Genomic DNA, 72089 nt, shown 5'->3' on the forward strand with positions numbered 1-72089 from the left:
ACGTCCACTCCAAGTCTCCTAGTTTGCATTTGTTCCGAAAAGATCGCTCCCGAAGGTTTCATCCCGTTTGGACTCCGTTTGATATTCCTTTTCTTCGAAACACTAAAATAGACAAAAAAACAGCAATTCGGGCTGGCCCTCCGGTTAGTAGGTTAGTCCCAAAAAGTGTAAAGTAAAGCCCATAAACATCCAAAACGGGTAATATAATAGCATGGAACAATCAAAAATTATAGATACGTTGGAGACGTATCACTTAACAAAATTTAATATTGTTGTGTACATAAACGAGAGCAAACTAAATAATTGAATGTGGTGTTTCGTCAATATGTAACTCGTTGCATATTCAGCTCCACTTAACTTGTAGTATTGTTTGTGCACTTTGTCGGATGTTGGGTTCCGGCAGACCCTTAAGGTTCGAACTCTGGGGTGCGCGCGAAGATCTTCCCCCTACCAATCCACGTCCGATCGCCTCGCGAGAATCTAAGCTAAACGATGAACAGCACGAGGGACACAAGATTTGTACTGGTTCGGGCCACCGTTGTGGTGTAATACCCTACTCCAGTGTGTGGTGTGGTGGATTGCCTCAGGGGCTGATGATGAACAATACAAGGGCAAGAACAGCCTCGCGAGAGGTGTTCTTGGGCTGGTGCGATGAACTACTTGGGAGAGTTCGATCGCCTCTCGGTCTGATGGGGACTCTATGAGCTCTCTCCTCTACTGTGGTGGCTAGCTCTATATATAGAGGCCCTGGTCCTCTTCCCAAATATTGAGCGGGAAGGGCACCAACAACGGCCATTTTAAAGGGGAACATCTAGTACAAGCTATCCTGACTAAAGTTAATCTTCGGCTGCCAAAGGTACTGGCGATGACGCCGTCTTGGGCTCCACGGTGACCTCCATCCTGCCGCTCCGCTGGTCTTGGTCTCGTTCCACTGAAATGGTAACCTTTGCCTGATGCATCGGTACTCCGCGCCTGTGCTTGCCCCCTTTGCACCAAAGAGGAAACAAGGACGCTGCGTAGGCCGGCGCCCGCCTGGTCTCGATCGCCATGGCTTGCGTCACGAGCACCTCGCGAGGTACCCTTGCCTTGATCTCTCCGCCTCCTCGCGAGCCTGCCTGGCGAGGCCGCTCCTGAGGAAGCCTTGCGTCGTCCTCCCCGTGAGGCTTGGCCCCTCGCAAGGGTCTTGAGTTTGCGTTGATGAAGATGGGCCGTACTGGGCCACCACTTGAGCCACGCCGCAAGCCGCAGGCAGGCAAGTCTGGGGACCCCCGTTCCCAGAACGCCGACAGTAGCCCCCGGGCCCAAGGCGCGCTCGGACTTGGCTTAGCGGAGAAGTGAAGGGGCAAGTGTGGAGCGCCGCGGGCCCCAACAGCCTGCGGCCTTGGGCCCCGCGTGGCGGTTGATTGGACGTGGGCGTCTCTGCTTCCCCACGCTGCCTCGGCAACTGCCCGACTGACAAAAGGCTGGCCCAGGGTTAGGCTTACTTTCATTACTCTCATCTGCCTTGCTCCAGATCCCCTTTCTTGCTCTCCGCCCTCCTGCTTCCGAAATCTCCAGATCTGCCTCAGCCTTTCATCTCCGGCGAGCAACGGCGCCCCGCAAGGCCGCGGCCAAGGCTCCACCGGCCTGGTACTCGCCGGCTCTGGATCCTCCAAACATGACGGAGAAGAATCTCGCCCTCACGCGCCAGATGGCGGCGGCGCAGGGCAACGAGATGGGGGCGACTGTGCTCCGGCCCGGCTCCGCCCAGCCGGAGGACAAGGGGAGTACCTTCTACCCCCTCTTCATGAGCGCCGTCATTGCTGGCCTGGTGCCTCCTTTCTCTGAGTTCTTCTTTGCTGTCCTTTGCCAATATTAGCTGCATGCTCTGCATCTCCATCCCAACTCCGTTCTCCTCCTGGCGATCTTCGCCTACTACTGTGAGGCACATGTTGGGGTGATGCCCTCCGTGGCCTTGCTGCGCCACTTCTTTTCCCTCTGGCTCACTGGCGCCAATATCTTGGCGTGCGCAGGCTTTGTCGCGTACTCCAAAGCCAACGCGATCTCGAAGGCCGGGAAGAGGGCCGACGGCTTCCGAAGCAAGTGGGTCATGGTGGACGCCAGATGCAACAACCCCCTGCTGGAGCTGCCCACAGAGCAGCCCGAAGCCGTCGAGGCGTGGTCTCGCGTGAAGCTCGACGACCGGCGGGCGAAACTGGTGCTGGAGAAGATGAACGCTGACCTAAGGCCGGGCAACCTGAGGGCGGCGAAGCTGACCGGGGCCACGCTCCTGAGGGAGTTCCTGTCGCACCAGGTGGCCCCTCTTCAGGCGCACTCGCGCCCACTGTGGAGGCTCGAGGATGCGGACGTCGTCCTCCGCCTGAGCTCGGATGCCCTGGCTGACGAGGATCTGACCGCAGCCCTCCGCTTCCTGGTCGGGGAGGACGTGGCAAGCCCGGAGGATGCTCCGGTCCCCTTGTTCCTTCGCGATGACTGGGAGCGGGTGGTGGACACCATGACCACCTTCGACGGGGTCGGTTTGGTCCCGGCGGAGGCCCTTGAGGGCCAGGCGGCGACGGCGACGGTGAACTTGTCCTCTGATGATTCCGGCGGGGGAGAGGAGGAAGATGAAGAAGAGGAGGAGGAGCGTGACTCGGAGGCGACCATCGAGGGGACGGGGGAGACTTCCCCCTGGCGCAGGTCCAGCGCCCTCCGTTCCATGCCGGATGACGACGAGGCTGGTGCCAGGCGGGGGGGAGAGGACCCGCCCTTGATCCCGAAGAAGGACAGGTCGGGGCTGATCTCCTGAGGGTCTACCCCGGCCCTGGTGCCACCCGAAGCCAGCTTTAGCCCTTCAGGTGCGCCTTCCTCTGCTGCTGGGCCTCTCGAGGCTGAACCCCGCAAGAGGCTCTCGGGCTTTAAGCTTGGCCGGAGTCCGTGGGATACCGCGACAGCCAACCAGTAAGTACTCAAACTCCGCTTTGCTCCTGTTTTTGCCGTCGAGTCTTGACATCCCTTATTTGGGTAGGCTGCCGTCTGCGGCGAAGAGGCTGAAGGGAGATGCGGCGACCCTGCTTGGGGCAGGCTCACCTGCCGTGGCCATGTCTTCACTCGCGGGGAAGGGAGGCAGCGGAGCCCGCACTTCCCCTGCCCGATCGTCCTCGCGAGGCCAGGAGGGATGCTCTGGCAGTGAGCCATCCCCCGTGGCCCCGCTGACTCTGGAGGCGCCTGTGCTTGACGCTGTCACCGAAGTTGCCAAGGCTCAGGAGGTCCCTGCCTCCCAAGCTATGATCACGCTGCCGTCTTCTCCTCCTACTCCGCCGGTTCCCGTCTCCTCTGCCTCCTTCGTCGCCTTGGACCGCGCTGCCGACGAGCTGAGTCGGCTGCGAGAGGATCTCCGAGGCGCCACCGCCGCCTGGTGGTCGGGCGCCTGGAGCTGGTCTCCAGCTAGGTTCGCTCTGACGCCTCCGTCCGAGTGGCGCTGAGCCAGGCTGTGACGGCTTCCGAGGAGGAGAAGCAAGTCACCTCTCAGGCCATAGCCGCTCGCGACGAGGCATTGAAGGATGCTTCAACTGCCAAGGGCCACTGCAAGACGCTGGAGGGCGAGCTGCAAGGGCTGCGTTGATGAGGACATCAATACCATTGTTACACCCACAGCCCCTGCTGCTATACATACTGGACCAATTACTAGAGCTCGCGCACGCCAATTAAATTACCAGGTACTTTCGTTTCTTGGTAATGATTCTAATGTTCATGACAATATGATGCTGCCTAAATTGGATACATTTGTTTTGCTTACAAATGAAGGGCCTAGCTTGGAGAAGGATGAACATTGGAGCAAGAACAAGCATGGAGATGATGGCATGCACAAGGGGAACAAGAACGGAGTTACAAGTGAACATTTCAGGACGTTGAAGCCACCATAATGCGTGCATGAAGCCTCGGATGAAATATACATGATGCTACTTCATAACTTTCGTCCAGAGGCTATTCTAGGTGATGCGTCACCTTATTATTGGGCCAGGCCCATGTAATTTCGAAATACTTGAGTATAGGCTGTTTTTAGAGTCCGTATGTGTGGGGAAACAAGAGATAGGGTTGGTTTCGGACCCCTTCCCCAAGGGCCACGAAATTCCCCCCTCTTCCTCCATATATACAGCCCTTAGGGCGTCGTTTAGACTTTGGGTTTTGTTTAGATTAAAAGTTCGCCATAGCTGCAACTTCGCGTACTTCGTTTGTGTTCAACGACCAGACAAAGGCGTCACAGAACCCCACCTTGATCAATAAAGCTTTCATCTTATATTCGCAATATCCAGATTGCAATCTCAGTTTCTTGCTTGTTCTTCGATTGCTCGCAGGAAACAGACCCTCGTGGTCAGGTTGATCGTGCTCCGGCATGGTCAATAACCTCTCGGAGTTGGTTTAGCGATTGCTAAGGCGCGACGTCCTCGCACGTTCGTAGTCGGATCGTCAAAGTCGACTTCCACCAAAGCGATATCCATCATCTCATCGAAAGACGGGACACCTTTGCCTCTATCAAGTGGTATCAGATTTCCAGGTTGCTTGGTGAGATTTTACAGTTTTTCGTAGTTTAGATCGAGTCTGTTCTTCATACCTATAGTCCACAAAAAAGCCAAAAAAAATTAGGGTTAGTTCATCCTATTCGAACCAATCTGAGCCTTTGCATAATCTTTTCTGTTTTTGCTTTCTTGAATTTGCGGTTGCATCGTCGTGTCAAGTTGCTGGTCTTAGCGTCTAGTCCTTTAGAGTTTCGAGTTCTGTTCACAGGTTGTCACGTCGCCGCTGCCATATATCACCACCGCCTCATCATCATCGCTGCTGCCATATACCACCACCGCACCAACTTCACCGCCGCTGCCATATCCCACCACCGCCTCATCATCATCGCTGCTGCCATATACCACCACCGCACCAACTTCATCGCCGCTGCCATATACCACCACCACATATTCACCGCCAATCCGAGTCCATATACGCCACCAAATATCAGTCGCCATCACGCCAATCCGAGTCCACCTGCAACATATATCCGCCACCAGTCTGAGTTCCACCAGATTCATCTCAGCCACCAGTCCGAGATTCCACCAGATTCATCTCCGCCACCAGTCCTAGTCCGAGTCCAGTAATTGTTGCTTTGTTTTCGATTTCCAGATCACGCGATACTCCGAGTCGTGACAGAGTAGGACTCCCCAACTTCCGAGCCATCCGCAGAAAAAAAATAGTTCCAGTTTAAAAAAAACTAAGTCTGGAAAATTCTGGCTAGGCAGTTTTTAGGACATTTGTAGACTTTTTCGAAAAAAAATTGTTGCGGAGCAAAAAAAAAGAGGAAAAAAAGTGAAAAAAGAAAAAAAATTCAGAGTGTGCTCCTCCCTTGTTTACATGCAGTGCCGTGATTTTGTTAGTGTTCTAGGCTCGCGTCTCTAGTACGGTCTAGCCTAGGACCACCACAGTACCGTCGTTGAGCGCTTATTCAACTTTGCATATCTGAATTGATTATTGCTGACCCTTTTTGCTACCATATTATAAGCCTTCCCAGCTCCACATACATCTACGTCGTGCATTTGACTCTCCCTAGTAATCGCTCTATCCAAGCTTTGAGAGTTTTGACTACAACGGTTGCTGGTCACCACCTCCTGCTTGGTAAGAACTGGTAAGAATTTGAGATTTGCTTGACGGATTTGTGACACCCACCACCACCACCACTTGTTAGTAGTCTGTAGGATCATATTCTTGTGTTTTTCTATTGCTGCTAACCATGCCAGGATCACAAGCCGACGAGATTGACTGGGAGAATTTAACGAACAAGGAGCTTCATGATAAGTTTCAGCAAATGATGACTGAACAGGTGTAAGATGTGCTGAACAATTTTGAAGAGGCCATGGAGAAGATCACTGGCCTTGAGAAGACGTTCGAAACAAAGCTCGATAACAGATTTAATGAACTGCTTGCGCGTCTTCCACCACCGGCTGCACCTGAACAGCAGCAACAACAACAACAACGACTACGTCCACGTCGCGAAACAGCCCTCCGCCGAGCGAGCCGTGTCCTTCTTCAGCCTGGCCAAAGTGTTGGTGCTGCTGTTGATACTTCTGTGGCTCCTGCAGCTGATGTGGAGGATGATTATGCGGGAGATTACGAGGATGAGGTTGATCAAAATCAGAACTACGTGCAACCACCAGCACCACAACCACCAGGTCGTCCACATGCAAATAATGGCAATGGTAGGGCTCCCCCTCAGGTACGATGTAACGCCCATGATGCGACTATATCTCCCACGTGTCGAGGCACGACTTAGAGGCATAACCGCATTGTGGTATTGTCGCAAGAAGGGTTATCTTCACACAATCCCATGTAATGAACAAGAATGGGATAACGAGAGTTGGCTTACAATCGCCACTTCACACAATACATAAATTAATTCATACATCATTCAAAATCCACACAAAGGCCGACTACGGTCAAATCCAAATGAAAATAAGATAACCCCAAATGCTAGATCCCCGATCGTCCCAACTGGGCTCCACTACTGATCATCAGGAAAAGAAACATAGTAACGACCACGTTCCTCATCGAACTCCCACTTGAGCTCGGTTGCGTCATCTGCACTGGCTTCGTCGGCACCTACAACTGTTTTGGTAGAATCTGTGATTCACGAGGACTCAGCAATCTCACACCCGCGAGATCAAGACTATTTAAGCTTATAGGAAAGGATGGTGTAATGAGGCGGAGCTGCAGCACGCACTAAGCATATATGGTGGCTAACATACGCAAAAGAGAGCGAGAAGAGAAGCAACGCAACGGTCGCGAAGCTAGAAATGATCAAGAAGTGATCCTGAAACTACTTACGTTCATGCATAACTCCAACCGTGTTCACTTCCCGGACTCCGCCGAGAAGAGACCATCACGGCTACACACACGGTTGATGTATTTTAATTAAGTCAAGTGACAAGTTCTCTACAACCGGACATTACAAATTCCCATCTGCCTCATAACCCCGGGCACGGCTTTCGAAAGATAATATACCCTGCAGGGGTGTCCCAACTTAGCCCATAATAAGCTCTCACGGTCAACGAAGGATAAACCTTCTCCTAGGAAGACCCGATCAGTCTCGGAATCCCGGTTTATAAGACATTTCGACAATGGTAAAACAAGACCAGCAAAGCCGCCCGATGCGCCGACAAATCCCGATAGGAGCTGCACATATCTCGTTCTCAGGGCACACCGGATAAGTCAAGCTACGAGTAAAACTAGGCCTCGAGTTTCCCCGAGTTGGTCCCGCAGGCTGCTCGGTTCGGACCAACACTCGAAGGAGCACTGGCCCGGGGGGTTAAATAAAGATGACCCTCGGGCTCGCGAAAACCCAAGGGAAAAAGGCTTAGGTGGCAAATGGTAAAACCAAGGTTGGGCCTTGCTGGAAGAGTTTTAGTCAAGGCGAACTGTCAAGGGGGTCCCATAAATCACCCAACCGCGTAAGGAACGCAACTCAAGGAACATAATACCGGTATGACGGAAACTAGGGCGGCAAGAGTGGAACAAAACACCAGGCATAAGGCCGAGCCTTCCACCCTTTACCAAATATATAGATGCATTAATTAAATAAGAGATATTGTGATATGCCAAAATTATCCATGTTCCAACATGGAACCTGTTGGGGATATAACTACTGGCGTAACCCGCCCAGGAGGGGCCGGGTTACGTTATGGTAATTCATCATATGAAGCCCAATATCAAAGCTTGAAGATGGCGGTTCAATAAAGGGCCTAAAGCCCGTAGGTGATTTAAGGCCCGTAGTGATAAACCGCCGTAATGGCGTGACTTGTGTTGTAAGGCAAGATTAACTAGTTACCGAGCCGGATACTGTTTATAAGCCGGTCGGGACTCTGTAGGCCGCGGGGCGTCAGCCCGTGTATATAAGGGGATGACCCGCCGGCGGCTTAAGGGAGGTAACATAAAATCGGTAGCCAAGCATAGCGGATTCGCTCCTTGGTCATCGAAACCCTAGTAATTCCACCTCAACCGGAGTAGACTTTTACCTTCACCGTAAGGGGCCGAACCAGTATAACCCTTGTATCCTTTGTCCCGCTTTAACCCCTTTAATCTTCCTAGTTGCGATGGCTCCACGACTAAGTCCTTTCACAAGGGCATCTGCCGTGACTATTCCACGACAGTTGGCGCCCACCGTGGGGCCAGCGCACGGTGGATTTGAGTTCTTGAAGGGCAGCTTCGAAGGGCTCAAGGGATACGCTATGGGTCGGATGACTAAGAGTCGTCGCGGTAAGCTCTACATCAACGACGCAGGCTGGGGCCCCGACACCGGCTCAATCGAGTACGGGTACCGGGTCCCCTTCGGCGGAATCCACGTTTTCATTGGCAAGATCGGTGAGCCGGGCCCTGAGCCGGACATCTGCACCAACCTCATCGAGACGGCTCAGCGTGCGAGACCCGCCCGGACTCTGCCCGCCTTGAAGCGTGCTTTCGAGACGGCTCAGCGTCCAATACTGTTTTCCATGGTGTGGTGCCCGGTAAGTCAGCGTATCCAGTTGGTAAGATCAAGCTGGAAGTAGCCTTCGGAGATGAGTACAACTACAGGGCAGAAAAACTGAATTTTGAGGTGGTCAAAATAAGAAGCCCGTACCATGCTTTATTTGGGCGGCCGGCTTACGCCAAGTTCATGGCACGGCCATGTTACGTATATTTGCAGCTCAAGATGCCGGGTCACAATGGGACCATTACGGTTCATGGCAGCCGAAAGATAGCCTTGGAGTGCGAGGAAGGTGACGCTGCTTATGCTGAATCTGTTTGTGCGACAGAGGAATTAAAGTTTTACAAGGATAATGTTGACCCGGCAGATACGACGTCTTTGAAAAAGCCGACCACGGAGCATGAGCCGGTAATGAAATTTAAGTCGGCCGATGAGACTAAGCTTATTGACTTTGTGCCAGGCGACTCATCTAAGTAGTTCAGCATCTCTGCCAATCTGGATCCTAAATAGGAAAGCGCGCTCATCGAGTTCATCCGTGAGAACCGGGACATCTTTGCATGGAAACCTTTTGACATGCCGGGTGTACCAAGGGAACTCGCTGAGCACACTCTTAATATTGATCCAAAATTTAAGCCAATCAAGCAATTTCTCCGGCGGTTTAATGAGGAGAGGCGGAAAGCCATTGGTGAGGAAGTGGCCCGGCTCTTGGCGGCCGGGTTCATCGTTGAAGTCTTTCATCCAGAATGGCTAGCTAACCCGGTGCTCGTGCTCAAGAAGAACGGCACCTGGCGTATGTGTGTGGATTATACGGATTTAAGCAAGGCTTGTCCGGCTGATCCTTTTGCTCTCCCCCGTATTGATCAAATTATTGATGCTACGGCGGGTTGTGAGCGTTGAAGTTTTTTGGATGCTTACTCTAGATACCATCAGATCAAAATGGCAGTTAAGGACCAAGAGAAGACGGTGTTCATTACCCCTTTTGGAGCCTTCTGTTATGTGTCTATGTCGTTTGGGCTCAAGAGCGCCCAGGCGACTTACCAGCGGTGCGTACAGAATTGTCTTCATAATCAGATTGGGCGCAACGTTCATGCCTATGTGGATGATATTGTGGTAAAATCCAGAGAGAAGGAGACCTTGACAGATGATCTGAGGGAGACCTTCGGTAATCTCCGGGTCTACAATATGATGCTTAACCCGTCCAAGTGCGTCTTCGGTGTTCCTGCAGGCAAGCTCTTGGGTTTTCTGGTTTCTCATAGAGGCATTGAAGCTAACCCGGAGAAGATCAAGGCAATCACCTCTCTGTCTAAGCCGGCGTGTATAAATGACGTCCAGCGTCTGGCAGGTCGGATCGCTGCTTTAAGTCGATTTATAAGCCGGTTGGGTGAAAAGGCCATACCGCTGTATCAGATGATGAAGAAAACAGATGACTTTGTCTGGAGTGATGCTGCCAACACCGCTTTTAAGGATTTGAAAAGACAGTTAGCTGAACCGCTAGTTCTTGCAGCTCCTGTTGATAAGGAGCCCTTATTATTGTATGTAGCTGCTAACACACGAGCCGTCAGTGTGGCCATCGTGGTGGAGCGCAAGGAGGCGGGTAAGGAACATCCGGTTCAGCGGCCGGTTTACTACGTCAGCGAAGTACTTATTGAGTTCAAGCAACGGTATCCACATTGGCAGAAGCTTGTTTATGGGGTATTCATGGCAAGCCGGAAGCTTAAGCAATATTTCCAGGGCCACCCTATCACTGTGGTTAATTCTGCTCCTTTAGGAGATATCATCCAAAACAGAGAAGCCACAGGAAGAGTCGCTAAGTGGGCCATTGAACTTGGGCCTCATGATCTAAAGTATGTGCCACGCACAGCTATCAAATCACAAGCATTGGTAGATTTCATCAACGATTGGACAGAGCTGCAGATGCCTGAAGAGAAACCGGATAACACATACTGGACTATTCACTTCAACGGATCCAGGCAATTGGAGGGCTCGGGGGCTGGAGTCGTATTAGCTTCCCCTCGAGGTGACAAATTTTGTTATGTACTACGGTTGATGTTTCCCTGTACTAACAATGCAGCTGAGTACGAGGCTTTGCTCCATGGTCTTCGGATGGCTAAGGAGATGAGTTTAAGCCGGGTGAGGTGCTTTGGCGACTCCGATTTGGTGGCCCAACAAGGATCAGGCAAGTGGGATTCCAAGGACCCCCTCATGGCGGCTTATCGCCGTGAAGTTGATGCCATTGCCGGACATTTTCAGGGTTCCCAAGTAGAGCACATTGACCGCAGAAAGAACGAGGCGGCTGATGCCTTAAGCCGGCTGGGCTCTCAGCGAAAGCCGGTGCCGCCTAATACTTTCTTGGATATTCTGCATAACCCTTCTGTCAAGTTACTTACAGAGGAAGACTTGGCTGTTCCAGACCCTGAAGCACAGTTGGTGGCGGCTCTTCATGTTATCCCAGATTGGACAGTGCCATACTTGGCTTACATGACCCGGGGAGAATTGCCTGAGGATGAAATTTTGGCCAGACAAATAACCCGGCAGTCTAAGTCAATGATAATTGCCAATGGCGAGTTGCATCATCGCAGTGTCACTGGGGCTTTTCAGCGTTGTGTTTCCCCTGAGGAAGGGCAAGAAATTTTACGAGAGATTCACGAGGGGGATTGTGGCCATCATGCCGGCTCAAAATCCCTTGTGGCTAAAGCTTTTCGTCACGGTTTTTATTGGCTGACGGCTCATGCTGATGCAGAGGACTTAGTCAGTAAATGTGACGGTTGTCAGAAGTTCTCAAGACGTGCTCACGTGCCGGCTCAAGAGTTGAGGACGATTCCAATCACTTGGCCGTTTGCAGTGTGGGGGCTTGATATGGTTGGACCTTTCAAAAGGTCCAAGGATAAGAAGACCCACCTCTTGGTGGCGGTTGACAAGTTCACAAAGTGGGTTGAGGCAGAGCCAGTTAGTAAGTGTGATGCGGCCACGGCGGTTCAGTTCATGAAAAAGGTGATATTTCGCTTTGGTTTTCCACACAGCATTATAACTGACAATGGTACCAATCTTTCTAAAGGCGCCATGGAAGAATTTTGTCAACAAGAGCATATTCGACTTGATGTTTCATTAGTGGCTCACCCCCAATCCAATGGTCAAGCTGAGAGAGCCAATCAGGAAATCTTGAAAGGCATCAAGCCCCGGCTTTTGGTCCCTTTGCAGCGGACGCCCCGGCTTCAATCCGACTCAGGAGCCCCCGGGGCGTGTACAGCCCCGCCCTTACACGTGGCCGGCACGGTAGGGCTAGACGAGGTGTATCTTGGCACTCGTGAGCCAGCGCGGGACTCACGAGGCCCTACCTCAAGGCGGGTTGCGCCTGATCTTGAGCCTTGGGCGGCTGAGTGTTCCTGCATGCGGGATAGATGCAAATGCTCTACGTCCTCAGGTCCCAGCCCTCGAGCAGGCTCAGCCGCCACTGGTATGCCAGGTCGCGATGCCGTGGACAAGGCCAGGGGTGAGGGCTGGAGAGCCAGTAAGAGCTCCTGAGTCGCGATGCTCAGGGGCCCCCCTTTTAACGTGCAAGCGATTTGCATGAGGGAGAAAAAGGGGCCGCGACGGGCGAGAGGTGATAATCATAGGCAAGTTGAGCATGAAAAGGCAATCCAACCTAGATAGATGCAAGGAAAGGCACACGCCACTGGGTCAGGCCCGAGCGGCTTGGGGATGATGCAGCCCGAGGGGCGCCCCCAACAAGGTAAACTAAAGTCATAAGCAAAGCGGATACATGTCGCGGGGACAGACCCGAGCGACCTGGGATGATGCAGCCCTGAGGGCGCTCCCAGCTGAAATGAAACTCGAAGGATGTCACCTGATACCATTGCAGAGCGAGTGTTGGAGTAGCTGACGACGCGTGGTGAAGAAGCCAATCCTCATGAGCCTTCGGAACTCCGGGCCTCGGGAGGCTCTGGAGGTCCGGGCGGCTCGGCGAGGTCCATCTCCATTTCCTCCAGGAACGTGCGGTGCCTGGCCAACTGAACCTCCAGAATGCTCCTCATCAGACGCCGGTGAGCAGCACTCGCGTTCGGCAGGCTGAAAGGCATGCGAACATAGCTGTGAGGCGGACCCTCGCAACGTCCCACGCGCGAAGGCCAGAAGCGCTCCTGAGAAGCGACTCGATTGAGCCCTGGATAGTCGATGCAGACGCGCAGCCTGCCATCCTCGCCTAGATGGGGAGCTACGTCGGGCAGGCGGCAGTTGCTGCGCATGACTCTCGATTCCTGCAGCTCATGAGTAACCTTGGTGATGAACTCCTGAGGGTTGGGCCCTCCTTGACTTATGCCTTCCTGAGGGAAGCGTGCCAAGAAGCACGCCTCCAGGTGGTGCCCGAGCGCCTCCCTCGTGATCTTAGCAAAGTCAGTGCCCCCCCAGGAGAGAGCCCCCGAGCCTTGCCCCTTGGATGGGCGCAGATCCTGGCGCGGTGCCTCCGGAGGTGCCTGCCTCCTGAGGCCTTGAGCTGGGTGATGTCTTCTTCTTCTTGGGAGCTGCTTCAGGAGGGTTTCCACTCTTGCTGTCTGGGTCCTCGATCGACGCGGCTTGGAAGGCGCGCTCAAGAGAGCACACCGCATCCTTCTCTTCACAGGGGACCGTGATGACTCCACCACTTCCTGGCATCTTGAGGACGTTGTAGCCATGGTGAGTCACTGCCATAAACTTGGCCAGGGCTGGATATCCGAGGATGGCATTGGGCGAATGTGGGCAACGTCGAAGTCAATGAGCTGGGTACGGTAGTTCTTGCGTTGTCCAAAGGTGACAGGGAGGCGGACCTGCCCTATCGGGACAGTGGAACCATCAGTGACTCCTGAGAAAGGCTTGGTCGGCTGAAGCTGATCGTATGACACTTGGAGATTGTTGAACGTCTCGACGGACAGGACGTTGAGTCCTGCTCCGCCGTCGATGAGGGTCCTGGTAACTTGCACATTGCTGATGACTGGGGAACAGAGCATTAGGAGGACACCGGCCGTTGCCGCGCACTTGAGCTGATCCGCTGAGCTGAACATGATGGCGCACGCAGACCACCTGAGAGGGCGCGTGGCCTCAAGCTTGGGGAGGACTGCATTCACCTCGCGAGCAAACTGCTTGAAGATGCGCTGAGAGGCTGGGGCCTGGGCGCTGCCCAAGATGCAAGCGATAGCACGCGGCTCCTGGAAGCCCCCAGCCCCCTCGTCCTAATGATGGTCGTCATTCCTTCTTGGCAGTGGTGGCAGAGGAGGAAGGCCTGCGTTGCCCTGCGGGCGATCCTCGCGAGGCTGATCCCTCCAAGCCCCTTCGCGAGGCTGGTCCTGCCAGCGGTCCTCGCGAGGTCGGTCACGCCACCCTTGGCGAGGGCCACGGTCGTCCCATTGTCCTCCACCTCTTCCTCCGCCTCGGCCGTAGCCCCGATCGTTGCGCTCGGGGCGTCGGCCGACACGGCCTTCTCGCACGGCTCTGAGCTCTTGGCATTCGTTGGTGTTGTGGGTGTGGAGATCGTGGTACACGAGTACCGGCTGCCCTTGGACGACTCCGGCTAGTCCCTGCCGCGCTTTGTATCCAGCTCCGCTGCGAGCACAGCTACTCCTTTGCGCTTCACATCTTTGGCCTTGGCTTTCTTCTCTTCTGGATCTGAAGTGGGGAGCTCGAGAAGGGAGAGGCGTCCCTCCTCAGCCCTTGCGCACTTGGTCGCCAGGTTGAACAGCTCCAGAGACGTGCACAGATCTTCGTGGATCGCCAGTTCCTCCTTCATCTTGACGTCACGGACGCCGTCGGAGAACGCTGAGATGATGGCCTCTTCGGTCACCTTGGGAATCTTGAGGCAAGCGTTGTTGAAACGCTGGATGTACTTCTGCAAGGTCTCTCCGGGTTGCTGCTTGATGCGGCGCAGGTCACCCACGGCCAGCGGACAGTCGCGAGTGCCCTGAAAGTTGGCGATGAAGTGGGTGCGCATCTCGTCCCAGGAGGAGATCGTGCCAGGAGGCAGGTTCAGGTGCCAGGTGCGGGCACCGTCCTTGAGCACCATGGGAAATCAGTTTGCCATGACCTTTTCGTCCCAGTTGGCAGCTTCGATTCCCAGCTCGTAGAGCTGCAGGAACTCCGCGGGGTCGGCAGTGCCATCATAGCGAGGAGGCAGGTCCGGCTTGAACTTGCCCGGCCAGGCGACACTGCGCAGCTCGGTGGTGAAGGCGCGGCAGCCTGCGGTGGCCACCGGGGCTCTCTGCTGACGCGGGGCTTGCTCCTGGGGATTCCCGCGTGCCGCTGCCAGGAGCAGCGCGGGGTCTTGACGTGCTGGCGCAGGGACGCGGTCATGGCGTGCCGGTGCGGGAAGCACGCGAGCACCTTCTTGGGGACGAGGGATTTCTTGGCAGCTCCTTGTCGCGCGGGCGCTGGACGTGGTGGATCTCGCCCAGGGGCCGCGCGCCTTGGACCCAGGGCGCCTTCTTGGGGAGGAGGTGGCGGAGGCACCTCCTAAGCTACATCACCCGCACAGGACGGAGGGCGAGGCAGTGAGAGGGACGGCGCAGGGGAGCCCCCTGCGGCGCTGACGAGCTCGGTGATGCGAGTGAGCCACTCCTCGTAGAGGTCGTCGACGGGACGGTAGTGCAGGAGCTCATGCGCCAGGAGCAACGCGGCGTGCGCGTCCGTGGGAGTGCGACGGGCGTGCGACGACGAACCAGCTGGAGTCAGCGACGGGGTGGCGGTGCGGCCTTCCCGCCACACCGAGGGATGCAACGACGAGGCCTGCTGCTCGTTCCCTGCCGGGCCGATGGCGACGTTGGCGGCAGGCCACGGGGAACGACGGGGACACCCGCCGACGGGAGCCGTCTGGGCGACGCGGGCGGCGAGAGCAGCCCTCGCTCAGCGCGAGCCCGGCGAGCGTCAGCCATGGACACGACGAACGACCGAACGCGGAACAGCGGAAGAAAGATTCTGGCGCACCCCTACCTGGCGCGCCAAATGTCGAATGTTGGGTTCCGGCAGACCCTTAAGGTTCGAACTCTGGGGTGCGCGCGAAGATCTTCCCCCTACCAATCCACGTCCGATCGCCTCGCGAGAATCTAAGCTAAACGATGAACAGCACGAGGGACACAAGATTTGTACTGGTTCGGGCCACCGTTGTGGTGTAATACCCTACTCCAGTGTGTGGTGTGGTGGATTGCCTCAGGGGCTGATGATGAACAATACAAGGGCAAGAACAGCCTCGCGAGAGGTGTTCTTGGGCTGGTGCGATGAACTACTTGGGAGAGTTCGATCGCCTCTCGGTCTGATGGGGACTCTATGAGCTCTCTCCTCTACTGTGGTGGCTAGCTCTATATATAGAGGCCCTGGTCCTCTTCCCAAATATTGAGCGAGAAGGGCGCCAACAACGGCCATTTTGAAGGGGAACATCTAGTACAAGCTATCCTGACTAAAGTTGGTCTTCGGCTGCCAAAGGTACTGGGGATGACGCCATCTTGGGCTCCACGGTGACCTCCATCCTGCCGCTCCGCTGGTCTTGGTCTCGTTGCACTGAAATGGTAACCTTTGCCTGATGCCTCGCTACTCCGCGCCTGTGCTTGCCCCCTTTGCACCAAAGAGGAAACAAGGACGCTGCGCAGGCCGGCGCCCGCCTGGCGCCCGCCTGATCTCGATCGTCATGGCTTGCGTCACGAGCACCTCGCGAGGTACCCTTGCCTTGATCTCTCCGCGTCCTCGCGAGCCTGCCTGGCGAGGCCGCTCCTGAGGAAGCCTTGCGTCGCTCGCCCCGCGAGGCTTGGCCCCTCGCGAGGGTCTTGAGTTTGCGTTGATGAAGATGGGCCGTACTGGGCCACCACTTGAGCCACGCCGCAGGCTGCAGGCAGGCAAGTCTGGGGACCCCCGTTCCCAGAACACCGACACACTTTGTCATGCCATGCCTCATTAAACCGGACATGCATCATACTTGATTGTGCATCATGCCATATGTATGCTTGTGTGTTCACCATGTTGTTTGCTTTCTTTCCAGTTGTGCTTCTCCTCGATAGTTCCTGTTTTGTTGCGATTGTGAGGATTCGTTCGACTACGATTGGTTCGTCTACGCCCGTTCGTCTTCTTCATAGACTCGATCTTATTCTGTAACACCCCGGATGTAACTTGCCATATTTGTAACTCCGACTCTTGCCATTTTCGGCTATGTGTTATGATTTTCCCTCCGTTGTCGGGTTTTTGTTTTTCGTTTTGTATTTTGTTCATGTCATGCATTTTCATATCATGTCATTATGTGCATTGCATTCGCATACGTGTTCGTCTCATGCATCCGAGCATTTTCCCCGTTGTCCGTTTTGCAATCCGGCGTTCCTATCTCCTCCGGTGCATCCCTCTGGTTTTCTTTCGTGTGCGGGTGTCAAACTTTCTCGGAATGGATCGAGGCTTGTCAAGTGGCCTTATTATACCACCCGGAGACCACCGGTCAAGTTTCGTTCCATTTGGAGGTCGTTTGGTACTCCAACGGTTAACCGGGCATCCGCAGAGTCCATTTGAGTGTCCAGCAAAAACCCCCTCAAAAACCAGCCCAAAACCCACCAAACTCTCTTCCATGCTCTAGGTCGTTCGATCACGATCGTGTGGGCGAAAACCGCACCTCATTTGGAGCCTCCTAGCTCCCTCTACCTATTTATATGTGGACATCCCGAAATACATTCGTAGTCTCCGGAAACCCTAAAAATCCCCTCTCCGCGGGCGGACGCGTCCAGCGCCCGCCGGACAACCGCGCCGCCCACCGCAGCCACCCCGCGCCGCCACGTGTCGCCGTCCCCGCGCCCGTACGCCGCGGCCCGCCGGCCCGTTCGGGGCCCTCCCGGGCCCGAGCGCCCGCGCCGCCGCCGCCTGCCTCCCGGCCCGCGCGCCCGCCGCCGACCTCCGCCGCCTCGCCGCAGCGCGCCCCCGCCGTCGCCCGCCGGCCGGCCATCGCCGCCACCTCGCCGCGGCACGGCGCCGCCGCCGCCGCCCGCCGGTGCCGCCGCCTCGCCTTCTCTCCTTCCTCCGCGCCGGCGCCGCTCCTTCCTCCCCGCCGGCGAGCAGCGCACCGGCCGCCGGAGCCGAAGCCCCGTCGAGCTCCCCCATCTGGATCTCTCTCTCTCTGTACGCGCGTTGACTTTCTCGCCCCCTAATTTTTTCTCCAAGTCTTTATTTTTCTACAGCAATATGCCTTGTTCAGGATGCCATAACTCCGTGTATGTAGCTCCGATTCGCGCGTGTAATATGTCAAATTGTTCGTCTCGTGATGCTCTTCATTTTGTTCAATTGCACCATGTTCATTAGAGGTCATCTTGATGCCCAAATCTCTGTTGGAAGAGGGCTAGTTGCTGTTATTCTCTGGTTCTTATCAGAACTTGGAGATTTGTCATTTTTGTATTATTTATTCTGTGCATCTTATGAGCATGAGCTCTACATGTGTTTTGAAGTATGCCATGCCATCTTTCTAGTGGTGTAGTCCATGTATTTTTGTGATCTCTGTGGTGACTAGCACAAGCATGCAAAGTAGGCCCCCTAATATTTCTGATTTCAGGGACTTAGTGATTTCTCGTCCTTGTCTGCTGTTATTTTGTTGCCATGTAAACTTGATGCTACCGAGAGATCCATGCATATTTTGGAGATGTTCAGTAAGGATGTTTTGTAGCTATAGTTGTAATTGATCCATTCCTGCAATTGTTTGCAATTATGGAGTGCCATAGCATGACTCAATCTTGCTCTACTTTTGCTATAAAATATTTCTGGCAGATTCTTAACATGATATGCAATTTTGCCAAGCTTATTGTAGTTGATCCATACATGCTATGCTATTGTTCTTGCCATGGATAGCTTCATAAACATGCCATCTTGCTGTAGGTGTGCTTGGTTTGTCATGCATTGCTCTGTAGTGAGTGCATCAAGCTCACAAAGAGGCCTACATATTATTATTTCTGCCATGCTCTGTTTTCTGCCAAGTCTGAAACCTGATAACGAAACTTGCTATGTTTACATGCTTGCCATCATATCTTCTGGTCCTTTTTGGCTTATGGTCAGTAAGGGACTTTTGTCATGTGCATTTAGTAGAACACTGCCATGCCTTGTTTTGCTATGTTAAGTTCCTGTAGCATGTTGATTTCGTGCTCTGAACATTGCTACCTGATGCTGTTTTCTGCCATGTCCAGTTTTTCACCAAGTCTGTGAACCTGTTATCTTTTGCACTTTTGCCATGCTTGTTTGAGCTTGATATGTTGTGAACTAGCCGTAGCTCAGTGTTCATCTTTTGTCAAGCATCTCCTGTAGATTACTGCCATGTGCTTTGTTGCTATGTTGGGGTGCTGTAGCATTGTTACTTGTTGCATTTTAAGTGCTATCATGCTGTTAATCGCAGATTCGTGTCATTCTTGTTTTGCTTGCCATTTGCAAACCGTGCATCCGATTCCGGTGATCTTTATATCGATTTCGACCGAAATCATCTCATCTTTCCAGTGGCATGCTTGGTTTGCCAAGTTACTGCCATGTTCATCATTTTCCTTCCGGAGCACGCATATGCATCGCATATCATATCTTGCATATCATACATGTTTTGCATCATGTTGCTTGTGCATTTCTCGTTGTTGATTGTGGTTCCGTTTGTTTGTGTTCTTGTCTTGGGTAGAGCCGGGAGACGAGTTCGTGAACGAGGAACCTGTTGAGTACGCTTACGAGGATCAAGCTTTCGACAACTCTGAGAACCTTGCAGGCAAGATGACCACCCCTCGAAATCACTTCTATCTTTGCTTTGCTAGTTGTTCGCTCTATTGCCATGCTCTGCTACCTATCACTTGCTATATCATGTCTCCCATTTTGCCATGTCAGCCTCTAACCATCCTTTCCTAGCAAACCGTTGTTTGGCTAAGTTACCGCTTTTGCTCAGCCCCTCTTATAGCGTTGCTAGTTGCAGGTGAAGTTGAAGTTTGTTCCATGTCGGAACATGGATATGTTGGGATATCACAATATCTCTTATTTAATTAATGCATCTATATATATTTGGTAAAGGGTGGAAGGCTCGGCCTTATGCCTGGTGTTTTGTTCCACTCTTGCCGCCCTAGTTACTGATATACCGGGATTATGTTCCTTGAGTTTGCGTTCCTTACGCGGTCGGGTGATTTATGGGACCCCCTTGACAGTTCGCCTTGAATAAAACTCCTCCAGCAAGGCCCAACTTTGGTTTTACCATTTGCCGCCTAAGCCTTTTCCCCCGGGTTTTCGCGAGCCCGAGGGTCATCTTTATTTTAACCCCCCCGGGCCAGTGCTCCTTCGAGTGTTGGTCCGAACCGAGCAGCCTGCGGGGCCACCTCGGGGAAACTCGAGGTCTGGTTTTACTCGTAGCTTGACTTATCCGGTGTGCCCTGAGAACGAGATATGTGCAGCTCCTATCGGGATTTGTCGGCACATTCGGGCGGCTTTGCTGGTCTTGTTTTACCATTGTCGAAATGTCTTGTAAACCGGGATTCCGAGACTGATCGGGTCTTTCCGGGAGAAGGTTTATCCTTCGTTGACCGTGAGAGCTTATGATGGGCTAAGTTGGGACACCCCTGCAGGGTATTATCTTTCGAAAGCCGTGCCCGCGGTTATGAGGCAGATGGGAATTTGTTAATGTCCGGTTGTAGAGAACTTGTCACTTGACCCAATTAAAATACATCAACTGCGTGTGTAGCCGTGATGGTCTCTTCTCGGCGGAGTCCGGGAAGTGAACACGGTCTGAGTTATGTATGACGTAAGTAGGTGTTCAGGATCACTTCTTGGTCATTGCTAGATGACGTCCGTTCCGTTGCTTCTCTTCTCGCTCTCTTTTGCGCAAGTTAGCCACCATATATGCTTATTGCCGCTGCAGCTCCACCTCATTACACCTCCTTTCCTATAAGCTTAAATAGTCTTGATCTCGCGGGTGTGAGATTGCTGAGTCCTCGTGACTCACAGATTCTACCAAAACAGTTGCAGGTGTCGACGATGCCAGTGCAGATGATGGGGTCGATCTCAAGTGGGAGTTCGACGAGGAACGTGGTCGTTACTATGTGTCTTTTCCTGATGATCAGTAGTGGAGCCCAGTTGGGACGATCGGGGATCTAGCATTTGGGGTTGTCTTATTTTCATCTGGATTTTGACCGTAGTCGGTCTATATGTTTGTATTTTGGATGATGTATGATTATATTCATGTATTGTGTGAAGTGGCGATTGTAAGCCAACTCTTTATCCCATTCTTGTTCATTACATGGGATTGTGTGAAGATGACCCTTCTTGCGACAAAACCACTATGCGGTTATGCCTCTAAGTCGTGCCTCGACACGTGGGAGATATAGCCGCATCGTGGGCGTTACAAGTTGGTAATCAGAGCCATCCCCGACTTAGGAGCCCCCTGCTTGATCGAATCGCTGGCGTTGTTGAGTCTAGAACAAAAATGTTTTGAGTCTTAGGATTATATATATCGGAGAGTAGGATTCTTTTTACTCCTCAGTCCCTTCGTCGCTCTGGTGAGGTCTCCTGACGTAGAAGTTTTGACTATTCTCTCCTCAAATTTCACTAAAAAAAATTTAGGATCACGCGGGTATCTTGGAATCGTTCCGATGGTTTTGTGACGAGAACATTGTTCTTGGTGCCTCCTGACATTTAGGGGTTGTGGCAGTGTCCCGGGGAGTTGAGCTCCGAGGTGTTGTCGTCACAATTTTATCGTTGCAGTTCTGGAATACCTGAGTTTCGCCGACATCGAAATCTCTTTTATGCAGTTGTTGGTGAGATCACCTCGACGCCACCCAGTACTGGGGCGGGAGTTCGGGAGTATTGCCATAACTTGTATAACGGATGTTTTTCGAAGGTTGAGGTAAACGATTTCCGAAGGTTTCTTGGTTATGTGTTGACGGATGGATACAGCTGGATCTAGGGATTGCTAGTTTGGGTGATATATTTTGTGTCCCCTGTATCCCCTACACCAGATTGCATAACCAGAAAGTTTCGGGAGTTTATAAGTGGGAATTCAAGTAGCCTTAGGATATCTTTCCGACAGACGCATGATATGAGATTGGGGTTCGACGTCTAGTGGTCCGCCTGTATACGGTTGATTTTACAGTGGTCTCGTAGTGTCTTAAAGAGTCCATGGCTATGCCGACTCGGGGACGCTTCGTATGTCATGTGCACAGCCTTGTACATGATGGTGCTGTACGATTGAGCCCGTGTGGGCCCCACCACGAAAACTTCGGACGAAATCTCTATCATATGTTTGTTCCGGCTTATTCTGCAAGCCAATACTTTGTTTTATTTTGTATTGTGGTATTCGAGTTGCTTCGAATTCATATGTTGATTCCATATCTTTTTCAAGTGGCTTCTCAACTTATGGAAGTGTGATGATTTACTACGGAATTCATTCGTTCATCTTCGTTCGAATGTTTATTGTGAAGACTATATGTTGCAATTTCTATCCGTTGATTCTACTTATCTATTTGTCTATCAAGATGCTAACGGATGTCACCCTCTTCAGGATGGCTCCGCCAACGCGTCAGAATCCGGATCGCAATGAAGGGAGTCAAGCGAACCCTCCGCCACCACCTCCACCTCCGGAGGCATGGCAAGCTATCATGGCAGCCACCAACGCCAATGCTCAGATGATTCTGCAACTCTTGCAAGAACGTACTCAAGGGCAAGGCAATCAAGGTCAAGGCAACAATCAGTTTCACTTTGCCACTCTCAACCAGTTTCTCGCAAATCAGCCCAAGTCTTTCAGCTACTGTGCCGAGGCCACGGATGCCGATGATTGGCTCGTGGACATCAACAAGCATTTTGAATGTAGCAATGTCAGGCCTGAGGACTATGTCAAGTTCGCTTCTTTCCAGCTCAAGGACCAAGCTGCTGATTGGTATCAACAATACAAAGATTCCAGAGGAGGTCGTGTGATCACTTGGACTGACTTCTGTCGGGACTTCAAAGCGCACCACATTCCACAAAGTGTTGTTGAGAGCAAGCGTGAGGAGTTCCGCAATCTCAAGCAAGGCAACATGTCTGTGTATCAATACAACATTCAGTTTCAGAAACTTGCTCGCTTCGCTAAACAAGACGTTCCTGATGAAAAGAGCATGATCTATCACTTCAGAGGTGGCCTTAAAGAGGATCTGCAGTTAGCTCTCGTTCTTGTTGAGCCTACTCAGTTTGATCAATTCTACAATATGGCACTGAAGCAAGAGGCTGCTCAGCTCAAGTGTGAGGCTTCTAAGAAGAGAGTCAGAGACGCAGTTCAGTCTTCTTCTTCCTCACTTGTGACAGCTAAGCAACAGAAGTTCTGGTTGCCTCCTCCTCCTCCGTTTCGTCAGCCTTATCAGCAGAAGAACAAAGGTGGCCATGGTTCTTCCAACTCTTCCAACTCTGGCTATCAGAACAAGTCTCAGAATCAAGCTCCAAAGTCCAATGCTCCTTATCACCGTCCACTCTCAGAGGTGACTTGCAACAAATGTCAGCAGAAAGGTCACTATGCTAACAAGTGCTTCAACCAAAGACGTCTGCCTCCTCCTCCTCCTGTCAGATCTTCCAGCAATGCAGTGGTCAAGCATAATCCAAAGTCTGCTAAGGTGAACATGATGAATGCAGCTCAAGCGGAGGAATCTACTGATGTGATAATGGGTAATCTTCCTGTTAATGATATTCCTGCAAAAGTTCTTTTTGATACTGGTGCATCTCTTTGTTTCATGTCAAGACCGTTCTTTGCCAAGCATGAATTCACTTGTTCTCATCTGAGTAAACCCATGGATGTCGTTTCTCCGGGTAAACGTTTGAGTTCTAGTATGATGGTTCCGGATGTTTCCATCAAGATGGGCGACTATGATTTTCAGTCTTCTCCAATTGTTCTTGGTGACTCGGATATTGATCTTATTCTCGGGATGCACTGGCTTTCTAAGCACAAGGCTCAACTTGATTGTGTTGCCAGGGAAATTCAATTGACACACTCGTCTGAGGATGTGATTATTTATGCCGCTCGTGATGAAACCATTCGGTTTTTCTCTCTCAATGAGAAGGGCGAATTGAATGCCATCTCTCAAATTCCAGTCGTTTGTGAGTATCAAGATGTCTTTCCAGAAGAGCTTCCGGGTATGCCTCCTCATCGGCCAGTTGAGTTCGTTATCGAACTAGAGCCTGGCACTGAACCCGTTTGCAAGCGTCCATACAAGCTTGGACCCAACGAGCTGAAGGAATCGAAGAAACAGCTCGATGAACAAGAGCGTCTGGGTTTGATCAGACCGAGTTCTTCTCCATGGGGTTGTGGTGTTCTTTTTGTCAAGAAGAAGGATGGCACGGACCGACTTTGTGTCGACTACCGTCCATTGAACAAGAAGACAATCAAGAACAAGTATCCACTTCCCAACATCAATGAGCTATTTGAGCAACTCAAAGGGGCTAAAGTATTCTCGAAGCTTGACCTTCGTATGGGTTATCATCAGATTCGCATTCGTGAAGAAGATATTCCCAAGACAGCATTCAGAACAAGCTTTGGTTCTTATGAATATACTGTCGTGTCTTTCGGCCTTGTCAATGCTCCTCCAGTATTCTCTCGGATGATGAATTTCATCTTCAACCCCTATACCAATGAATTCGTCCTGGTGTATCTCGATGATATCTTGGTCTTCTCCAAGAATAAGCAGGATCATGCCAAACATTTGCGATTGGTGCTCGACAAGCTCAGAGAGTATCAATTCTATGCGAAGTTCTCCAAATGTGAGTTTTGGCTCGATGAAGTTCTTTTCCTTGGTCACATCATCTCTGCCAAGGGCATCGCTGTTAACCCCGAGAAGGTGTCCGCAGTTGTGAATTGGGAACCTCCTCAAAATGTCAAGCAGCTCCGCAGTTTTCTTGGTCTTGCAAGCTATTGCCGAAGATTCGTTGAGAATTTCTCCAAGATTGCAAAGCCTCTTTCAAACCTCCTTCAGAAGCATGTGAAGTTGTCTGGTCTCCTGAGTGTGACGTTGCTTTCAACACTCTCAAAGAGAAACTTGTCACAGCTCCTGTCTTGACTCCTCCTGATGAATCCTAGCCGTATGAAGTTTTCTGCGATGCTTCTCTCCAAGGTCTCGGTGCTGTGTTAATGCAAGAGAAGAAAGTTGTGGCTTATACCTCTCGTTAGTTGAAGCCCAACGAGAAGAACTACCCCACTCACGATCTTGAGTTGGCGGCAGTTGTCCATGCATTAATAACGTGGAGACATCTCTTGTTGGGAAGACAAGTGGATATTTTCACTGATCACAAGAGTCTCAAGTATATCTTCACTCAGCCCAACCTCAACCTCAGGCAGACTCGATGGGTCGAAATGATTCAAGAGTACAATCCGAGTATTGAATATACTCCAGGCAAGGCTAATGTCATTGCAGATGCTTTAAGTAGGAAGGCTTATTGCAACAGCTTAATCCTCAAGCCTTTCCAACCGGATCTTTGTGAAGCTTTCCGCAAGCTGAATCTCCAAGTTGTCCCTCAAGGCTTTCTTGCCAACCTCATAGTCTCTCCTACTTTGGAAGATCAAATTCGTGAGGCACAACTCCTTGATGCCATGGTGAAGAAGGTGAAACGTGGTATCGACAAGGGTCTTTCCAAATACAAGTGCTGTCGCATTGATGATAGAGACACTTTATTCTTCGAGGACCGGATTGTGGTTCCTAAAGGTGATCTAAGGAAAGTCATTATGAACGAGGCGCACAATTCTCTCCTTTCCATTCATCCTGGAAGTACGAAGATGTATCATGACCTCAAGCAGTCGTATTGGTGGACTCGAATGAAGCGAGAGATTGCTCAATTCGTGAACGAATGTGATGTCTGTCGAAGAGTGAAAGCAGAACACCAACGACCAGCTGGTCTCCTCCAACCTCTTGCTATCCCAGAGTGGAAGTTTGATCATATCGAAATGGACTTCGTGACTGGATTTCCCAAGTCCAAGCGCGGAAATGATGCGATCTTCGTTGTCATTGACAAGCTCTCTAAAGTGGCTCATTTCCTTCTAATCAAAGAATCAATCACAGCAGCTCAGCTAGCAGAGCTTTACACCTCCAGAATTGTCTCCTTGCACGGCATTCCACAATTGATTTCTTCAGATCGAGGAAGCATCTTCACCTCTAAGTTCTGGGACTCCTTCCAGAAGGCCATGGGCACAAACATTCGCTTCAGCACAGCTTTCCACCCTCAAACTAGTGGCCAAGTCGAGCGAGTCAACCAAATTCTGGAAGATATGCTCAGGGCTTGTGTCATTTCCTTTGGCATGAAATGGGAAGATTGTCTTCCATATGCTGAATTCTCCTACAACAATAGCTTCCAAGCGAGTTCGGGCAAGGCCCCATTCGAGATTCTCTATGGCAGAAAGTGCCGTACTCCTCTCAATTGGTCAGAGACTGGTGAACGCCAACTTCTTGGCAATGACTTAATCACTGAAGCTGAAGAAATGTGTAAAGTCATCCGTGATAATCTCAAAGCCGCGCAATCGCGCCAGAAGAGTTACTATGATAGTAAGCATCGTGATTTGGCTTTCGAGTTCAGAGACCATGTCTACCTCCGCGTCTCTCCAATGAAAGGCACTCGTCGCTTCGGTATCAAAGGGAAGCTTGCCCCTAGATACGTGGGTCCTTTCAAGATCATTGGAAAAAGAGGCGACCTCGCCTATCAACTTGAGCTTCCTTCCAACTTCGCGAACGTGCAGGGAGGGGCCATAATAATACTTGAACTAAATAATTAATTGGCATAGGGCGTCATGAACCCGAGGATTTTTCTACATAGCAGGGAGGGGCCAGTGCTGATGGTGTTGGTCCCAAACGGGCAGACTGCGGGCCCCCCATGGGGCAACCCGAGGATATGGTTTTACTCGTAGGCTTTCCCATCCGGACGTGTCCTGAGACTAGATACGCGCGGCTACTATTAGGGTGTCGACACACCGGGAGGCTTTGCTGGATTAGTTTTACCATTGTCGAAATGTCTTGTGCACCGGGATCCCGAGTCTGATCGGATGTCCCGCGATGGAGGATTGTCTCCGCGGATCGTGAGCTTATCATGGGCTAAGTTGGGACACCCCTGCAGGGTTTAAACTTTTGAGAGTCGTGCCCGCGGTTATGTGGCAGATGAGAATTTTTAATGTCCGGTTGTAGAGAACTTGACACCAGATTTGAATTAAAATACCCAACCGCGTGTGTAACCGTGATGGTCTCTTTTCGAGTGGGTCGAGAAGAGAACACGGTGGGGTTATGTTTGAACGTAAGTAGTCCAGGATCACTTAGTGATCATTACTTGTTTGCGACCGTTTGCGTAGCTTGTCATCTTATTCTTGTACTCGTAAGTTAGCCACCATACATTGCTTAGTCGCTTGCTGCAACCTCACCACCTATCCTTCTCCATTCCCATTAAGTTTTGCTAGTCTTGATACCCATGGTAATGGGATTGCTGAGTCCTCGTGGCTCATAGTTTACTACATCATCAGTTGCAGGTACAGGTAATGCGATGATCTGACGTGAGAGCGATGCTTTCTTGTTTTGGAGTTCTTCTTTTGCTTCTTCTTCGATTGAGGGATAGGTTCCTGGTCGGCAACCCGGGCTAGTAGGGTGGATGTCGTTTGAGTTTCTGTTTGTGTTTCATCCATAGTCGGATGTTGTCCTCATGTATGATGTTGTTGTATTCATGTAGCATTGTATGCCTTTTGTATGTATCCCCATCTATTATGTAATGGTATGATGTAATGATATCCACCTTGCAAAAGCGTCTCCAATATGCGGCTCTATCCTTGGTGGGGCATTTGAGTTCCTCTCGGATAGGATCGCATATTGCGCGTGATAGCAGGCAAGCAAGTCTGGATACCCCCATATCCAGAACGCCGACAGTAGCCCCCAGGCCCAAGGCACGCTCGGACTTGGCTTCGAGCCGAAGCCAAAGGGCAAGTGCGGAGTGCCGCGGGCCCTAACCGCCTGCGGCCTTGATGACGCGTGGCGATTGATGGGACATGGGCGTCTCCACTTCCCCACGCTGCCTCGGCAACTGTTCGACTTGACGGAACGATGCGGCATGCAGAAGATCATCATGGCGCGAGGTCGTGGAGGCTGGCGGTTGGCCTTCCTTGGCTATAAATGTGGGGAGGGGCAGAGCCCCCCGCTCATCTATCCTTCGTCTTCCTGCCGCCCGCTACTTCTCTTCTCGTCTTGCTTCCATGGCGTCGCCGAGGAGGTTTTCGGCGGCCGAGAAGGGGAAAGCTTCCAAGGAGGGACCAGCCTCCCCGCCTCCTAAGAGAGGCCGCGGCCGTCCCCGTAAGCATCCCGCGGCCCCAGCGGCGGCCCCTAGTGATAGAGGCCAAGGTGTCCCGTCTTTCGATGAGATGATGGATATCGCTTTGATGGAAGTCGACTTTGACGATCCGACTACGAACGTGCGAGGACGTCGCGCCTTCGCAATCGCTAAACCAACTCTGAGAGGTTATTGACCAAGCCGGAGCACGATCAACCTGACCACGAGGGTCTGTTTCCTGCGAGCAAACGAAGAGCAAGCAAGAAACTGAGATTGCAATCTGGATATTGCGAATATAAGATGAAAGCTTTATTGATCAAGGTGGGGTTCTGTGACGCCTTTGTCTGGTCGTTGAACACAAACGAAGTACGCGAAGTTGCAGCTATGGCGAACTTTTAATCTAAACAAAACCCAAAGTCTAAACGACACCCTAAGGGCTGTATATATGGAGGAAGAGGGGGGAATTTCGTGGCCCTTGGGGAAGGGGTCCGAAACCAACCCTATCTCTTGTTTCCCCACACATACGGACTATAAAAATAGCCTATACTCAAGTATTTCGAAATTACATGGGCCTGGCCCAATAATAAGGTGACGCAGCACCTAGAATAGCCTCTGGACGAAAGTTATGAAGTAGCATCTTGTATATTTCGTCCAAGGCTTCATGCACGCATTATGGTGGCTTCAACGTCCTGAAATCATCACTTGTAACTCCGTTCTTCTCCCCCAAGCGCATGCCATCTTCTCCATGCTTGTTCTTGCTCCAATGTTCATCCTTCTCAAAGCTAGGCCCTTCATTTGTAAGCAAAACAAATGTATCCAATTTAGGCAGCATCATATTCTCATGAACATTAGAATCATTAGCAAGAAACGAAAGTACCTGGTAATTTAATTGGCGTGCGCGAGCTCTAGTAATTGGTCCAGTATGTATAGCAGCAGGGGCTGTGGGTGTAACAATGGTATTGATGTCCTCATCATCCTCCACTTCTTGAAATGAAGTCGTCCTCGACGGCAGCTCATCTCCCTCACCCAAATAAGGCTTCAAATCTGCAATGTTAAAAGTGGGACTAACCCCAAAATCTGCAGGCAGCTCAAGTTTATATGCATTATCATTTATTTTCTCTAACACCTTAAAAGGACCATCAGCACGTGGCATTAGCTTTGATTTGCGCAAATCAGGAAATCTATCCTTACGCAAATGTAACCAAACAAGATCTCCAGGTGCAAACACAACATGTTTTCTACCCTTATCTCCAGCAAGTTTATATTTAGCATTCATACGCTCAATGTTTTCCTTAGTTAACTCATGCATTTTTAAGATCAATTCAGCACGTTGTTTAGCATCAAAATTAACCTTCTCCGAAGATGGAAGAGGCAACAAATCAATAGGTGCACGAGGTAGGAAACCATACACAATTTCAAAAGGGCACATCTTAGTAGTAGAATGCAATGAACGATTATAAGCAAACTCAATATGAGGCAAGCATTCTTCCCACATTTTCTTATTATTCTTCAAAACAGCCCTAAGCATAGTAGACAATGTTCTATTGACTACTTCAGTTTGTCCATGAGTTTGGGGGTGACAAGTAGTACTAAAAAGCAGTTTAGTCCCCAACTTAGCCCATAAACATCTCCAAAAGTGGCTAAGAAATTTAGTATCACGATCTGAAACAATAGTATTTGGCACACCATGCAAACGAATAATTTCACGGAAGAACAAATCAGCAACATTAACAGCATCATCGCTTTTATGACATGGTATAAAGTGTGCCATTTTTGAGAATCTATCCACGACAACAAATATGCTATCCCTCCCCTTCTTTGTTCGAGGTAAACCTAAAACAAAGTCCATAGATATATCCTCCCAAGGAACACTAGGTACAGGCAAAGGCATATATATACCATGATGATTGATTCGTGACTTAGCTTTTTGACATGTAGTGCAGCGAGCAACAAAACGCTCAACATCCCGTCTCATCTTTGGCCAAAAGAAATGTGTAGCAAGTACGTCCTCCGTCTTCTTCACGCCAAAGTGTCCCATTAATCCTCCTCCATGTGCCTCCTGCAACAACAAAAGACGAAGAGAGCTAGCTGGAATGCATAGCTTGTTAGCACGGAACACAAATCCATCATTAACGACAAACTTGTTCCAGGTTCTTCCTTCTTTACAATTCTGCAAAACATCTTTAAAATTAGCATCATGCACATATTGATCTTTGATGGTCTCCAAACCAAATATTTTGAAGTTGTGAAAGCATAGTATAGCGACGAGACAATGCATCAGTTTCTAACTCCCAAGTAAGATATATATCAGGAACATATCTACCCTCAAATGGTGGAATATTCAATTTCAGTTTAGGGAGATGGTCATGATCTCGTACCTGAGGTGGTGGTGCCGGCCTACCGTTGCGAATATATACCTGAGGTCGACCTGCTGGTGGTGGTGCTGGTGGCTGCACGTAGTTCTGATTTTGATCAACCTCATCCTCATAATCGCTCGCATAATCGTCATCCTCCTCAGCCGCCGCAGTAGCAGGAGCCAAAGAAGCATCAACAGTAGGTGCAGCGGCACCCGAATTTTGACCAGTCTCAATTGGAACGCGCTGTGCTCGTCCCACTTGATTTGGAAAGCGGCGTTGGAGATGTGGTTGTTGTTGTTGTAGAGGTGCGACATATGCAGCCGGTGGTGGTTGGGGAAGATGCTTGAGTAATTCAGTAAACTTGTTATCCAGCTTTGTCTCAAACGACTTCTCCACGGCATCTATCTTCTCCATAGCCTCTTCAAATCTGTTTAGCACATCTCACACCTGGCCACTCATTATTTTCTAAAATTTATCATGCAACTCCTTGTTCGTCATGTTCTCCCAATCAGTCTCATCGGCTTGTGATCCTGCCATGGTTAGCAGCAATAGAAACACAAAAGAATATGATCCTACAGACTACTAGGAAGTGGTGGTGATGGTGGTGTGTCACAAATCCTTCAAGCGAATCTCAAATTCTTACCGGTTCTTACCCAGCAGCAGGTGGTGATCGGCAACCGTTGTAGTCAAAACTCTCAAAGCTTGGATAGAGCGATTACCAGGGAGAGTCAAACGCACGATGTAGATGTATGTGGAGCTGGGAAGGCTTATAATATGGTAGCAAAAATGATCAGCAATAATCAATTCAGAGATGCAAAGTTGAATAAACGCTCAACGACGGTACTGTGCTGGTCCTAGGCTAGACCGTGCTAGAGACACGAGCCTAGAACACTAACAAAATCACGGCGCTGCACGTAAACAAGGGAAAAGCACACTCTGGAATTTTTTTTTTGCTCTTTTGTTTTTCGCGCTCTTTTTTTTGCGCTCCTTTTTTTTTGCGAAAAATCACTATAATGGCGAGTGTCTCAAAACTCTTCCCAGGTCAAACTGACAGGATAGGCACAAAAATTTTTGACTATTTTTTTCGGAAATCAGGGCAGCGACGACGAAAAAGTGCGACAAAAAATCACTATGATGGCGAGTGTCTCAAAACACTCCCCGGGACCTAAAAATAGGATACGGAAAAATATTTTTGGTCGCCGAAATTTTGGCCTAAAAACTGCCCGGGGGTCTCCAGACTTTTTTTCCCGAGACCTACACAGGCAAGGAAACACGAAACGGAAAATAGATGGATCTCTAAAACAAACCGAATATGAAAAGAACTCGGATTGGTGGTGGATATATGGTGGTAGGATATGGCAGCGGTGGTGGTATATTGTAGCGGTGGTGGTATATGGATACGGATCGGTGGTGGTATATGGATACGGATTGGTGGTGGTATATGGATACGGATTCAAAGCGGTGGCGGATAAGCAATGGTGGTAGATGGCAAGGCGATGATGATGGTGCGGCGGCGGCGGCGTGACAACTTATGACCAGAACTCGAAACTCTAAAAGACTAGACTCTAAGACCAGCAACTTGACATGACGATGCAACCGCAAATTCAACAAAGCAAAAACCCTAAAAAGATTATGCAAAGGCTCAGATTGGTTCGGATATGATGAACTAACCCTAATTTTTTTGTGTGGCTTTTTCGTGGACTGTAGATATGAAGAACAGACTCGATCTCAACTACGAAAAACTGTAAAATCTCACCGAGCAACCTGGAAATCTGATACCACTTGATAGAGGCAAAGGTGTCCCATCTTTCGATGAGATGATGGATATCGCTTTGGTTGAAGTTGACTTTGACGATCTGACTACGAACGTGCGATGACGTCGCGCCTAAGCAATCGCTAAACCAACTCCGAGAGGTTATTGACCACGCCGGAGCACGATCAACCTGACCACGAGGGTCTGTTTCCTGCGAGCAAACGAAGAACAAGCAAGAAACTGAGATTGCAATCTGGATATTGCGAATATAAGATGAAAGCTTCATTGATCAAGGTGGGGTTCTGTGACGCCTTTGTCTGGTCGTTGAACACAAACGAAGTACGCGAAGTTGCAGCTATGGCGAACTTTTAATCTAAACAAAACCCAAAGTCTTAACGACGCCCTAAGGGCTGTATATATGGAGGAAAAGGGGGGAATTTCCTGGCCCTTGGGGAAGGGGTCCGAAACCAACCCTATCTCTTGTTTCCCCACACATACGGACTCTAAAAATAGCCTATACTCAAGTATTTCGAAATTATATGGGCCTGGCCCAATAATAAGGTGACGCAGCACCTAGAATAGCCTCTGGACGAAAGTTATGAAGTAGCATCTTGTATATTTCATCCAAGGCTTCATGCACGCATTATGGTGGCTTCAATGTCCTGAAATCATCACTTGTAACTCCGTTCTTGTCCCCCATGCGCATGCCATCATCTCCATTCTTATTCTTGCTCCAATGTTCATCCTTCTCAAAGCTAGGCCCTTCATTTGTAAGCAAAACAAATGTATCCAATTTAGGCAGCATCATATTCTCATGAACATTAGAATCATTACCAAGAAACGAAAGTACCTGGTAATTTAATTGGCGTGCGCGAGCTCTAGTAATTGGTCCAGTATGTATAGCAGCAGGGGCTGTGGGTGTAACAATGGTATTGATGTCCTCATCATCCTCCCCTTCTTGAAATAAAGTCGTCCTCGACGGAAGCTCATCTCCCTCACCCAAATAAGGCTTCAAATCTGCAATGTTAAAAGTGGGACTAACCCCAAAATCTGCAGGCAGCTCAAGTTTATATGCATTATCATTTATTTTCTCTAACACCTTAAAAGGACCATCAGCACGTGGCATTAGCTTTGATTTGCACAAATCAGGAAATCTATCCTTACGCAAATGTAACCAAACAAGATCTCCAGGTGCAAACACAACATGTTTTCTACCCTTATCTCCAGCAAGTTTATATTTAGCATTCATACGCTCAATGTTTTCCTTAGTTAACTCATGCATTTTTAATATCAATTCAGCACGTTGTTTAGCATCAAAATTAACCTTCTCCGAAGATGGAAGAGGCAACAAATCAATAGGTGCACGAGGTAGGAAACCATACACAATTTCGAAAGGGCACATCTTAGTAGTAGAATGCAATGAACGATTATAAGCAAACTCAATATGAGGCCAGCATTCTTCCCACATTTTCTTATTATTCTCCAAAACAGCCCTAAGCATAGTAGACAATGTTCTATTGACTACTTCAGTTTGTCCATGAGTTTGGGGGTGACAAGTAGTACTAAAAAGCAGTTTAGTCCCCAACTTAGCCCATAAACATCTCCAAAAGTGGCTAAGAAATTTAGTATCACGATCTGAAACAATAGTATTTGGCACACCATGCAAACGAATAATTTCACGGAAGAACAAATCAGCAACATTAACAGCATCATCGCTTTTATGACATGGTATAAAGTGTGCCATTTTTGAGAATCTATCCACGACAACAAATATGCTATCCCTCCCCTTCTTTGTTCGAGGTAAACCTAAAACAAAGTCCATAGATATATCCTCCCAAGGAACACTAGGTACAGGCAAAGGCATATATAAACCATGAGGATTGAGTCGTGACTTAGCTTTTTGACATGTAGTGCAGCGAGCAACAAAACGCTCAACATCCCGTCTCATCTTTGGCCAAAAGAAAGTGTAGCAAGTACGTCCTCCGTCTTCTTCACGCCAAAGTGTCCCATTAATCCTCCTCCATGCGCCTCCTGCAACAACAAAAGACGAAGAGAGCTAGCTGGAATGCATAGCTTGTTAGCACGGAACACAAATCCATCATTAACGACAAACTTGTTCCAGGTTCTTCCTTCTTTACAATTCTGTAAAACATCTTTAAAATCAGCATCATGCACATATTGATCTTTGATGGTCTCCAAACCAAATATTTTGAAGTCAAGTTGTGAAAGCATAGTATAGCGACGAGACAATGCATCAGCAATAACATTTTCTTTACCCTTCTTGTGTTTAATGACATAAGGGAAAGTTTCAATGAATTCAACCCATTTAGCATGTCTACGATTCAGTTTAGCTTGACTTTTAATATGTTTCAAAGATTCATGATCAGAATGTATAACAAATTCTCTGGGCCATAAATAATGTTGCCATGTTTCTAAAGTCCGAACAAGAGCATATAGTTCTTTATCATAAGTAGAATAATTCAAACTAGGCCCACTCAATTTTTCAGAAAAGTATGCAACAGGTTTACCATCTTGTAATAACACACCTCCTAATCCAATTCCACTAGCATCACATTCAAGCTCAAAAGTCTTATTAAAATCAGGAAGTTGGAGTAAAGGAGCATGTGTCAACTTATCTTTCAATACCGTGAAGGCTTCTTCCTGTGCGGTACCCCAAACAAAAGGCACATCCTTCTTTGTAAGCTCGTTGAGAGGTGCAGCAATGGTGCTAAAATCTCTCACAAAACGCCTATAGAAACCAGCGAGTCCAAGAAAACTCCGGACTTGTGTGACCGTTTTGGGCTGCGGCCAACTCTCAATAGCTTCAATCTTGGCTTTATCAACTTCAATTCCCTATGGAGTAACAACGTAGCCAAGAAAAGATACTCGGTCGGTGCAAAAGGTGCACTTCCCAAGGTTACCAAACAAACGTGCATCACGTAGAGCAATAAAAACAGCACGTAAATGTTCCAAATGTTCTTCCAAAGATTTGCTATAAATCAGTATATCATCAAAATAGACTACCACAAATCGTCCACTGAAAGCACGTAAAACTTCGTTCATTAGTCTCATGAAAGTACTAGGTGCATTAGTTAACCCAAAAGGCATGACTAACCACTCATATAAACCAAACTTAGTTTTAAATGCAGTTTTCCATTCATCTCCCAATTTCATACGAATTTGATGGTATCCACTACGCAAATCAACTTTGGAGAATATTGTAGAGCCACTCAATTCATCAAGCATATCATCTAGCCTAGGAATAGGATGACGATAACGAATAGTAATATTATTAATGCCTCTACAATCAACACACATACGCGACGTAACATCCTTTTTAGGCACTAGTATAATAGGAACAGCACAAGGACTAAGAGATTCGCGTATATAACCTTTGTCGAACAGCTCCTGTACTTGACGCATAATCTCCTTCGTCTCCTCTGGATTGGTACGGTATGGTGCACGGTTGGGTAGCGATGCACCGGGAATTAAGTCAATTTGATGCTCAATCCCTCGAATAGGTGGTAATCCCGGTGGCACGTCTTGTGGGAAGACGTCAGCGAACTCCTGCAAAATGTTAGTGACAGCAGGGGGCAAAGAGGAAGGCACGTCCTCGAATGAAAATAATGCCTCTTTGCACACAAAAGCATAGCAAACAGATTTGCTGAAATCTAGCTCATCAATATCAGATTTTGTGGCAAGTAAACATGCACTTTTCAATTTAATTTCAGAAACAACACTAGATGGTTTATTAGTAGGTTTCATTTGTTGCTCAAATTCTTTTGCCACAATCTGATTTTCACTCTTATTTTTCTCCTGTTTTGCTTTATTAGCTCTATTAATGTCATCTTTCAAAATGGAATCAGGAGTCATAGGAAGCAAAGTAATATTTTTATCCTTATGAACAAGAGTATACTGATTGTGTCTACCATGGTGTACAGAATTTTTATCAAATTGCCATGGTCTACCAAGTAATAAGGAACATGCTTGCATGGGTACTACATCACAATCAACATAATCAGCATATGTAGAGATACTAAAATGCACACGAACAGTACGTGTTACCTTAACCTTGCCGCTGTTGTTGAACCATTGGATGTAGTAAGGATGTGGATGTGGTCTTGTGGTGAGAGATAGCTTCTCCACCATCTCCATGCTAGCCAAGTTGTTACAGCTCCCTCCATCTATGATGACGCGAACAGAACGTTCCTTCACAACTCCCTTTGTATGGAACAAATTATGCCTCTGATTTTGCTCTGCTTGTGTGACCTTCACACTCAAAACACGTTGAGCAACTAAACATTCATACCTGTCAGCGTCTTCAGGAGCCATGTATTGCGTCTCATTTTCAGAATCATCTCCACCATGTTCTTCACGTGTAATAAGAGCCAAAGTCTCCTCATCATAGTCACTAGCGGACTCATACCCACCATCCTCAGTAGCAATCATTAGACGCTGAGATTTGCATTCTCTCGCATAATGTCCTCTTCCCTTACAATGACGACAAATAATATCACTTGTGTGCCCTGTCGATGCCATGGAAGAAGAAGAGCTCTGTGCATGCCCGGCAAGTGCGCTCTTGGCAGATAGTGGTGGTTGTGCCTGCTTTCTTGTATCATGGCTGGAGGTGGAACCTGATGGAGGTGCTGGTGCAGTGGAAGTAGAAGATGCACGCGGTGTCCACGATGAAGGTCGACCTGCAGAAAAGTTAGTTCGCGCCAATGGCTGTCGATCCTGCACTTCACGTTCAGCTTTACAAGCAAGATGGAATAAACGAGTGATATTATTATAATCCTTATACTCTAGAATGGTCTGAATCTCTTTATTTAATCCACCCATAAAACGTGCAAGCATAGCTTCATTCTCCTCAACAATACCACATCTAATCATGCCAGTTTGTAATTCCTGATAATATTCTTCTACAGAATTTTTCCCTTGTCTTAAGCGCTGCACTTTTTGAAGTAATTCACGTTGATAATATGGTGGAACCCAACGAGTACGCATAGCAGTTTTCAAAGCAGCCCAAGTAGCTGGAACAGGATATATATCAGGAACATATCTACCCTCAAATGGTGGAATATTCAAATTCAGTTTAGGGAGATGGTCATGATCTCGTACCTGAGGTGGTGGTGCCGGCCTACCGTTGCGAATATATACCTGAGGTCGACCTGCTGGTGGTGGTTCTGGTGGCTGCACGTAGTTCTGATTTTGATCAACGTCATCCTCATAATCGCCCGCATAATCGTCATCCTCCTCAGCCGCCGCAGTAGCAAGAGCCAAAGAAGCATCAACAGTAGGTGCAGCGGCACCCGAATTTTAACCAGTCTCAATTGGAACGCGCTGTGCTCGTCCCACTTGATTTGGAAGGCGGCGTTGGAGATGTGGTTGTTGTTGTTGTAGAGGTGCGACATGTGCAGCCGGTGGTGGTTGGGGAAGACGTTTGAGTAATTCAGTAAACTTGTTATCCAGCTTTGTCTCGAACGATTTCTCCACGACATCTATGTTCTCCATAGCCTCTTCAAATCTGTTTAGCACATCTCCCACCTGGCCACTCATCATTTGCTGAAATTTATCATGCAACTCCTTGTTCGTCATGTTCTCCCAATCAGTCTCATCGGCTTGTGATCCTGCCATAGTTAGCAGCAATAGAAACACAAAAGAATATGATCCTGCAGACTACTAGGAAGTGGTGGTGATGGTGGTGTGTCACAAAACCTTCAGGCGAATCTCAAATTCTTACCAGTTCTTACCCAGCAGCAGGTGGTGATCGGCAACCGTTGTAGTCAAAACTCTCAAAGCTTGGATAGAGCGAGTACCAGGGAGAGTCAAACGCACGATGTAGATGTATGTGGAGCTGGGAAGGCTTATAATATGGTAGCAAAAATGGTCTGCAATAATCAATTCAAAGAAGCAAAGTTGAAGAAACGCTCAATGACGGTACTGTGCTGGTCCTAGGCTAGACCGTGCTAGAGACGCGAGCATAGAACACTAACAAAATCACGGCGCTGCACGTAAACAAGGGAAAGCACACTCTGGATTTTTTTTTGCTCTCTTTTTTTTTGCGCTCCTTTTTTTGCGAAAAATCACTATAATGGCGAGTGTCTCAAAACTCTTCCCAGGTCAAACTGACAGGATGGGCACAAAAAAATTTTGCTATTTTTTTCGAAAATCAGGGCAGCGACGACGAAAAAGTGCGACAAAAAATCACTATGATGGCGAGTGCCTCAAAACACTCCCCGGGACCTAAAAATAGGATAGGGAAAAAATATTTTTGGTTGCCGAAATTTTGGCCTAAAAACTGCCCGGGGGTCTCCAGAACTGCGGCGGCGGCGTGACAACTTATGACCAGAACTCGAAACTCTAAAAGACTAGACTCTAAGACCAGCAACTTGACACGACGATGCAACCGAAAATTCAACAAAGCAAAAACCCTAAAAAGATTATGCAAAGGCTCAGATTGGTTCGGATATACTGAACTAACCCTAATTTTTTTGTGGCTTTTTCGTGGACTGTAGGTATGAAGAACAGACTCGATCTAAACTACGAAAAACTGTAAAATCTCACCGAGCAACCTGGAAATCTGATACCACTTGATAGAGGCCAAGGTGTCCCGTCTTTCGATGAGATGATGGATATCGCTTTGATGGAAGTCGACTTTGACGATCCGACTACGAACGTGCGAGGACGTCGCGCCTTAGCAATCGCTAAACCAACTCCGAGAGGTTATTGACCACGCCGGAGCACGATCAACCTGAGCACGAGGGTCTGTTTCCTGCGAGCAAACGAAGAACAAGCAAGAAACTGAGATTGCAATCTGGATATTGCGAATATAAGATGAAAGCTTTATTGATCAAGGTGGGGTTCTGTGACGCCTTTGTCTGGTCGTTGAACACAAACGAAGTACGCGAAGTTGCAGCTATGGCGAACTTTTAATCTAAACAAAACCCAAAGTCTAAACGATGCCCTAAGGGCTGTATATATGTAGGAAGAGGGGGGAATTTCGTGGCCCTTGGGGAAGGGGTCCGAAACCAACCCTATCTCTTGTTTCCCCACACATACGGACTCTAAAAATAGCCTATACTCAAGTATTTCGAAATTACATGGGCCTGGCCCAATAATAAGGTGACGCAGCACCTAGAATAGCCTCTGGACGAAAGTTATGAAGTCGCATCTTGTATATTTCGTCGAAGGCTTCATGCACGCATTATGGTGGCTTCAACGTCCTGAAATCATCACTTGTAACTCCGTTCTTGTCCCCCATGAGCATGCCATCATCTCCATGCTTGTTCTTCCTCCAATGTTCATCCTTCTCAAAGCTAGGCCCTTCATTTGTAAGCAAAACAAATGTATCCAATTTAGGCAGCATCATATTCTCATGAACATTAGTATCATTACCAAGAAACGAAAGTACCTAGTAATTTAATTGGCGTGCGCGAGCTCTAGTAATTGGTCAAGTATGTATAGCAGCAGGGGTTGTGGGTGTAACAATGGTATTGATGTCCTCATCACCTAGGGGGCGCAGGCGCGCATCCCCCAGAGCCGGCGCTTCTCTTGGTGACCGCCATGGCACCTCTTCTCGTGGCGGGGGCCACCGGCTTCGGAGCAGCCCCCATGACGAGGGGAGGCCTGCCGTGATCGTGCACCCGCCTCGGCCGCGCTTCTCCTCACTGGACATGCTCCCTGAATTTGTGGTGTGGTCGGAGAGCCCGACCGGCACCTTGCTCCGGCTTCCGCGTTTCTTCTCTGGCGAGCTTCCATCCTCGGGGCTCGATGGTCTCTGGCTGCAGGCCGATGGCTGCTGCAGCAGAGCTTCGTGGGTCGGGGCTGAGGTCGCCGCCTCCGGTGGCGTGGTCCTGACCCGCGGCTGGCAGACGTTTGCCCGCGTGCGAGGCCTGGGCGAAAGGTGCACCCTCCACTTCAAGTACAATGGTCTGGCGACCCTCTACGTGAGGGTGTTCAGGGAGGACGGCCGCCGCGTGGAGTGCTGCTCGAAGGATGGCAGCAACGACATGGGTGGCGAAGGTGAGCTTGGCCTTGGTGGCGCGCGCTCCTCTTCTCGCGACGGCAGCTCTTCCTCGGATGAGAGCTCGAGCAGTGGTGGCTAGGACTGGCCCCCACATCGTCGCGCTTGGGTCGAGGATGTCGGTGGTTTGTCCCGTCGCAGCGCTCCAGTGAAGCTGGAGAGGAGCCCGGCGTGAGTCTGGGGGCCGCCGAACTTGGACTCAAGACCGGCCGCAGCCCCAGGTCGCCTATGGGGGAACTGGTGGAGTGCCGGGCCACCCTGAGGCGCTGCTTGAGGACGCGGCACTGGTGCCGGGTTCGTACGCCCGCGGGTCTTCTTTGTTTAGCCTTTCCTTTCTCCTGTAGTTCGAAAAAAAGATGGTGTACCCCGCGGGGGCGTGTAATGAACTATGGCAGTTATGCCCTTTATGCTATGCTTGCTATCTTGATGTTGTGCTGCAATGTTTGCGCTCTTAGTAAGCCAGGGTAGGAAAACTTAGCTTGATATGTGCGCAGTAGCTTTCCGCCTCGCAAAGACCTGGCTTCAGGTACTCAACAAGGCCCCCTTCCCGGGGAGCTGAAGGTCACAGACCTCGAGAGATGCCTCGGGGTCTTAGGAGCCCCGCGGAACCGCTGCAGGGCTGCTTTTAAAGGAAAAGAAAAACTGACGAGCACCTCACTCCTCCTTATGCGAGCCCCCTGTCATAGATTAGCTCTGACTTAATGCACTGCGTCGCGCTGCCCCGGGGGCACGGATATGAGGGGTGCTGATGCCTGTGAGCTTGATCGAGGGCTCCTCGCGAGGACAAGGCTGAAGCACCAGGGGCAGCGGGGTTCGGCGCGGTGTGCATGCGCAAGGGTAGGCCCAAGGCGCACACACCTGCCTAGCCCCCACGCGCGAGGCGCGCGAGAGAGAGCGACGGGCAACTGCCACCTCTCTCCTGTCCTTAGGCCAAAAACAACTGAGCGGGAGGAGAAGAAATTAACTCGGCGAACGAAAACACGAAAGTACCAAATCCATTGAAAGATTACTAAAAACTGCAAGCAACTTCGGAAATCAAATGAACAATCGCGTCTGGCACCTAATCTAGTCTTCTCACCAGCGCGGAGCTAAGTGTTGCCACTAAGACGTGAGAGGGAGCCCCCATGAGGCCCCAGGGCGACTCTCGGGGGACTCCAGGGCATGTATAGCCCCACTCATTATTACGTGAGAGTGTCACGAGCGGAGACCTTCACAGGCAGGAGCTTTGCTTCACAGGTCGGAGCCTTTCTTCAGGGGTAGAACTTCCAGAGGTGCTGGATGTTCCAGGCGTTCTGGATGGGGACCCTGTCTTGTGTCTCCAGGTGTGCGGCGCCAGACCTGGAGACATGGGCAATCATAAACGAGGCCTCCCACATGGGAGAGAGCTTATGCAGCCCTTCCCTGGAGAGCACCCGCCTCAGGATGAGGTCGCCCACCTCTAACGTCCTGGAGCGGATGCTGCGGCTGTGATACCGCCACAGCGCCTGCTGGTACCTTGCCGCCTGGAGCGAGGCTTGACAGCGGCATTCCTCCCCCAGCATGAGATCCATCCCCCGCGTGGCATCCTAATGCGCCTCGTCGTATGCCAGGACCCGCATGGAGTGATGCCTGTCCTCGTGTGGGAGAACCGCCTCTGCTCCGTAGACGAGGAAGAATGGCGTCTCTCCTGTTGGCTTGGTCGCGGTGCTACGGATGGACCACAGCACGGGTTGTAGCTCATCGAGCCAGCTCCTGCCGCAGGCCTCGAACTTCTTCTTGAAGGTTCTTGTCTTGAGGCCCCTCAGGACTTCTGCATTGGCCCGCTCGGCCTGGCCGTTGCTCCGGGGGTGTGCCACTGAGGCATAGCATATCTACGTTCCAAGGTTAGCACAATATGTTTTGAAAAGGTTGCTAGTGAACTGCGAGCCGCTGTCGGTGATGGTGCGGTTAGGAACCCCAAACCGGCTCACGATGCCCTTGATGAACTTGACGGCCGATCCAGCTGGGATGGTGCGCACGGCTTCTACCTCCGCTCACTTGGTGAATTTGTCGATCGCGACGTAGAGGTACCGGTAGCCCCCTGGTGCTCGAGGGAACGGTCCCAAGATGTCCAGCCCCCAGACCGCGAACGGCCATGTGAGCGGGATTGTCTGGAGGCCCTGCGCAGGCTAGTGAATCTACTTGGCGTGGAACTGGCATGCTTCACAGGAACGCACCAGTTCTGTGGCGTCGTTGAGCGCAGTGGGCCAGTAGAAGCCGCTGCGGAACGCCTTGCCCACCAGAGTGCGTGACGAGGAATGATGCCCGCAGTCCTCACCATGTATGTCCGCTAGTAGCTCAAGTCCCTGCTCCCTGGAGATTCATCGGAACAAAATGTCATTGGGCCTCTTGCAATATAACTCACCATCTTGGATGCAGTACGCGGTGGCTTGACGAGCCACGCGCTCGGCATCCTCCTCCTTCTCTGGCAAGGTCCCCTGAAGCAGGTACGCCTTGAAATCTTCAGTCCAACACCCCTCCTATTGAGGATATAGACCTTAGAGTCACCCGCCAGGAGGGGCCGGGTTACTCATATGGTCATTACCAGAAGCCCGGCGCCAATCTTGAAGACGGTGGGCCAAAGATGGGCTTAAGACCTGGATATGGCTTAAGGCCTGTAGTTACAATTATTATTATGGTAGAACTTGTAGTGTAAGGCAAGAATAGTTGAGAGTCCGAGCCGGACACTCTTATGAGCCGGCCGGGACTCTGAGAGCTGCTGGGCGTCAGCCTCCCTATATAAAGGGACGACCCGGCAGCGGTTTAGGGACAAGAACAATCTCATCGAGAGCCGGGCATAGCAGTTTAGCTCCCTGGTAATCGTAACCCTAATCAATATCACCTCAAACTGGACGTAGGCTTTTACCTTCACCGTAAGGGGCCGAACCAGTATAAACCCTCGTGTTCCTTGTCCCGTATTAACCCCTTCAAGCTTCCTAGCTGCGATGGCTCCACGACTAAGTCCTAGCTCAAGGACATCTGCCGTGACAATTCCACGACAGTTGGCGCCCACCGTGGGGCCAGCGCACGGTGGATTTGAGTTCTTGAAGGGCAGCTTCGAAGGGCTCAAGGGATACGCTATGGGCCGGATGACCAAGAGTCGTCGCGGCAAGCTCTACATCGACGATGCAAACTGGGGCCCCGACGCCGGCTCAATTGAGTACGGGTACCGGGTCCCCTTCGGCGGAATTCATGTTTTCATTGGCAAGATTGGTGAGCCGGGCCCTGAGCCGGATCTCTGCGCCGATCTCATCGAGACGGCTCAGCGTGCACGACCCGCCCGGGCCCGGCCTGCCTTAAGGCGCGCGTTTGTGGGATGTATCCATGGAGGGCCCTCTGATCTATCTAGGGCTGGTGATGAGGCGGGCGCCGGCTCTGACGGCGAGTCGGCCACCGATGAGTCAAACTCGTTGTATCAACTTCAAGATGGCAAGCTCATGGGTTGTTCCGATGGGGACAGTATTCCGGACCCGTTTGAGCCGCCAAGTCAGGTTGGAGTCTTTATGGCTGGCGCGCAGCCTGTTCAGAACCCCGCTGCTGGAGCGGGAAACCCGGTGCCTTCTCCGGCTCAGGTACTGATGGATCTCACGGACAAGATGACGGCCCTGTTAACCGCCACGGTTGACCCGGTGGATCAAGCTCAGCATGATGCGGAGGTGGCACAGTTAAAATTGGATCTAGTGAAAGCTAAGGAGGAGCTTGCAGCAGAAGGGATCAGGATGGCTGCAGAGAGGGCGGCTCTCGATGCCCAAACTCAGCTGATCCAGGCGCAGTCCTTCCAACTCACGATGGATCAAAACGCGTCCAATGAGGTCATGAGAAGGAGGCATCAAAAGACCCAATCTCGACTCCCTCCGGTTTATGATCCACGCAACCTCTTCAACACGCCAGGTGCAGGGTCTAGTAACCCGCCAGGGGTCATAGTGCCCGGGTCTGGAGCCCCTATTCAGCCACGAGTAATGGGGCCTCCCCAGGTGCCCCCTGCCCCGCCTCAGTACGTGCCAATACCCCCGGGTCATTATAATAACCCGCTGGAGAACATGGTCACTGCGGCAGCACGGCTGGCGGCTCTCCCAGTTGACGGCGACTCTCCGACGGCTATTGAAACCCGCCGGGTCAGGGAACTCCTTCAGACAGCTCTGGCACAACAAGAGGCGTACTCCTACAGCCGGGACAGGATCCACTCGACCCCTCGTCCAGGCCAGAGCCCGAGTTACAGCCGGCACATGGTCTCAGCAACCGGCTCAAGTAACGTCCGACGCCATGACCCGCCCCCTGGCCACGACCCGGCTCATAATGGAGCCTTTCACGCAGCAGACCAGGACAGAGCGCGGCAAGAGGCGGAGCAAGTGCCTCAATTGACGGCTTACCAGACCCCCCCGGCTTATCCGACGACTTCCGTCGACGTGGGCATCCCTACCAGGACCGGGGGTGTCCCTTGTTTAGTGCCAGCTATCCGTAATGAACGTCTACCTAAGGACTTCAAGGGCCCTAGGAAGGTGCCTAATTACACAGCTGACCTACAACCCGCAGCCTGGATCGAGAGTTACGAGATGGCCATGGAACTACTGGAGTTCAGTGAGGCGGCAATGGCCAAGTACTTCACCATGATGTTGGATGGGACTGCCCGCACTTGGTTGAAAGGGCTACCACCGAACTCCATCGGGTCTTGGGCTGAGCTGAAAGCCCGGTTCATCCAAAACTTCAAGGATACCTGCAGGCAGTCGATGTCAATTGTGGATTTGACTAACTGTAAGCAGCAGGAGGGTGAATCCACGACGCATTGGGTTCGCCGGGTCAAGGAGATCATACATTCGTCAGATAAGATGGATGCCAGCTCTGTAGTCTTAATGCTGGAACAGAATTGTCGTTTCGTGCCCCTGAAGATGAAACTCGGGCGGCTTAAGCGCGACTGCAGTGATATGGGTACACTAATGGCGGCTCTTGTTAAGTACGCCGATTCTGATGGTACCAAGGATCCCCCTTCAGATGATGAAAGGGCAGGGAAGGGAAAGAAGAACGGCAACGGCAAGGGTCTTCAGCATAACCCGGGGAACCAAGGAGGAGGCAAGCGCAAGGCCGACGGCAGCCTAGAGTTTGTGGCCAACGCCAGCTCACAAGGGAATAACCAGCGACGTAAGGGGAGGCCCCCTCCCCGAGGCGGCGGGTCAGGTCCGACGCTGGAGCAGCTGTTGAATGAGCCTTGTCCAAGGCATGGCTCTAGAGAGAAGCCAGCGACTCATCTGTGGAAGGATTGTGCAATCATGAAGGCCTTTAAGAATTACAATGGCCCGGGCGGCGGCTCAGGCGCCGGCGGCTTTCATGGCCCGGGCGGCGGCTCAAATTCCGGTCCTCAGAACGGTCAAGGGGGCTTTAATCAACAGTCTGGCCAGGGTCATCAACAGCAGCAGGGGGGTTATCAGACCAATCCAAAGCAGCTTAGTGGTGGACAGTATCATGTGTTTACCACTAGTTTGTGCAAGCGAGATCAGAAGCTTCACAAGAGGGCTGTGAATGCTGTTGAGCCGGCGGTTCCACGCTACTTGCGGTGGTCTGAGCAGCCTATAGTGTGGAGCAGGGAGGATCACCCTCCACGGGTGGATAATCCGGGTCACTTGGCCCTGGTGGTGGCTCCTCAGGTGGGAGGATATAAGTTCACTAAAGTGCTCATGGATGGAGGCAGCAGCATCAACATCCTCTATTATGAGACATTCCGTCGTATGGGGTTGATTGATAAGAACCTCAGCCAGTCCAACACTATTTTCCACGGGGTGGTACCTGGTAAGTCGGCTTATCCAGTCGGCAAGATTGAGTTGGAAGTGGCCTTTGGAGATGAGAACAACTACAGGGTGGAGAAATTGACCTTTGAGGTGGTCAAGATAAGAAGTCCATACCATGCTATATTTGGACGGCCGGCTTACGCCAAGTTCATGGCACGGCCGTGTTATGTATTGATGAGGACATGACTACCTTGGATACGACCAAAAATATTGCATACATGCATATTTGTCAGGTGATTTCTAGTGCAAACTATTTAATAATCTATTTATGTTATCCAGAACAAAAATACTTCACACACTTTTGTGTTTTGTCTAATTGCAGGTGTATGGGACATTTGTACAATCCACATATGAAGATAAGGCAAAAGGAGAAGTTTAGGTTCTGTTCAAAAAGTCCTCTCACGTCACTTTTGGGCCAAGAGAAGATAGAGTCCAAGTCTCTCACGTTCTGGATTCAGATTCGGACTGCACAGACATACCTGACTCAAAACGCCAACAACTTTTTCATACGGACTCCGAATTGGGTGATTCTTTTTTTGTTGGAAACTAGATTTCGTGCTCTTTCCAACCCAATTGGATTCACCTTTAAATTCGCCCGGAGCATTGAGTTATGGTCGAAACAATCTGACGTTGCACCAGAATCCGAATCAAACTACAAGTCCAAAGGTGTTGCATCACCTCCACTTGGGCCCATGAGCCTTGTACGACCTAGGGTTGGTTTTAGGCTGCCTTGGGACGTCCTCCCACCTCCTTGGCCGCCACCCCTTGCTCCTATATAAGTAGATCCATCTAGTAGCTTTTTCCTTGGAATTTGTTTAGTTAAAAGTTAGCCATTGCAACTTCGTGTACTTCGTTTGTGTCCAACGACCAGACCAAGACCGCTTACGGATTCCCACCACTATCAATACTTCATATATATTCGCAATATTCAGATTGCATTATCATATTCTTGCTCGTTCTTCGATTGCTTGCAGGAATAGACCTTCGTGGTCAGGCTGATCGTGCTTCCGGCATCGTCAGTAACCTCAGGAGATTGGTTTAGCGATTGATAAGGCGCAACGTCGTGCACGTTTGTAGTCGGATCGTCAAAGTCGTCTCCACCAAATCGATAGTTATCATCTCATCGAAAGATCGGGACACCCTCGCCTCTATCAAGTGGTATCAGTTTTCAGGTTGCTCGGTGAGAATTTCCAGTTTCCCCTAGATTAGATTTATTTTCTTACCTATTGTCCAAGAAAAAGCCACAAAAAAGTTAGATCTATTCATCCTTTTGTCCAAGCCAGTCTGAGCCTTTGCAATTTTCTATTCATTGTTTGCATTATTGAATTATCGGTTGCAACGTCGTGTCGAGTTGCTGGTCTTAGGGTCTAGTTCGTTTAGAGTTTCGAGTTCTGTTCACATTAGTCACGTCGCCGCTGCATCGTTATCCCTTCTGCTGTCCACCACACCATCCATCAAATTCCACCATGTGCTACCCATAGTTCATTGTCACAATCATAGTTGAGGTCGTTCACATCTTCGCTTGATCCAATCTGCATCTTACCTAGTTTGTCTTGGAAAGAGGGAGAGAAAAAAAAGACAGAGAAAAAAAAGAGAGAAAAAAAAAGAAAAAGAAGTCAGAAAAAAAAGAGAAAGAAAAAAAGTGTGAGGAAAAAAAAAGAGAGAAGAAAAAAAAACAAAATTCGGATCTATCTAGACTCAATCTCGTAGTTGAATTCGGATTGGAATCTGTTTTGTGCACTGTTTAGTAAAAGAGGCATACCTTCCTCATACGAAGTCCGTTTTGACTCCGCGAGTACTCAAATGAAAGCTAGCGACGAGCCGCATCTAAATAGTTGCAGAGACTAGTTCAATATTTGACACCTCAAAATCGTCATCTAAATAGGTCTTTTTGCCCTCCGAAGTTCGCGGACACAGCTTATTCCAGTTTTTCAAGCCAGTTTCAGAATTCTTTCACTCCTCATATCAACTCGGAATTGAGTGATTCTTTTTGCATTGGAAAGCTTGAGTTAGTAGCATTCTTTGAAAAAAATTATCAGAAAATTGGCACAAACTTTTCAAGAGGAAAGTTGGAGAGAGTTGTTGTATATCCTGCTTGGCAGTTGTTTTTCATCATTATCTTTACTGCCGTTGTGATCTTCACTTATATCTTGCTGTCCAGAGCTACTTAGTATCCTTCATTGATGCTAGTTGTGCTACGCCGTGACCTCATTAGTGTTCTAGGCTCGCGTCTCTAGTCCGGTCTAGCCTAGGACCAGCACAGTACCGTCGTTGAGCGTTTATTCAACATTGCATCTCTGAATTGATTATTGCTAATATTTTGCTACCATATATAGCCAACCCAGCTCCACATATTTCTACACCGTGTATATGTACGTTCCCCTGGCAATCGCTTTACTCAATCTTTGGAGTTATTTGACACCGCTGGTTGCCTGTCACCACCTGCTGCTTGGTAAGAACTTGTAAGATATTGATATTTGCTTAGTGTGAGCGCTTTACCACCACATCCTAGTAGTTCATAGGAACATTATTCTTGAATTTTGTTTCTTGTTTCTACTAATCATGACAGGATCTAGAGTCAATTCATGGGGTTTGTCGATCGTGGGAGATGTGCCATCACCTATGCAAATACCACAACCGTCACGAGAGGTGCACAAACATCCAAATGCACATGATCAGGTTAATGTTTCTATACCACCATTTAATGGCCGTTTTAGACCTGCTTTATATATTGAATGGGAGTTTGACCTAAATAATATATTTGCTTCCAATAATTTTGATGTACGTAAAAAAGTTAAGGTTGCGGTTGGTTCTTTCACTGGTTATGCTGTAGTTTGGTGGAGTGAATATTGTCGGTTACACCCTAATGATATACCTACTACTTGGGATGATTTGAAACTTGCCATGCGACATACATTCGTTCCCGCTTATTATACTCGTGACATGATTACAAAGTTGCAACATTTAAAACAAGGTAGTGACACCGTAACGAAATATTATGATACTTTACAAACTACCTTGCTGCATTCCTCTTTAGAAGAAAGTGAAGAAGATTTTATGGATAGATTTTGGGGAGGATTAAATCATGACATTCAGGAGATACTAATACATGAAGAGTGTTATCCTATGGACCATTTGTTTCATCTTGCTTGCAAAGCTGAACAGGAAATAAAACGACGTGTTGCGCACAAGGAGAACAAGCGCGAGATGCACATTCCAAGAGTTGATACGGTTGTCCCTTCAACTACTAAGCATACTATGACAACCACATCCGTTGTTGTGAGGACTACATCACCTCCACCATGTGACACATCATCACCGAGAGTGCCTACCTCATCTGAGTTGATCATAAGAGGTAATGACAAAGGTACTAATCTTCCACTTCCACATGAGTATGATGAATGTCTTGTCAATTTAAGTGCACCATGCGGTGAGCTACCCACTACTTTGATCACACCAGCTACCTTAGAGGACTATGTTGATGATTTGACTTTGCCATGTGATCAAACAATTTTGAGTGAGCCCATTGAATTAACTATCGATGCAAAAGAATCAAGTGAATCAGGGAATAAATCAGATTTGGATCAAATATGTTTGAAAATAATTGTGCCAATGTTTAATCATTTTGATATGACCTCTAATCTTGGTGATGGTTCATCAATGTTGGGATGGTTTAATGATGAATATTGTCAATCTTTTCATATGAATAAGAGCTTCACTTATATGTGCAAACTGAGTTGCAATACTTTCATGCCTTCTACTTCTTGTGATAATATTTTGGCTTTATATTTTATTAACTATGAAAGTTACTCATGTATACATGTGTCATATGTGCAAAATCCACGGGAAGTAAAAATGGATGACATATACATATACAACATGCACACCTTGTCTCTTTTGTTAGCCACATTTCAGATTAAGCAACGCCGAGGACGGCTTTGTTTTCAAGAAGGGGAGGATGATGAGGACATGACTACCTTGGATACGACCAAAAATATTGCATACATGCATATTTGTCAGGTGATTTCTAGTGCAAACTATTTAATAATCTATTTATGTTATCCAGAACAAAAATACTTCACACACTTTTGTGTTTTGTCTAATTGCAGGTGTATGGGACATTTGTACAATCCACATATGAAGATAAGGCAAAAGGAGAAGTTTAGGTTCTGTTCAAAAAGTCCTCTCACGTCACTTTTGGGCCAAGAGAAGATAGAGTCCAAGTCTCTCACGTTCTGGATTCAGATTCGGACTGCACAGACATACCTGACTCAAAACGCCAACAACTTTTTCATACGGACTCCGAATTGGGTGATTATTTTTTTGTTGGAAACTAGATTTCGTGCTCTTTCCAACCCAATTGGATTCACCTTTAAATTCGCCCGGAGCATTGAGTTATGGTCGAAACAATCTGACGTTGCACCAGAATCCGAATCAAACTACAAGTCCAAAGGTGTTGCATCACCTCCACTTGGGCCCATGAGCCTTGTACGACCTAGGGTTGGTTTTAGGCTGCCTTGGGACGTCCTCCCACCTCCTTGGCCGCCACCCCTTGCTCCTATATAAGTAGATCCATCTAGTAGCTTTTTCCTTGGAATTTGTTTAGTTAAAAGTTAGCCATTGCAACTTCGTGTACTTCGTTTGTGTCCAACGACCAAACCAAGACCGCTTACGGATTCCCACCACTATCAATACTTCATATATATTCGCAATATTCAGATTGCATTATCATATTCTTGCTCGTTCTTCGATTGCTTGCAGGAATAGACCTTCGTGGTCAGGCTGATCGTGCTTCCGGCATCGTCAGTAACCTCAGGAGATTGGTTTAGCGATTGATAAGGCGCAACGTCGTGCACGTTTGTAGTCGGATCGTCAAAGTCGTCTCCACCAAATCGATAGTTATCATCTCATCGAAAGATCGGGACACCCTCGCCTCTATCATGTATACTTACAGCTCAAGATGCCGGGTCATAATGGGACCATTACGGTTCACGGCAGCCGGAAAGTGGCTCTGGAGTGTGAGGAAGGCGATGCAGCTTATGCAGAATCTGTTTGTGCAACAGAGGAGTTGAAGTTTTACAAAGACAATGTTGACCCAACAGATATGACCTCTCTGAAGAAGCCGACTACGGAGAATGAGCCGGCGATGAAATTTAAGTCAGCTGATGAGACTAAACTTGTTGATTTCGTTCCAGGAGACTCATCTCAGCAATTTAGCATCAGTGCCAATCTGGATCCAAAATAGGAAGGCGCGCTCATCGAGTTCATCCGTGAGAATAGGGACATCTTCGCATGGAAACCTTCTGACATGCCAGGTGTACCTAGAGAGCTCGCTGAGCACACTCTCAATGTTGATCCGAAATTTAAGCCGGTCAGGCAGTTCCTTCGGCGGTTTAATGAAGAGAGGCGGAAAGCTATTGGTGAAGAGGTGGCCCGGCTCTTGGCGGCCGGGTTTATTGTTGAAGTCTTTCACCCAGAGTGGTTGGCTAACCCGGTGCTCGTACTCAAGAAGAACGGCACCTGGCGGATGTGTGTGGACTACACGGACTTAAACAAGGCGTGTCCGGCTGATCCTTTTGCCCTCCCCCGTATTGATCAAATCATTGATGCTACGGCAGGTTGCGCACGCTTAAGTTTCTTGGATGCTTATTCTGGATATCATCAGATTAAGATGGCAGTTAAGGACCAGGAGAAGACGGCGTTCATCACTCCCTTTGGAGCCTTCTGCTATGTGTCTATGCCCTTTGGACTCAAGTGTGCACAGGCGACTTACCAGCGTTGTGTACAGAACTGTCTTCATAAACAGATTGGGCGCAATGTTCACGCTTATGTGGAGACCCTGATAGATGATTTAAGGGAGACCTTTGATAACCTCCGGGTCTACAAGATGATGCTTAACCCGGCCAAGTGTGTTTTTGGTGTTCCTGCAGGCAAACTCTTGGGTTTTTGGTCTCTGACAGAGGCATTGAAGCTAACCCGGAGAAGATCAAGGCCATCACCTCCCTGGCTAAGCCGGCGTGTATAAATGACGTTCAGCGCTTGGCGGGTCGCATCGCTGCTTTAAGCCGGTTTATAAGCCGTTTGGGTGAGAAAGCCATGCCATTATATCAGTTGATGAAGAAAACTGATAACTTTGTCTGGAATGATGCGGCTAATACTGCCTTTGAGGATTTGAAAAAGGAGCTGGCAGAGCCCCCAGTCCTTGCTGCTCCGGTTGATAAGGAGCCCTTATTACTGTACGTGGCGGCGAACACACGGGCCGTCAGTGTGGCTATGGTGGTGGAGCGCAAGGAGGAGGGCAAGGAGCATCCGGTTCAGCGGCCGGTTTATTATGTCAGCGAAGTGCTCATTGAGTCCAAGCAGCGATATCCGCATTGGCAGAAGCTTGTTTATGGTGTGTTCATGGCAAGCCGGAAACTCAAGCATTATTTTCAGGGTCATCCCATCACTGTGGTCAGTTCTGCCCCTCTTGGTGATATCATTCAAAACAGGGAGGCCACAGGGAGAGTAGCTAAGTGGGCTATAGAGCTTGGACCTCATGGTCTCAAGTACGTGCCACGCACTGCTGTTAAATCTCAGGCCTTGGTGGATTTCATCAATGATTGGACAGAGTCACAAGTGCCCGAGCAGAAGCCGGATAACACATATTGGACTATCCACTTCGATGGGTCCAGGCAGTTGGAGGGCTCGGGGGCTCGAGTCGTGTTGGCTTCCCCTAAAGGTGACAAGTTCCATTATGTGCTACAGTTGCTGTTTCCTTGCACTAACAACGCGGCTGAGTACGAGGCCTTGCTCCATGGTCTTCGGATGGCTAAGGAGATGAGCTTAAGCCGGGTAAGGTGCTTCGGCGACTCAGACTTGGTGGCTCAGCAAGTATCAGGAAAGTGGGATTCCAAGGACCCTCTCATGGCGGCTTATCGCCGCGAGGTTGATGCCATTGCTGGGCACTTTCAGGGTTATCAAGTGGAACACATCGATCGCAGGAAGAACGAGGCGGCGGATGCTTTAAGCCGGCTGGGCTCTCAGCGAAAACCGGTGCCGCCCAACACTTTCCTGGACGTCCTGTATAGCCCTTCTGTTAAGTTGCCTACAGAGGAAGACTTGGCTGTCCCTGACCCGGAGGCCCGACTGGTGGCGGCTCTTCATATCATACCAGACTGGACAATGCCATATCTGGCTTACATGACCCGGGGCGAGTTGCCTGAGGACGAAACTTTGGCCAGGCAAATAACCCGGCGGGCTAAGTCAATGATTGTTATCAATGGAGAGTTGCATCACCGCAGTGTTACGGGAGCGTTTCAGCGTTGTGTTTCCCCTGAGGAAGGTCAAGAAATCTTGCGTGAGATCCATGAAGGGGATTGTGGCCATCATGCCGGCTCAAAGTCTCTTGTGGCCAAGGCTTTTCGTCATGGTTTTTATTGGTTGGCGGCTCATGCTGATGCGGAGGACTTGGTCAGTAAGTGTGATGGTTGCCAGAGGTTCTCACGACGGGCTCACGTGCCGGCTCAGGAGCTGAGGATGATCCCAATCACTTGGCCCTTTGCGGTCTGGGGGCTTGATATGGTTGGGCCTTTTAAGAGGTCCAAAGATAAGAAGACCCACCTCTTGGTGGCAGTTGACAAATTCACAAAGTGGGTGGAAGCTGAGCCAGTTAGCAAGTGCGATGCAGCCACGGCGGTTCAATTTATGAAAAAGGTGATTTTCCGCTTTGGTTTTCCGCACAGCATTATAACTGACAATGGCACCAATCTCTCTAAAGGCGCCATGGAAGAGTTTTGTCAACGAGAGCATATCCGACTTGATGTTTCCTCAGTGGCTCATCCTCAATCCAATGGTCAAGCTGAGCGAGCTAATCAGGAGATTCTGAAGGGCATCAAGCCCCGGCTTTTGGTCCCTTTGCAACGGACGCCGGGTTGTTGGGTGGAGGAGTTGCCCTCCGTGTTATGGAGCATCAACACTACTCCTAACAGGTCTACAGGTTTTACGCCTTTCTTCATGGTTTATGGAGCAGAAGCAGTCCTCCCCAGTGACATCCGTCATGACTCACCTCGCGTGGCGGCTTACGTTGAGGCGGATAATGAACAGGCGCGCCAAGATGCTCTGGACTTGTTGGACGAACAGCGTGATGTGGCAGCAGCCCGTTCAGCGATTTACCAACAAGACCTGCGCCATTATCATAGCCACCGGGTTAAATCCCGGGTCTTCCAAGAAGGCGATCTCGTGCTCCGGCTCATCCAGGATCAAACAGATGCACTGATGAGGACATGACTACCTTGGATACGACCAAAAATATTGCATACATGCATATTTGTCAGGTGATTTCTAGTGCAAACTATTCAATAATCTATTTATGTTATCCAGAACAAAAATACTTCACACACTTTTGTGTTTTGTCTAATTGCAGGTGTATGGGACATTTGTACAATCCACATATGAAGATAAGGCAAAAGGAGAAGTTTAGGTTCTGTTCAAAAAGTCCTCTCACGTCACTTTTGGGCCAAGAGAAGATAGAGTCCAAGTCTCTCACGTTCTGGATTCAGATTCGGACTGCACAGACATACCTGACTCAAAACGCCACAACTTTTTCATACGGACTCCGAATTGGGTGATTCTTTTTTTGTTGGAAACTAGATTTCGTGCTCTTTCCAACCCAATTGGATTCACCTTTAAATTCGTCCGGAGCATTGAGTTATGGTCGAAACAATCGGACGTTGCACCAGAATCTGAGTCAAACTACAAGTCCAAAGGTGTTGCATCACCTCCACTTGGGCCCATGTGCCTTGTACGACCTAGGGTTGGTTTTAGGCTGCCTTGGGACGTCCTCCCACCTCCTTGGCCGCCACCCCTTGCTCCTATATAAGTAGATCCATCTAGTAGCTTTTTCCTTGGAATTTGTTTAGTTAAAAGTTAGCCATTGCAACTTCGTGTACTTCGTTTGTGTCCAACGACCAGACCAAGACCGCTTACGGATCCCCACCACTATCAATACTTCATATATATTCGCAATATTCAGATTGCATTATCATATTCTTGCTCGTTCTTTCATTGCTTGCAGGAATAGACCTTCGTGGTCAGGCTGATCGTGCTTCCGGCATCGTCAGTAACCTCAGGAGATTGGTTTAGCGATTGATAAGGCGCAACGTCGTGCACGTTTGTAGTCGGATCGTCAAAGTCGTCTCCACCAAATCGATAGTTATCATCTCATCGAAAGATCGGGACACCTTTGCCTCTATCATGCACACCAGTAATCCCCGCCTTGGGAAGGGCCCTTTGTGGTCAGCAAGAACTTGCACAACGGGTCATATTACCTCATTGACATTCGGGAGCACAAAGATTCACGTAAGTCGGAGGAAGAGACCCGTCGGTCGTGGAACATAGCTCAGCTTCGGCCTTACTACACTTGAGACACCGGCTCTCGTGGTGTACATATTTTTCTCAGCCATGTATATATTATGATAAGCAATAAAGCAGGACCTCTGTCCTTTTTTCTCCTCCAAATATGCACGTGTTGTTTTCATTGCAAGATTACATGATGACTTAAAGGAGGATCCGGCTTATGATCGTATTCGAATTTAGCCGTAAGCAATAAGGTCACTTGGGGGCTTCCTGTTCAAACATGGGTCGTATTCGAACCAAAGAGAACATAGCTGTCGATACCCATTTGATTGGCAAAGTGCCGAGCTCATTGGGAGGTTACCTTTGGTCATATTTGAATCATGAGTTTAACCCCTCTGAGAACCGACGTGGATCGTATTCGAATCAGCGTCGTTAAACAATTCTTAAAGTCACTTTGGGGCTTCCTGTTCAAACATGGGTCGTATTCGAACCAAAGCGAACATAGCTGTCGGTACCCTCTTGATTGGCATCGCCACACCCACTGGGGGCTATATGATCGTATACGAATCTTAGCATAACCCCTTTGGGCCGGGTCTCTGGTCGTATTCGAACCGGAAGCCCCTAAGTTCCTCTGCTTTATGGCAAGTTCCGTCTGATTATTTCAAAGTGTGTACGGCCGGGTCTCACTTTGCCGGCTTAACTTTGGTTTACAGTGTTAGTTGAACACAATGGGTGTCATTAAGACAAGTAAATCGGAATTAAGGCACCAACCTTATTACCCGGGTTATCTAAACCGGAGGTATGCTTGCAGGTCGCTAAGTGTGTTATTACGGCTGTGTTAAGGATATAATTGAGGGCTAGTCTTTTTTGATTCATATTCCGGGTTATGTATCTAAAACATATGATTCTCAGGGCGGTAAGCCGCCTGGAGACTTGTGATTCGTCTTTCTATGCAGGATAGTTAAAGGCAATTATTTGAGACTAAGGGGAAAGAATGACCCGGAGAAATATAAAGGAGATAACTTCGATAAAACTTCAGGCATTCAAGGCGTGCACGATGACACGGCCAAAATAAAGTGTTGGTCCTACTCTATTACAAGACTTGTTGAGTCCAAAAAGGGTGAGGCATTGTTTGGTAAACCGCCAGCCGAGTTATGACGCTTGCTGAGTTGACGTCTCCGGCTCGTTCCTATCTTCTCCTCCGGCTGATCCCAAGACCTGGAAAGTTGATGACTTCCAGTCGATGCCGCTGAGAGCTTCGAATTGGGCTTCCTCGTCAATTAACCCGGCCGGGTCAATCTCTGGGGCGAAAGTGTGCTGACGAGCCGGCGGGATCAAGTTGAGAGCTTCATAGCGAGGGGTCGGGATCCTCTGATTCTCCGCATTGTAACCCGGCTGGTACTTGGTCAGATCTGTATCGTTGCCGATAAGAGTAGCCACCGGGCGTACGGCCTTCACGCAAGCTGCGAAGTCCTTCTGATCGAAAGCGGAGCCGTCTTCTTTCAGGCTTGGATAGCCAAGGGCGATGTCCGCCGGGTCTAACTCCGGCAGGAATGCCTTGGCCCGGCTCAGCGCGGCGATTGCTCTGGCTCTTGCAGAGGCCCGTCGCAGCTCTTGAATCCGTTGAGGCAGTACAGCGAGCCGGCGAAGGACTTCTGCCAAGTGAGTCGGCACCTCGTTGGATAAGGCCACCACAGCTAAGGCACGCTGTGACCCGGTGTAGAGCTGCTCCACCAGGGTATACACGGCCTTCAGCTTGGTGACCACGCTCTGGTTGAGGTTGGCACTTCTGGGACCTGTTTAACAGAATCAGATAAGCCGGCGACAAGGATGAATTATGAGATATAAACATTCTAAACTTGATGAAAGCCGGTGAGGCGACTTACCGAAGATGGCGGCCACCATCTGGGAAACCTGGCGCTTTAGGCCGGAGAGCTCGGCGGTCTTCTCGGAGAGAGTCTTCTCCGCCTGTTCAGCCCGGGTCACCAATGCGGCCTTTTCTTCGGCCCATGCCTTCCGCTCAGCGTCGAATTCTGTCTTCAGCTTCTCTTGCGCGGCGATGCTGGACACGAACTTGGCGTTTGCCTTCCGGGTCTCCATCTCTTGCATCTTCAGCCGGCTCTTGACATCAGCAAGGTCAGCCTCAAGCTTCTTGCCAGCAGCCTGTATAAGTTTCCGGGTTATGGCATGAACAGTTACTATATAAGTCCCAAGCGTTTTCCAAGCAAAGACACTTGGCACTTGGGGGCTAATGCATATTGAACGTATCTATCTACAAACTGCCGGCTCAATGGAGTAAGCCGGAACCTAAGTCTACAACATATTCAATCATAAGTCGTTGACTTGGGGGCTAGCATGGTAAAGGTAACTATGCAGTAAGTAAGAGGACAGCAGAATGATACCTCAGATTTTTGCTGGATCTGGTTCACCATGGCGACCTCTGCGTCCCGGCTCTTGTGCACTTGGCTGATGTAGCCAGAGACGAGCTCTCCAATGCTCAGGTTGGTGTAGTCGGAGAGGTCCAGGTTCACCCGGTGGGGCTGCAGCAACTCCCCCTTAGCGGAGCACTTGGCCAGCACGGTAGGTCTCCCCGGCTCAACGAACTCCGTCCGGGTGATTACCACGTCCGGGTCGTCTGCTGGTGGAGCCGAGCTGGAGGCCTCCGGGTTAACAGAAGCTTCTGTAGTTGCCTTGGTAGTTGGGGCAGCGGCCTCAGGTGCCTTGTCGGTTGGAATGGTGGCTTCGGGGGCGGAGGCAGCTGGCGGTTCTTGAGCCGTCACCTCCGGTTCAGGTAAATCCGGCACTCCGGCTGACTTGGTCTTCTTCGCTCTCTTGGTGAGCTTTGCCTGGGCACTGAAAGGACAGAAACGTTAAGCACAAAAAGGGTAAGTACAGACAAGTATAATATGAGATGGTTGTCATTACCCGGGCGCGGTCTTGAAAGCCGGAAGACTCGACTGCATAGAGTCGCCCGAAGAGGGGGAGGTCTCCTGATAATTTGAGTCAGAAGAATTGAGTGGCTGACGGATAACACCCGCCAACGGATGAAAAGGGTACAAGTGGGAAATAACCTCAGTTCGGCGCTTCCTTGATGCGTCAGGTAACCCGGAGGAGAGGTCGGTGTCCTTGTTGGTCCGGGTGTGACGCCGGCTCTCATGAACCTGTCGCTTCAAAATAAATTGAGGATCTTGATAAGCTAAAGGATGTGAAAAGCTTACTTTCCGGGTTACCCTTCGGACTTTCAGCTTTGGCAAGGGCTCCGAGTCGGAGGAAAGTGACATTACCTCTTCAACCACCGGGTTACTTGCGCCGGTGTCATCCTGTCAATGAGCAAGTATTGATAAGGCGGACAGCAACAAACAACAAATACAGCAAGGACTTAAAGGCTCAGGGGTTACCTCTGACTCGGAGCTGTCGCTTAATTGCATCAGCTCTGAAGCAGTAGGCCTGCTTCCTTTCTTGCGAGGGGCGGCTTTCTTCGCCTTCCTGGCCTTCTTGGCCGCCTCATGGTCATATTTGACCCGCCAGAACTTATCATTAGCCTGAAAAATGCAATGAGGTTTTCTTAAAACAATTCAGATGAAAGTCATGTACAGATAAGATGTTCAGATCAGCGGCTTACCGCTGGGGCTGGGTTGGTCTTGCAGAAGGGGGCTAACCCGGTCCTTCCGCAGTCTGCCAGGCTCTCGTTCAAGAGAGCCTTGGTCATCTCCTCTGCAACGTCTTCAGGAAGATCGTTGCGGCTGTGTCTCTGAGGGTCGTCCTTTCGTCCTGTGTACTCGCACATTAAGCCGGGGCGGCGGCTCAATGGGATCACCCGCCATGAGATCCAGACCCGGACCAGATCGATTCCATTCAGACCATTGCCCAGGAGAGCCTTGATCTTGTTGATGGTGGGGAGCAGAGGTTGGCGCTCCGCTTGGGTCAGCTTGTCTGACAGTGGGTGAGTCGGCTCCAGACGCGAGGGGCGAAAGCCGGGCAACGGACTCTCGTCAGCCGGCGACGTGTCTTGGCAGTAAAACCACGTCAGATTCCAGTCCTTGGGGTGGCTGGGCGGCTCTGCGTAAGGGAAAAGGCAGTCCCTACGCCGCTGGATGGAGATGCCACCTAGCTCTAGACTTGGCCCATTGGCGCACTCATTCTGACGGTTTAAGTAAAAAAGCTCTCTGAAGAGCAGCAGACTAGGTTCCTCTCCAAGGTAAACTTCGCAGAATACTTGGAAGTTGCAGATGTTGGACACTGAGTTGGGTCCTATGTCTTGAGGCCGCAAATCGAAGAAGTTTAGGACATCTCTAAAAAACTTTGAGCCGGGCGGTGCGAAGCCCCGGCTCATGTGATCCGCAAAAATCACTACCTCCCCGTCTTTTGGCTGTGGTCTCTCTTCTGACGGGTCAGGGGCACGGTAGGACATGACGTCCTTCTTGGGCAGATATCCGGACTTGACAAAATCTGCTAGGGTCTCATTGGTGACATTGGACCTCATCCAGTTGCAAGTAATGGGAGCTTTGGGAGGCATGGTGAAAGTCGGCAGTCTATGATAAAAGGAAAAACGTCCGGGTTAATTATGAGCCGGAAGCAATCTACAGTTCAATATCAAGGTGGTGGTTTGTAAGGGGACTAATGGTATACACTTAAGTGCATCGGGCTATTTAAGCCGCCGAGGGATTGAGAATAATTTGATTGTCTACAGGCCTTATCACAGCTAAGCCGGAAATTTTTGTGGCGCATGATTTTCTTTAAGCCGGAAGGTTCTACGGCGCGTGGTTTCTTTAAACCGGAGCTGTAAACCGCTGAGATTCAATGATTGCAGTTTTTTACTAAGTGTGGTAAAACAGGTTTCACACATCGCAGTAAAAAATTTGGATCAAAATGGTCGGGTAAAAGAAAATTTTCTAGACCTAAAATACAGACGCAGGGGAGTTCTTGAGCTCGAATGAGGTCTTTATGCAGTGAAAAGAAGTCTACTTGTGTTTGAAATGGGTGCTAAAACATCTACCGCAGTGGTTCCATACGGGCTAAGATCAAAAAGGAGCAGTAAAAATGAAAACTACTGAAGAACTTGCGGGCGATGGCGAAGAACACGGATGAACTACTCGAACCCTACCGCAGATCTGTTCTAGCAGGGCAGAAGAAGCTTACAGAGGCTGGTGAGTCGCGGAAGTCGTCGCGTATCTCTGGTCAGATCAGGGTGATGCAGCGGCCTGAGTTGATGACGACGAGGAGACCCGCGGCGGCGACAGCAGCAGAGCTCGGGCAGGGGAGCAGTGGCGCGAGGAAGAAGACGAAGGAGAGAGAGGTGGCTGGAGGCCCGTCGGGCCGGCCTATTTATAAGGCAAGCTCATGAGTGGGCGCGAGGATCAAGGAGTCCACGGCGTGGTTATCTCCTCACGAAACGCCTCGATTTTCGAGATGACAGTAAATGCAAAGATCCGTTGTGGATCTGGCGGAGTAAACAACGGGCTTAATGGAAGATGACATCACGGCGGATTATCCGGAGTCCAGAGGATGACGTCACGCCGGGTTATGGCCTTCACACAAATGGTAAGCCGGAGATTTTTTCTGTCGAAAGAATTGAAGATTGACATGAGCCGGCTCAAATCAATCTGGGGCCTAATGTTGAGGATATAGACCTTAGAGTCACCCGCCAGGAGGGGCCGGGTTACTCATATGGTCATTACCAGAAGCCCGGCGCCAATCTTGAAGACGGTGGGCCAAAGATGGGCTTAAGACCCGGATATGGCTTAAGGCCCGTAGTTACAATTATTATTATGGTAGAACTTGTAGTGTAAGGCAAGAATAGTTGAGAGTCCGAGCCGGACACTCTTATGAGCCGGCCGGGACTCTGAGAGCTGCTGGGCGTCAGCCTCCCTATATAAAGGGACGACCCAGCAGCGGTTTAGGGACAAGAACAATCTCATCGAGAGCCGGGCATAGCAGTTTAGCTCCCTGGTAATCGTAACCCTAATCAATATCACCTCAAACTGGACGTAGGCTTTTACCTTCACCGTAAGGGGCCAAACCAGTATAAACCCTCGTGTTCCTTGTCCCGCATTAACCCCTTCAAGCTTCCTAGCTGCGATGGCTCCACGACTAAGTCCTAGCTCAAGGACATCTGCCGTGACAATTCCACGACACCTCCTGAGGCTCGAGCGCCAGCAGCAGGCGGGCCCCTATGGGATGGCCGCATGCTGGGGCGCCAGTCACAGGCGCCTGAGGCAGGTCCTCCTTAGGCGGTGCTGGAGCCGCGGTGGGGGGAGCCGCAGATGGCTTGAAGAGCTGCTCCTCAAACACCCCCGGCTCCTGGGGGAGCCTTCGGGAGGCTCTCTTGGCGATATCGTCTGCCTCCTTGTTCGTCCCTCGCGGCACGTGTTGCAGTTCCAAGCCCAAGAACCACTTCTCCATCTTGCGTACCTCTTCTAAGTATGCCTCCATGTGCTCGTCCTTGGGTGTGTACTCCTTGTTGGAGAAGTTGACGAGGAGCTGAGAATCGCCCTTGACGGTGAGGCGCTTCACCCCCAGCGCCGTCGCGGCCCTGAGAACGGCGAGCAAGCCCTCAAATTCCGCGATGTTATTGGAGACCTTCTCGCCTTGCTGGAAGCAGAGTTGTACCGCGTAGCAGAGCTTGTCCTTGGTGGGTGAGATGAGGACGGCGCCTGCTCCTGCGCCTTGTCGTGCGAACGCTCCGTCAAAGTACATGATCCACCAGTCTGGTTCCTCGTCCCCAGGTAAGAGGGAGCGGTCCTCGCTGACCCCGTGGTCGGGGAGGTCAGTCCATTCGGCCACGAAGTCAGCGAGGGCCGCACCCTTGATGACCCTAGTGGTGCTGAACTCGAGATGGAACGCCTGAAGCTCAATGTTCCATTCTGCAACTCGCTCGGCGGCGTTCGGGCTCCGGAGCACCCTCTCCAGTGGGTATGCCGAAACTACTTTGATGGGGTGGCCTTGGAAGTAGTGGAGCAGCTTTCGGGAGGCGACAAGGAGCGCGAGCAAGAGCTTCTGAAGCATGGGGTAACACGCCTATGCCTCCCTCAGCACCGTGTTGACGAAGTAGACAGGATGCTCGACGAGGGGACATGCATTAGTTGAGTCTTGTTCTTCTTGACGGCGCGGGTCTTCGGTGGCTTCGCGAGGTCCGTCCTCAGGAGCCCCCCCAGTTGTGGGGTTAATCGCAGCCTCGGGAGGGACATTGTCCACTGGGTTGGCCGAAGCCCCAGGCGCGTTGTCCTGAGGGTGTTGTGCCTTGCTTGGTGGTTGAGCGTCCTGCTAAGGGTCCTTGGATGGGCGCTCCTTCCTTAGCGCCACCAGGGTGGCGCTAGCTGAGTGAGGGGTGGCTGCCAAATAAAGCACAAAGGGCTCAAGAGGGCGCGGCGCCACCATCACTGGCGGGCTGGTCGAGTATCTATTGAGGTCTTGAAAGGCTGCGTCTGCCTCCGGGGTCCACTCGAACCGCTCCTTCCTTTTCATCAGTTTGAAGAACGGGAGGGCGCGCTCCCCCAGCTTGGAGATGAAGCGCCCAAGCGAGGTTACGCAGCCCGCCAGCTTCTGCATCTCCTTCAGGGTCTACGGGGGGCTCAGGTATTTTATTGCCTTGATCTTCTCTGGATTGGCCTCGATCCCTCTATGTGATGCCACGAAGCCCAGCAGCTTGCTAGAGGGAACCCCGAATACACACTTCTCGGGATTGAGCCGAAGATCCACCTTGCGCAAGCTGGCAAACGTCTCCTCCAGATCTGCTATCAGGGTCTTGGCCTCCGAAGACATCACCACTATGTCATCAACGTAGGCCTCTGCGTTTCTCCCGAGCTGTGTGCCCAGGGCGATATGCATCAGCCGCTGGAAGGTAGCCCCGGCATTGCGCAGCTTGAAGGGCATGCAGGTGTAGCAGTACACCCCACAGGGGGTCAGGAACGCCGTCTTCTCCACATCTTGCACGGCCATCTTGATCTGGTGGTAGCCTGAGAAGGCGTCCAAGAAGCACAACAGGTCGCACTCGGCGGTGGAGTCCACGATCTGGTCAATGCGAGGAAGCGGAAAGGGATCTTGAGGGCAGGCCTTGTTGAGGTTGGTGAAGTCGACACACATGCGCTCCTTCCCTCCTATCTTGGGGACGACGATGGGGTTCGCCAGCCACTCCGGGTATCGTACTTCCCTGATGACCCCTGCGTCTTGCAGCTTGCGGGTTTCTTGGACGACGAAGGCTTGCTTCTCCGTGGACTGACGATGAGCCTTCTGCTTCACTGGCCGCACGTTGGGGCATACCTTCAGGTGGTGCTCGATTATTCCCCTCGGGACCCCAGCCAGATCTTTGGGTTCCCAAGCGAATACATCCTTGGCCGCACGTTGGGGCATACCTTCAGGTGGTGCTCGATTATTCCCCTCGGGACCCCAGCCAGATCTTTGGGTTCCCAAGCGAATACATCCTTGTTGGCGCGCAAGAAGTCGACCAATGCTTTTTCTTGGTCCCGAGGGAGGCCAGCCCCTATGGTGAAGGTGGCGCTGGTTGTTCCCTCCTCACTGACCAGCACTTGCTTCATCTCGGCTCAGTCTTGGGAGAACAACTGCTTCTTCTTGGCTGGCGCCGCTTCCGGGGCCCCAGGACCCCCCTTCTCATCAGGCAGCGCGGATGCCGCTGACTTGAAGGTGAGCTTGAGGGCCTGCAGCACGTCTTTGGTGTCCCCTGCCACCGTGAGGATACCGTTGCTGCTAGGCATCCTCATGAGGTTGTAAGCTGGGTGAGTCGCCGCCATGAACTTGGCAAGGCCGGGTACCCCAGGATGGCGTTGTATGGCAGGTTGATCCTGGCGATGTCGAAGTCGATGAGCTCGGTGCGGTAGTTGTCGCGGGTCCCGAAGGTGACAGGGAGGCGGATCTGCCCCAAGGGGCTGGTGGAGCCACCGCCGACCCCGGAGAAGGGCTTGGTGGGGCGTAGCCGGCCGGGGGGCACGTGCAGCAGGCCGAATGTCTTCGCAGAGAGCACGTTGAGGCCGGCTCCACCATCGATGAGGGTCTTGGTGACCACCACGTTGTAGATGGTGGGGGTGCAAAGCATCGGGAGCGCGCCTGCTCCTGTTGTGGCGGCCGGATGATCCTCGGGGCCGAAGGTGAGGTCAGCCTTGGGCACTGCCCAGCTCGGGGGAGCCCCCGGGCCCGCCTGGGCGGCACTTACTTGCCGGTAGAACTGCTTGATGTGGCGGTCGGAGGGTGGTGCCTGCGAGCCACCTAGGAGAGCTGCGATGACGGGGGGCGCCAGCGCCGCGAAGCATGCGACGAAGAGGCCGCGCAGCTCCTCCCAGGAGGCTACGGAGGACTCCGGCAGGTTGAGCAACCAGGCGCGCGGTGCGTCTACGAGGGCCATGGGGAACCAGTTGGCCTTCACCTTGTCGTCTCCACTGGCCGCCCAAACTGCTTCTTCGTACGCATGGAGGAAAGCGGCCGGATCCGCCGCGCCGTCATAGCGTGGCGACATCTCCGGTCTGAACTTGGGTGGCCACTCCACCTGCCGCAGGGAGAGGGTGAAACAGCGCAGCCCCGACGCTCCTTCGCAGGCGCGCGTCGGCCGAGTCGATGGAGAAGCGCCCGCCATTGAAGCCGACGGCGCGATCTGGCGTACAAGGCAGAAGATCTCCGACGCACCCCTACCTGGCGCGCCAAATGTCGCATTACGGGTTCCGCAAACCCTTGAAAGTTTCGAACTCTGGGGTGCGTGCGGAGATCTCAACCTACCCAGCCTACGTACTCGCGATCCTCCTAAGCCTAGCGCGTCGAGCTCGAAGAGACAAAGAGACACAGCAGTTTATCCTGGTTCGGGCCACCTTGCGGTGTAATACCCTACTCCAGCATTTTGGTGGATTGCCTCGAAGGGCTGAGGATGAACTAGTACAGTGGATGAACTGGCCTCAGGAGGTGAGGTGTTCTTGAGCTCAAGAGAGCTGGTGAGGTGGTCGGGTGAGAATGGATCCGATCCCCCTCTATGGTGGTGGCTAAGTCCTATTTATAGTGGACTTGGTCCTCTTCCCAAATGTTTGGCGGGAAGTGATCCAACAACGGCCGGATTTGAAAGGGGACAAATAGTACAGCTTATCCTGACAAAAGTGGTCTTCTCCTGCGAAAAGCCCCTGGTCGTGAAACTGTGGTGGGCTTGGTGATGACCTCCGTCCCGCCGTCCTGGTGGTCTTGGTCTTGTTGCACCAGAATGGAAACCTTTGGTTGATTCCTCGGGACTCCGCGCCTGTGGCTTGCCTCCCTTGCACCGAAGAGGAAACTGGCGCTCTGCGCCCCTTGGCGCCTGCCTGGCCTTGGTCGTCATGGCTCACGTCAGCTGAGCCTCGTGAGGTGTGAGGGAGTCTTGGATTATGGGGTCCTCGGGCGTCCGGCCTATTGACGTGGGCCGGACTGATGGGTTGTGAAGATACAAGACCAAAGACTCTCACCTGTGTTCGGATGGGACTCTCCTTGGCGTGGAAGCCAAGCTTGGCACCCGGATATGAAGATTCCTTTCTCTGCAACCAACTTTGTACAACCCTGGTCCCCTCCGGTGTCTATATAAACCGGAGGGTTTAGTCCGTAGAGGCAATCATAATCATACAGGCTAGACTTCTAGGGTTTTAGCCATTACGATCTCATGGTAAATCAACTCTTGTAATACTCATATTCATCAAGATCAATCAAGCAGGAAGTAAGGTATTACCTCCATAGAGAGGGCCCGAACCTGGGTAAACATTGTGTCCCCTGCCTCCTGTTACCATCAACCTTAGACGCACAGTTCGGGACCCCCTACCCGAGATCCGCCGGTTTTGACACCGACATTGGTGCTTTCATTGAGAGTTTTGCTGCATTGTCACCAAAAGGTTTGATGGCCCCGTCAATCATCTACAACAACGCAGTCCAAGGGGAGGTCTTCCTCCCTAGACAGATCTTCGTATTCGGCGGCTTCGCACTGCGGGCCAACACGCTTGGCCATCTAGGGCAGATCGACAGCTACGCCCCTGGCCATCAGGTCAGGTTTGGAAGCTTGAATTACGTTTCCGATATCCGCAGAGACTTGATCTTCAACGGATTCGAGCCCATGGCAGCCGCTCCCTGCCACCACGATGAACATGACCAAAATCTGTCATTGGACCGTGCCCAGGAGATAGCGCATGTAACTGCTTTGGCCCTGGATCCAGAGCAGATTGCGTCGTCCGAGGATGGGAAGCTCAACCCCGCCACGGAAGCCGCAGACTCAGCGGCGTTAGAGCCGCACACAGATCCAACCTCGAGCGGCGCCTGTGTCACCGGAACCTCGGATTCGTCTCCGGCCATAGGTTTCGAACCGCGTGCATCCGTGCCCATCGAACCTGATCAGGCGCTGAGCGTTGAATTCAGCTCCGCGGACATCTTCCGGCACTCACCTTTAGGCGATGTGCTAAACTCATTAAAAGCCCTCTCCTTATCAGGGGACTCTCAGCCGAACTATATCCGGTTTGGATTGAAAGCTGGTGACGGAGAATTCCGCTTCCCTCCCACCACCCACTTCATAGCCACTGTCGAAGACTTCACCGACATGCTCGATTACGGCTCCGAAGACATCGACGGTATGGACGACGATGCCAGAGAGGAGCAGGCACAAAAACCTCCGCTTATAGAGCGCTGGACAGCCACCTCCTCGTACGACGTATACATGGTGGATACACCCAAAGAGAACAACGACGACAATGAAAAGGATCCAGTCGAGGATAATACTCCTGAGATACAGCCAAAGCGCCGACATCAGCGGCGCCACTCTAAACCACGCCGCGGAAAAAACAGCAATACCAGCACAGTAGAAAATAATACTCCGAAATATGCCAAAGACAACGAAGACCCCGTTGAGCCAACCTCCGAACAGGACGAACGGGAAGATGGGCGAGTTAGCCCTGATGAACAGGCCATGAACGAAGACTTGGGGGACAATAACTACCTACCGCTCTCCGAGGACGAGGTGAGCCTCGGCAACAAGGATTTTATCGTGCCTGAGGAACCTCTCAAGCAGGAGCGCTTTAAGCACCAGCTAATAGCCACTGCAAGGAGCCTGAAAAAGAAGCAGCAGCAGCTTCATCCTGATCAACGATAGATGGACTAATGTCCTAGCAGCTGAAGAATACGGCCTCGAGCGCCCAACCAAAAGTTACCCGAAACGCAAATTTTTACCCCAATTCGATGACGAGGCGCTGGAGCCCGTCCTACTAGCGCATAATGCCGCTGACCGACCACCACGTGGCCGGGACAAAGCGGCAACTCAAGCCGAACACCAGCCCGTACCTCGCGGTAAGGGCAGAGAAACTGATGAGGACATGACTACCTTGGATACGACCAAAAATATTGCATACATGCATATTTGTCAGGTGATTTCTAGTGCAAACTATTCAATAATCTATTTATGTTATCCAGAACAAAAATACTTCACACACTTTTGTGTTTTGTCTAATTGCAGGTGTATGGGACATTTGTACAATCCACATATGAAGATAAGGCAAAAGGAGAAGTTTAGGTTCTGTTCAAAAAGTCCTCTCACGTCACTTTTGGGCCAAGAGAAGATAGAGTCCAAGTCTCTCACGTTCTGGATTCAGATTCGGACTGCACAGACATACCTGACTCAAAACGCCAACAACTTTTTCATACGGACTCCGAATTGGGTGATTCTTTTTTGTTGGAAACTAGATTTCGTGCTCTTTCCAACCCAATTGGATTCACCTTTAAATTCGTCCGGAGCATTGAGTTATGGTCGAAACAATCTGACGTTGCACCAGAATCCGAGTCAAACTACAAGTCCAAAGGTGTTGCATCACCTCCACTTGGGCCCATGAGCCTTGTACGACCTAGGGTTGGTTTTAGGCTGCCTTGGGACGTCCTCCCACCTCCTTGGCCGCCACCCCTTGCTCCTATATAAGTAGATCCATCTAGTAGCTTTTTCCTTGGGATTTGTTTAGTTAAAAGTTAGCCATTGCAACTTCGTGTACTTCGTTTGTGTCCAACGACCAGACCAAGACCACTTACGGATCCCCACCACTATCAATACTTCATATATATTCGCAATATTCAGATTGCATTATCATATTCTTGCTCGTTCTTCGATTGCTTGCAGGAATAGACCTTCGTGGTCAGGCTGATCGTGCTTCCGGCATCGTCAGTAACCTCAGGAGATTGGTTTAGCGATTGATAAGGCGCAACGTCGTGCACGTTTGTAGTCGGATCGTCAAAGTCGTCTCCACCAAATCGATAGTTATCATCTCATCGAAAGATCGGGACACCCTCGCCTCTATCAAGTGGTATCAGTTTCAGGTTGCTCGGTGAGAATTTCCAGTTTCCCCTAGATTAGATTTATTTTCTTACCTATTGTCCAAGAAAAAGCCACAAAAAAGTTAGATCTATTCATCCTTTTGTCCAAGCCAGTCTGAGCCTTTGCAATTTTCTATACATTGTTTGCATTATTGAATTATCGGTTGCATCGTCGTGTCGAGTTGCTGGTCTTAGGGTCTAGTTCGTTTAGAGTTTCGAGTTCTGTTCACATTAGTCACGTCGCCGCTGCATCGTTATCCCTTCTGCTGTCCACCACACCATCCATCAAATTCCACCATGTGCTACCCATAGTTCATTGTCACAATCATAGTTGAGGTCGTTCACATCTTCGCTTGATCCAATCTGCATCTTATCTAGTTTGTCTTGGAAAGAGGGAGAGAAAAAAAAGATAGAGAAAAAAAAGAGAAAAAAAGAAAAAGAAGTCAGAAAAAAAGAGAAAGAAAAAAAGTGTGAGGAAAAAAAAGAGAAGAAAAAAAACAAAATTCGGATCTATCTAGACTCAATCTCGTAGTTGAATTCGGATTGGAATCTGTTTTGTGCACTGTTTAGTAAAACAGGCATACCTTCCTCATACGAAGTCCGTTTTGACTCCGCGAGTACTCAAATGAAAGCTAGCGACGAGCCGCATCTAAATAGTTGCAGAGACTAGTTCAATATTTGACACCTCAAAATCGTCTTCTAAATAGGTCTTTTTGCCCTCCGAAATTCGCGGACACAGCTTATTCCAGTTTTTCAAGCCAGTTTCAGAATTCTTTCACTCCTCATATCAACTCGGAATTGAGTGATTCTTTTTGCATTGGAAAGCTTGAGTTAGTAGCATTCTTTGAAAAAAATTATCAGAAAATTGGCACAAACTTTTCAAGAGGAAAGTTGGAGAGAGTTGTTGTATATCCTGCTTGGCAGTTGTTTTTCATCATTATCTTTACTGCCGTTGTGATCTTCACTTATATCTTGCTGTCCAGAGCTACTTAGTATCCTTCATTGATGCTAGTTGTGCTACGCCGTGACCTCATTAGTGTTCTAGGCTCGCGTCTCTAGTCCGGTCTAGCCTAGGACCAGCACAGTACCGTCGTTGAGCGTTTATTCAACATTGCATCTCTGAATTGATTATTGCTAATATTTTGCTACCATATATAGCCAACCCAGCTCCACATATTTCTACACCGTGTATACGTACGTTCCCCTGGCAATCGCTTTACTCAATCTTTGGAGTTATTTGACACCGCTGGTTGCCTGTCACCACCTGCTGCTTGGTAAGAACTTGTAAGATATTGATATTTGCTTTACTGTGAGCGCTTTACCACCACATCCTAGTAGTTCATAGGAACATTATTCTTGAATTTTGTTTCTTGTTTCTACTAATCATGACAGGATCTAGAGTCAATTCATGGGGTTTGTCGATCGTGGGAGATGTGCCATCACCTATGCAAATACCACAACCGTCACGAGAGGTGCACAAACATCCAAATGCACATGATCAGGTTAATGTTTCTATACCACCATTTAATGGCCGCTTTAGACCTGCTTTATATATTGAATGGGAGTTTGACCTAAATAATATATTTGCTTCCAATAATTTTGATGTACGTAAAAAAGTTAAGGTTGCGGTTGGTTCTTTCACTGGTTATGCTGTAGTTTGGTGGAGTGAATATTGTCGGTTACACCCTAATGATATACCTACTACTTGGGATGATTTGAAACTTGCCATGCGACATACATTCGTTCCCGCTTATTATACTCGTGACATGATTACAAAGTTGCAACATTTAAAACAAGGTAGTGACACCGTAACGAAATATTATGATACTTTACAAACTACCTTGCTGCATTCCTCTTTAGAAGAAAGTGAAGAAGATTTTATGGATAGATTTTGGGGAGGATTAAATCGTGACATTCAGGAGATACTAATTCATGAAGAGTGTTATCCTATGGACCATTTGTTTCATCTTGCTTGCAAAGCTGAACAGGAAATAAAACGACGTGTTGCCCACAAGGAGAACAAGCGCGAGATGCATATTCCAAGAGTTGATACGGTTGTCCGTTCAACTACTAGGCATACTATGACAACCACATCCATTGATGTGAGGACTACATCACCTCCACCATGTGACACATCATCACCGAGAGTGCCTACATCATCTGAGTTGATCATAAGAGGTAATGACAAATGTACTGATCTTCCACCTCCACATGAGTATGATGAATGTCTTGTCAATTTAAGTGCACCATGCGGTGAGCTACCCACTACTTTGATCACACCAGCTACTTTAGAGGACTACGTTGATGATTTGACTTTGCCATGTGATCAAACAATTTTGAGTGAACCCAATGAATTAACTGTTGATGCAAAAGAACCAATGTTTAATCATTTTGATATGACCTCTAATCTTGGTGATGATTCTGTGTCCAATGACTTATTGCATGTTTGCTTATTTAAGCATGTTGTAGCATGTAAATTTGATGCAAGTAAGGTTTATTCACCAATGTTGGGATGGTTTAATGATGAACATTGTCAACCTTTTGAAAAGAATAAGAGCTTCGCTTACATGTGCAAACTGAGTTGCAATATTTTCATGCCTTCTACTTCTTGTGATAATATTTTGGCTTTAGATTTTATCAACTATGAAGGTTACTCATGTATACATGTGCCATATGTGCAAAAACAAGGAAAGTAAAAATGGATGACATATACATATACAACATGTACACCTTGTCTCTTTTGTTAGCCACATTTCAGATTAAGCAACGCCGAGGACGGCTTTGTTTTCAAGAAGGGGAGGATGATGAGGACATGACTACCTTGGATACGACCAAAAATATTGCATACATGCATATTTGTCAGGTGATTTCTAGTGCAAACTATTCAATAATCTATTTATGTTATCCAGAACAAAAATACTTCACACACTTTTGTGTTTTGTCTAATTGCAGGTGTATGGGACATTTGTACAATCCACATATGAAGATAAGGGAAAAGGAGAAGTTTAGGTTCTGTTCAAAAAGTCCTCTCACGTCACTTTTGGGCCAAGAGAAGATAGAGTCCAAGTCTCTCACGTTCTGGATTCAGATTCGGACTGCACAGACATACCTGACTCAAAACGCCAACAACTTTTTCATACGGACTCCGAATTGGGTGATTCTTTTTTTGTTGGAAACTAGATTTCGTGCTCTTTCCAACCCAATTGGATTCACCTTTAAATTCGTCCGGAGCATTGAGTTATGGTCGAAACAATCTGACGTTGCACCAGAATCCGAGTCAAACTACAAGTCCAAAGGTGTTGCATCACCTCCACTTGGGCCCATGAGCCTTGTACGACCTAGGGTTGGTTTTAGGCTGCCTTGGGACGTCCTCCCACCTCCTTGGCCGCCACCCCTTGCTCCTATATAAGTAGATCCATCTAGTAGCTTTTTCCTTGGGATTTGTTTAGTTAAAAGTTAGCCATTGCAACTTCGTGTACTTCGTTTGTGTCCAACGACCAGACCAAGACCACTTACGGATCCCCACCACTATCAATACTTCATATATATTCGCAATATTCAGATTGCATTATCATATTCTTGCTCGTTCTTCGATTGCTTGCAGGAATAGACCTTCGTGGTCAGGCTGATCGTGCTTCCGGCATCGTCAGTAACCTCAGGAGATTGGTTTAGCGATTGATAAGGCGCAACGTCGTGCACGTTTGTAGTCGGATCGTCAAAGTCGTCTCCACCAAATCGATAGTTATCATCTCATCGAAAGATCGGGACACCCTCGCCTCTATCAGAAACAACAGCCTGGGGTCATACA

The sequence above is a fragment of the Triticum aestivum genome, chromosome 3D, assembly GCF_018294505.1.
Source record: "Triticum aestivum cultivar Chinese Spring chromosome 3D, IWGSC CS RefSeq v2.1, whole genome shotgun sequence".
In the NCBI taxonomy this organism is placed as follows: Eukaryota; Viridiplantae; Streptophyta; class Magnoliopsida; order Poales; family Poaceae; genus Triticum; species Triticum aestivum.